The 72,089-nt window shown below is 46.6% G+C and overlaps 2 protein-coding genes across 2 annotated transcripts; one reads left to right on the top strand and one right to left on the bottom strand.

The window, feature by feature from the left end:
- Positions 1–60,163: 60,163 nt before the first annotated feature.
- PtA15_10A36 (uncharacterized protein) lies at positions 60,164–60,576 on the bottom strand (the record flags this gene model as incomplete). The annotated part of the gene is made up of 3 exons (XM_053160537.1): positions 60,164–60,195; positions 60,260–60,424; positions 60,510–60,576. 3 exons carry the CDS (start codon positions 60,574–60,576, stop codon positions 60,164–60,166), a joined length of 264 nt encoding a protein of 87 aa, XP_053024172.1.
- A 372-nt stretch (positions 60,577–60,948) lies between these two features.
- PtA15_10A35 (uncharacterized protein) lies at positions 60,949–61,744 on the top strand (the record flags this gene model as incomplete). Its single annotated transcript, XM_053160526.1, has 4 exons — positions 60,949–60,967; positions 61,210–61,322; positions 61,408–61,542; positions 61,607–61,744. 4 exons carry the CDS (start codon positions 60,949–60,951, stop codon positions 61,742–61,744), a joined length of 405 nt encoding a protein of 134 aa, XP_053024171.1.
- Positions 61,745–72,089: the final 10,345 nt, after the last annotated feature.

Here is a 72,089-nt window from a genome sequence, read left to right as displayed (position 1 = left end):
GCTTGAAATATTGAGTCAATGGCCTGCAAGCAATCAGCTCTGCAAGAATTTTGAGAGCCTCAACTGTAGTTTTCTTTGGCCAAAATCCAAACCTTGAGAAATTGAACATGTGAAGGAGCCTTTCCAAAACAACACCAAAGATTGCACGGTTTTTCAGGAGCTTGGTAGAAAGAACAAATGAAAGAGGTGCAAGCAAAAAGATTAACATCAGGTTTCAAACATTCAGCATGCTTTATTACTCAAGGGAATTCAAGAAGAACAAAAGATCACCTTGGTTAACAAGGTATCCCCATGATATTTTTTGCTTGCAAGGTGAATGTCTGATTCTTCAAGGTCAGCTGTTACGTGAACAGATCATAGCAAAAATATCACAAGGCTTAGATCTAATTGGGCAAAATGTTTCAAAAATGATAATAAGGCAACTGAAAACTTGGCACCAAAATCCATGCAAGGAAACAAGCTGTGATTCATTTTCAAAAAGCAACCTGCCAGAAGTGATCTAGTTCAGCATTTTTGCGATTTTCAAGGTTTGAATCAACATAGGGCATGACTTGTCTCTGCAAACCTATAAGAAGAAGAACCGTATAAGTCATGATGTTCACTTGGATTTGAGGAAATAATTTATCTAAGACTCAAAAATCTGGTTGTGATTGATTTATATGTTAGGTAGAAGAGGGAGTTTACGTGCAAGTTGATTTCAAATTCCAATTTTTCCTTTGATTGTGTCTGGCGGAATGGGTTTGTTGAATGGTGATGATGTTTCAAGATAGTATCTTTTATTATCTGGCTGGTAGTGGCTGAGCCCATGTTCAAATTGAAGCAGACCATTTGAAAATTTCAATAATTAAGTTCCAAAGAGTAGTTATTTGAGAATGATGTAGAAGTTGTGAATTTGTGTATTTCCAATCCCCAATTCAACCCATTTGAAATTATCTGGGATGTGAGATTCCTCTTCTAATTTATTGGCAGAAATCAGCCTTGGATATGAGGTGGAGTGGCTGTACCATTGGCTGGCTGATCGTTGAAATGACAATGTATAAAATTACAACCTTGGAAACTGGTGGCGTAGCCACCTTGGAATACAGTTGCGAATTGTATTTGTGCTCTGTAACTGGCTCCCTGAAGTAAATTTTCCAAATTTTCTTTTTTTTGGTAGGGATTTAAGGGCAAGCCATGCACGAGTGAATTGATGCATGTTGAATCACCCTCTTTCTGAAGGAGAATGTGAATCAATTCAATTCAGAATGAGAATTCACGATTTTCAAGATACTGAAGGCGTAAATTTGGAATCCTTAAGTTGTTGTGTAGTGAATTAGATGCCAAGTTTATAAAAGAACTGTCTTTCTGGAAGGATCACATTTTGTTCACATTTTTTCTGGTTTACTGCACCATTTTTGTCTCCCTGGTTCAAGAAAGATTTTTAAATAAACAAAAAAGCAACATTCTGATTTACAATCAACATTGATCCAAATATTTGATTCTAAACTACTGTTGATTGGTCTGGAATTTGGTAATTTCTGTCTTCCCAAGTTGCATTACTATTTTTTTCCTCTTCATACTTCTTTCTATTTTAAAAATAGAGTGATTGAATTCATTTTTGAATTAAATTTTTGGCTTCTTTTGGTTTTGAATCTTCTGAGTTGAATTGGTCTCAATGACCAGTCTGTACCGGTCATTGAGGGGGGAGCACTTGGTCATTGAGTGGGGTACACATGTACTCCACTTGATAGCCATTGAGTGGCATTAACCCCAGTATGCCGCTTGATGGCTGGTCATCGAGTGGCCTGCGCAGGACTCAATGGCTGGTCATCATTTGTGGAGTACACACCCCAGTTGATGGCCTGTCATTGGGTGGGATACATACTCTGCTTGATTGCCATTCATCGAGCAGAGTGTGTACTCCACCCAGTGGTCGGCCATTGATTGGAGTGTTCTGAGGGGGCATGATGCGTAGTGCCCCCCCGTGATCCCCGTTGTCACACAAACGTACGGGCGTACGTTGGTGTGACACACAGGAGGCACACCTCCCCTCGATGACTGGTCTTTACCGGTCATCAAGAGGTGGAAGTCCCCTTGATGACCAGTCAGTGCCGGTCATCAAGGGGAGGTGTTACTCCTCTCAATGACCGGTCTGTACCGGTCATCAAGAGGTGGAAGTCCCCTCGATGACCGGCACAGACTGGTCATTGAGGGGAGGTTTTACTCCTCTCGATGACCTGGACAGATTGGTCATCAAGGGGAGAGAGGAGTAACACCTCCTCCTAATGACCGGTCTGTACTGGTCAGGGGAGGTGTTATTCCTCTTGATGACCAGTACAGACCGGTCATTGAGGGGAGATGTACTCCACTCGATGACCCGTACAGACCGGTCATCGGGGGGAATTACTCCTCTCAATGAACGGTACAGACCGGTCATCAAGGGGACTTCCACCTCTCAATGACCGGAACAGACCGGTCATCGAGGGGACTTCCACCTCTCAATGACCGGTACAGACCGTTCATTGAGAGGAGTAACACCTCCCCTTAATGACCAGCACTGACTGGTCATCAAGGGGACTTCCACCTCTTGATGACCGGTACAGACCAGTCATCAAGAGGTGAGAGTCCCCTCAATGACCGGTACAGACCGATCATTGAGAGGTGGTGAGTCACATCAATGAGCGGCCTGTACCGGTCATTTGGGGGAATCACACCTCTCAATGACCGGTGTGTAAGGTGATTGAGAGGAGTGTTTCCCCCAATGACTGGCACGGACCAGTCATCAAGAGATGTGGATTATGTGGATCCACTCAAATTGAGATGCTTTTTTGCACCCGTGGTTTACCGGTGATCAAGAGGTGTCAGCTGGCATCCAGTGGGGTGTGTACATAGCCCACGGGATGGCCAGACAGGGTGTGTAGTATGTATACCCTGCTTGACTGGGGTTCAAGTGTATGTACTCCAGCTCTGGCTGGAGTTCCCAGCTCTGGCTGGAGTTCCCAGCTCTGCACTCCCCTTTTGGGGAGGAGAAATATCATGAATGGACTGGGGATATGCACTCCAATCTTATGGAGTGAGACTCGCGGGCACTCATTACATTTGCCGGCCACTGGAGTTCTTCATGGTGCACTCGAAAGACTGAGTCCCCGGTTCTGCACTCTAGCCAACTTGGAGTATTCCACTCTGTACTCCAACAATTGTTGAAGTGCACACTGCATACACTCATTTTTGGAGTGCTTTTGGGATTTTTTTGGAGTGCATTTAGGCTGACCAAAAAAAATTAAAAGCATGCATCAGAGCAATCTACAGGGTATGGGTATACACAGAGGTAAAAAATCAGGTCAAAACATTCATATATTTGGTCAACATCGTGGATTGAGTCCACCTGATCATGGTTGGGCTTAGTTTCAGTATAGGAATGGTGTATGTTCTACATGCATGATGTACCTTCCACAATACATCTCATATAATTCCAGTTAGCATCCGGTTAGATTGCACCTGACATTAACCATTCTTTGAACCAAGATCAGACCAACATCAAACCAACTTCGAACCAGTATCTAACCAGCATTGGACCAAATGTTGGCATGAATTGTGCGAAGGCACTCGCAAACAGGTGCTGAGCAAACGTCCGTAGTGACAGGTATGTGAAAGATGTGAGGGTTGATGATGATGGAAAGGGTGAAAGTTGACTTGATGTTTCCGGTGGGGGTTGAACACAGGTCCTCGAGAGGGTGATATAAAGAGTTGAGAAGAATGTCTAGACTGAGAAGGGTATATGTCTCAGTTAGGAGTTGAACCAAGAACCGGGTAACTCGTGACAGGTGCGTGATATGCAACCAGTGATATGAGAGTATGAGAATATGAGAGTGAGCTCAGTGGTTATTGCAGATGAGAGGGATGATATGGTATGTTATGAAAAAGTGTAAGGGTGATGATATTGACTAATGGGTGATATCTGTATAACTGGTGGGTACTGAACTGAGGGAAAAACAACTGGGGGGGAGAGAGCTCCTTATATAGACAAATGTGAGGGATTTTAGCTACAAGGGGGACCCTGGATGAGGGATTTTAGCTGGTGGGCTGCGTGCAAGTGGTGTCAGAAGATACTAAATACAGGCAGAAAGTGGGGTGAGAAATGAAAGATGATGTCATACTAATGCAAGGAGTGCAGAAATGGGGTCAGAAGACTGCATGCAGCTGCAAGAGGTGCATAAATGAGGCAGGGACATGTCAAATACAGAGGAAATGGGGTTGGCCCCCTGCATATGCAGTGGAGATAAGAGGGATAGAAAAGAGTATGTGTTTGGCTGGGGCTGAGTATGTGTATACCTGGGAAAGGTGACTTGAGGGGTGTGACAGGTTGATGACTGGGGCTGGCCGTGTCCATGAGGGTCCAAGAGGGTGTAACTTCCAATCCAGCGGGGTTCCAGTGATGCTTCCAGTGGTGACTAGGGGTAAAATTGGCCGTAGAATCCATTTCTGAGGTCTATTTGGTGTTATCTTGAGGCGTATTGTGAGTAATTATGTAGTATAGAAAAAACTTTTGATTTTTCACTTTTCCGTCTACCACACTGTTGGTGTTTTGCACTTGGCCTAACCAACACCAATCAAACAACAATTGAAACTCGCAGCCTCCTTGACCACGACAACAGGGCCAAGGCACATTTCAGAACCCATCCCCAGGACAACAACCGGACCCCTATCCCAATTGACCTCGAAATCAAAATGTCCGCCAACCTGGACACCCAACAATTGACAACATTGCAGCCGCCATTAACAACATACAAAAGGGGAATCGTGGCCCCTCGGACGCGAATCTTCTGGCCGCTAATCCCTGCGCATACTGTGGAGGTGTGGGGCATTGGAGGTTGACTTGTCCAATTCTCTGCAGGGATGCTAACCTGAAGCCACCAGATACCTCCAACCCAGGTTGCCCCGCTTCTGGTTTCGCCCGTCAGGCTGCACCTCCAAACAACTAGACCCCCAGACCTGATCAGAATGTGGCGGTTCGATTGTTTGCGGGCGCAGATGCGACAGGTGTTGCCGATGCTGGCACAGTTTTGGATTCAGGGGCAACTGACCACGTGAGCGGATCTTTCCACCTTTTCTCATTTCTTAAACCGTTGGTACCACCAGTAAGACTCAATATTGCATTGTCCTTGGGTTATATGCTGGCGACACACAGTGGACACCTTCGGATAACCAGTGGGGATGGTACCCTAGCGGTCCCAAAGGTCCTGTACAGCCTGGAAATGACCGGCACTCTTCTTAGTTTGGGTCAACTCATCGACTCTGGTTTCTGCCATCCAACAACATTGTGCTTTCTTCTCCGTTCCTCACTCTTACCACTTTCTACATCAACCGGTCTTGGCTCATTTACTCTCATTCTTTCCGCCCAACATTTCCTTCTATCAACGCTGTCACTTGTTCCCAAATTCCTATTCCAATTTCCCCTTCATATGAATGGCATTGTTGCCTTGGGCATGTCTTGGATGACATTGTTAAGGAACATCTGAAGCGTTTTGTGCCATCATTCAACTTAAAATCGTGGACCCCTTTCATCTGTGAATCTTGCAAACAGTGCAAAAGCGTACGCCGACGCCAGGCCCTGCCCAAAGTCATACCTAAAGAAAATTGACTCAATCTTTTTGTCACCAACATTCTTGGTCCTCTCAACAACAATATCAATGGTCATCGCTTTTTACTCACAGTACGGGACCATGCCACAACATACTCTTTTGTTTTCCCAATGAAAAGCCAATCAGAGGTTCCCAACATCATCATTGCTCTGGTAAAACGCATTCACTCTCACTTTGGGGAAGCTCCAAAATTCATCAGATGCAACAACGCTAAAGAATACACGGTTCAACCACTCGAGAATTACCTATCTTCCTTGGGTTCGGCAATCATCTTGACAGCTCTGTTTATGAAGCTTAGGGCAAAAACCCGTCAAAAATAAGGGTTTTGGGCCCTAGCACTATAACTGTGCTGATGTAAACACTGGTAATTTAAATTACCAAGCTTGTTACGTGGCAAATATGGCCACTACAAGGGTTTAAACCCTCTGTAACAGAGGAAGGATTAATTATGTAATTAATAATATGTAATTATTAATTACAGGAAATTAATTTAGCGTAAAAGTAGGTGGTAAGCGCTTAAACTGATTGGCTGCTTGACAGAGGCGGAGGTCTTACGGCAACTACGTATAAGGATAAATCTTTAAATATGCTAATAAGGGATTTTTGATGATTTAAAGGGTTTAATCCAGTGGATTTTACGTGCTGGGAATGGTTTATAAGGAAAAGGGGCTACAATAGTAGCAGAGGAGAATATTCACGGCAAACTTACAGTTTCTGGGCGGTGAATGGTCTGGGGGATCTTTTCCTGAGGGCCAAATAGGCCTCTATTTATAGAGGGGACTTCAGTGGGCGTAAACACTAAGTCCTTTTCTCCCTATGAGAGTATCCTGAGGTGTAGCCGTGAACAGGGCTTGGCTGTGGGCAAATTATTTGTATTGTAATAGACTAATTTCCCTTACTCTGTCACATGACACGTTTATAACCAATTGTCATGTGAAAGAGCTTCAGTAGAAGTCTACATAATACTTTTATGGGGTATTTTTACACAAGTAATATTACTCATTAATGTACAACAGTTTATTTTTATGTACTTTGTTTGTTTTACTAAATTTTTGTATGTAATACTATTTTTGGGCGCATTCTGGGGCCAATTCTTATTTATACAATTAGTACATGAAGGAATAGGAATAAGGGGTTACTTTAAGTGGATGAATCCCCTTAATATATGATGAGGAATCTGATTCTGCAATAATAATTCAATAATTATTATTATTTACTAAGTTATTGCAGTCTTTTGGATACTTGATGTATCTCTAAGGCTGACACATCTTCACATCTCCATACACGCCAGAGCAGAACGGTGAGGCCGAAAGGTTAAACCGGACTCTGGGAGACATAGCTCGAACAAACTTGATACACTCTTGACTTCCGACTAACCTCTGGTCATATGCATATAAATGTGCTTGTTTTCTCATAAATCAACTGCCTAACAGTCGTTGTAAATCCACTCCCCTCAAATTATGGTCAGGACGTCAACCCGTGGCAAGTTCGTTCTTTTCTTTTGGTGTGAAAGCATGTATTCACATTCCCAAGGAACATCGACGGAAATTGGATATTTGTGGTTGGACGGGTTATCTTGTTGACTATCAAGACAGCGAGCGTGGGTGGTTCTTTTGGGATCCGATGACTTGGAAGGTCATAAATTCTGAGTGTGCAGAATTCTTAGACTTCCAAGGGAAACCACTTATCCCTTCTCCAAACAACAAACCTGATGTGTCTTCCATTCGTAGACCTCTCAAACTTGGCGAGGAACTGACCGAGGAGATTTGTGACAATCAAGACTCTCAACTCAAAGACATTCAAGCCATATAAGATACAATTCTACGCAACGCCCTGAAGTGTCCGGAAAAAGAAAACTGGCGAACAGCTTGCATGTCCAAATGGGATCAGTTGGTAGAAATCGACACATTTGATATTGAAGATAAGGAATCAAAACACTCCATTGGGACCCAATTTGTTTTTGACATCAAGAGACGTTCCAATGGAACAGTTGATCGGCTCAAAGCAAGATTTGTGGTACAAGGGTTCAAACAACGCATTGGACGCAATGTGAAGTCCACTTTTGCTCCAACAGCCTCTCTCACCACCCTTTGTTTGTTGTTAACGCTGGCAATTCGCAACAAGTGGCGCATTAACTCCTTTGACATCACAGGTGCTTTTGTTCACAGTCCGATTGATGAAACAATCTATGTCAATCCTCCGGTAGAGTTACTTCCGCATCTTGCCGGGAAGGTTTTGAAACTCAAAAAGGCCTTGTATGGTACTCGACAGGCGAGTCGTCGTTGGTGGAAGCATTTTGCTGGTCTTCTTGAACAATGGGATTTTGAATGTGAATTGATGAAGTCGAGGAGTGTCTCTATCGCTACCAAAAAGATGACTATATCATCATTGTTTGGATTCATGTCAACAACGGAATTGTTTTCAGCAATAACGATGCGGCATTTTCTAATCTACGTGTGAACCTTGAGCGGCATCTACGAGTCAAATGGGATTTGAAACCAGAAAAATTAGTGGGAATCAGGATTGACTATGATGCAGACTTGATTTCCCTCAGCCAGCCACTTCTCATCAACCAGAAAATTAAGAAATTTCAAGACAACGTTCAATCAAATTTGGTCCCGACATACACACCTCTAGCCAACGACAAACTCAAGACATCTCGAGTCAATCCGGTTCTTCCAACGCTGTATCAATCTCTCATCGGTTCACTCAATTACATCACCCTCGGGTCCAGGCCTGACTTGAGTCATGCGGTGAATCTTCTAGCTAGGTTCAGCTCGAACCCCAACACATCACACTGGAACAGGTTGAAGCATTTGGTTCAATATCTAGCAACAACAAAAGATAGACGGCTCAAGCTCCGATGTTCTGACAACAAGCTCATGACATGGTCCAACGTAAATTGGGGCGGAGAATTTCAACGGTCAACATCAGGATTCATCATTTCTTTCTTGGGTAGTCCTATTGCATGGGGCTCTCAAAGGCAGAAAATTGTTGTGACCTCAACGTGTGCCGCAGAATTCATCTCAATTGGATCTTTGGTGGATTTCCTTCTTTTCCTAATTCCTATCATTTGCTCTCTCAACGTCACTCCCAAAATTTTTCTCAAATGCAATAATTGGGCTGCTGTCCTCATCTCGGACGACAATGCTTCCAAGGGTAGGATGAAAAGTCTAGAGTGTAATTTATTCTTTGTGAATGATGCGGTTTGGGAACACAACATCAAACTCAAATGGGTATCAACAGCAGACAACATTGCAGACTGCTTCACCAAATCTCTTTGGTCCACATTAAATTTGACGGCAATGAAAAAAATATTTCTTTGATTTTCCTTTTAACCTTTCCTTTCTCTATTTTCACACAAGTCCCCACTCAATTATTTTATATCTTATCAACAATGTTTCTCTTGGTTACGTTTTTTTTTCTTTCATTACTTCATTTGTATGTAGGTGGGTGGAGTTTGAGGGGGGGGTGTTGTGGGGTGCGGTGGGCAAACTCCACAATTGGAGTGTGAGAGTATCAAGAGGTGGACGTGGAGGTGCAATGAATGGCAAGGATTCAGCTCTCAATAGAGCTGTCACATTACCCTTTTGCCTTTCACCTCCTGTGATTTACGAACCCCTATGACTTTGACACCCCCTGGAACCCCAAATTTGGGGGCTTCCCCTTGTTTATTGAATAATGGCAAACATATGGTTAACTGTTTCAGAACTTTTTGGCCACTTTGTGCAAGAATGAGGCTTTCAAAACTTAGGAAATCCAACACTTTAACAGATTTCATGTGAAATTTCCACATTTTCCAAAGCCTCATTCTTGATCAAAATGGCCAAAAAGTTCTGAAATAGTTGAATATGGTGTTGCAAGCCCGTCTGGGCACTCACCAAAGTTTGGCCAAAAAAAGACCAAGCGCTGTGGTGATCATTTTCGTGGCGCCCGTGGCGCAGAGGATCCCTCAAGTTTCCAGCCATCAAGACATCAACTCATGGCGTCAAGGTCAAACAGCGCGCGTCGCGCGCGGTGGAATCTTCAAGACGTTTTAGGATTAGTCTTGGTTTCTTTTGTGTTTGTTTTGTTGCTCTTCCTTTTCTTTCTCTGTCCTATGTTCTTTTGTTTCTAAAATGCGCGCGTTGGAGAGGTTTTGTTATGCGGTGGGTTGGTTTTCTTCTGTTGGTGTTGTTTCTTGCTTCCCTCTCTTTCTCTGTTGTTGTTGCGCGTTTGTGCGCGCGGGTGTATGATGACTTGTCCGCAGCATGTTGCAGTCCCCGGAGTCTGAGTTCAGTTCGAACTCAGATGATGGGGCGGCATGGACTTCGTCTGAACCATAAATTTTGTCTCAGATCATCCATCAAACTCAAGAGTCCCGAATCTTAAAAGTCTATTGATCCCCACATTTCTTGGCCGTTATACTCGCGGAGCTTCTGAGTTCATTCTCTCAGCCCCGGCGCCGTCCCCTTTCCTAGAGTCCTCTTTGTTTAGATCGCTTTTCCCGGCCAGTTCGCCGGCTCTCTTTCCAGATTCTCAACAAACAAACCACCGCCGACGGGAATCTACCCCCCGTCGTCTCAAACTAAAATCCCCTTCCATTTCCGCTATCCTTGATTCCCCAGACTCACACACCACCCGGATCACCGCGAAGGCAGCGCCACGGCGCAACATCCCTTCCAGTAACTGCCGACGGCCCAGCACCGGTCGGAGTTCCACATTTGGTCCCCCGAGCCGGGATCAAACCAGCGACCTCAAGATTTACAGTCTCGTCTCTACGGGATTTTGAGACGCTTGGTGGTCACCAATCTTGCTCTTCCGACTGAGCACCTTTCCTTTCCTAGATTTCTTTTCTCGGTTCCTCGTACTTTTGATCATTTTCCGCGGAGGCAGGGAGAGCTACAAGTAAGTTCCTCCCATAGTTGCACCTCCAAGGGTTTCTACTACTCGTCGTCGAAGCATTACATTTGCCACGTGCTGTGAGCCACCTCGGACCCGATCGCCTTTTCTTTCAGATTCTCCTTCTCTCCCCCGCTGTGTAGCAAGATGGCCGACCCAACAGCCGGACAGCCTGTTAACCGAAGAGTTAAGATTAAGCCTCAAGATCGATCCCTGAAGTTTACCGGCACGAGGATTGAGGCTTTCCTTCGTGAATATGAATTAGCCGCCGACTTGGATGGGGCCTCTCAGGAGGACATGGTTCTCCAAGTGACCTCGTTTCTTGGCAGCGAAGATCTCAAGGACGCCGTGTGGGATATGGGCGGGTACACAAGCAAGTCGTGGCCTGCTTTGAAAGAGCAGATGATCAAACGTTGGGGACAGTTCGATGTAGTCCGATACACAGTCGCTGATCTTCAAGCCCTCAAGGATTCGTGGATCGCCAAGGGTGGGATCTCAACGCTGGAAGGCTATTGACTCTTCAAGTCGACATTCGATGTCATTTTATCTTATCTGATCCGCTATAAGCACCTTTCGTCCGAAGATCTGTCAGTGGACTATTTCTTTTTTGCGTTCTCACTCGGATTCCAGCAACGCATCAAGTCGTATCTCATCAAAGAGAAGAAGATGCTGAAGACTCTAGACGGACGATACCTCCTCCCGGCCCTTAAGTAACTTCGTGCGGTCGCTACTTCTGAGATGGAGGAAGAGGTAGCGTTTACCTCGGAGCAAATTAAGTCACAAGCGCCTCTCCCGTCGAAATCCGAATTTAAAGAGTCCAACGAGATCATGAAAAAGATGGAGGCCAACCGGCGCCCTAAGGAGGCCCCTGTTCGGTCGCAGGCGCCGGCCACAGTGGACGACCTATCTCGCATGCTCCAGTCTTTCGAGCAGCGGCTGAAGAAGGAGCTGGCAGTTTCTTCTCCCGCCGCTGCTGCCCCATCAGGATCGCGAGGACCTCTCGTCTGCTATTATGGTCTTGCAAGCCCGTCTGGGCACATACCAAAGTTCGGCCAAAAAAAGGCCAAGCGCGCGTGGCCAACCCTAAAGCCTGCTTGGCCGATTGTCAAGCCCGCCTGGCACACTCCCAACCCCGGCTTGGCACATTGCAAAGTTGGCCGGGTTCGGGACAAAGCCCAGCTGGGCCGAGATCAAGCAAGGGTGCCACGCCACCCAAAAACCAATGCACCCCTTGAGGCATGGGATGTATCGCACTCGGACTAGCTCGTACTTCTTCACAAATCTACGAGTTAAGGCTAACACTTGCTGTTGATTTATTTCGTGTACTATCTACAGTCTCTTCTACATACATTTTTAGGGTAATTGCACTACAGTTTTTTTAATTCTTTTACTTTTTTTGAGTGTTAAAAAATCAACATGAGAAGAGGAAGGAAGTTGATGTTCTGAGTAACTATTCGGGTGGGGCTGCCAATACTGGCCCCATGATTTCCTGCATTTCAATGCAGGGACGGTAGAGACGACGGCAATGAGAAAAGAAGTTTTTTGATTTTTGGGGGGTGATTGCTTCAGCAATCCCTAGTTTGATCTCGGAAACAAGCGCTTCCCGGTTGGGTGGCTCCTTGGATCAAACGTACGACTTGATTGAATGGAAGCTGTATTCGATCGGGTTAAGGAATGGCGAGTACGGCGGCAGGAACTCGAGTTTGATTGATTTCGAGCTGTCAAGCGACCGTTTGATTTCCTCGAAACGATTGCCTTGGTGAATCGGAGCGTTGTCCATGATGATGATTGATTCATTTGGCAACCTATCACCAAGACTACCGAGGAAAAGGCAGAAGTCATCTGCTCCTACCCCCTTGGCCTTGGTGTTATTGGCGTTGCGCAGCTCGTGATAAACAAAGCCCTCCTTGGACAGGGCCCCTATCAAGGTCACCTGCTTGGCCTTGGGCATGAGGCTCAAGACAGCGGGCTGGCCTTGAATCAAGCAAAAAAACAATCAGAATTAAAAAAGACACTGCAAGTAAAGAGCCGAAAAGAAACATACCAGAGGGAGAGTAGCCAAAGGCCCGCCCAGAATGAAGGTCAAATCCGGATTCGTCAACAAAACCAACCGTCCTTCCGAGGTCCAAACCACGCCGATTCACAAAATTTGCCCGCTGGTTGAGCAAGTCGGGCTTGTTCCAGGCTGCAGGTATATTAGTAACCTGTTTCCATGATATATCCATATCATGGATCAGGTTACTAATTGCCTGTGTTGATACCTTGACATCGAATTTATCCTGGATGAATCGAGCCATTTCCTTCAGAGTAGTTGACGACCTCTGCTCAAGCTGAAGAAGGAGATCAGTCTTCATGTCTTTGGTGAATTTGCTGGGACGCTTCTTCTGAGTCTTGACATGATTTGGATCTTCGGCCTTGATCCGCTGAACCTGGCGTTGAGAAACATTGAATGTCTTGATGGCATCAACTGTCTTCATACCTTTTCCAATGACATTTTGGCGGATTATATCTCGAACCTCGGGCTTGATCATCGAATTGGGTTTGCGATCCTTGTGTGTAAGTCGATCGTTCTTATAAGTACGCTTTTGATTTAACTTTTCTTTTGAGTTTTTGATTGTTTCGGCTTCAAAGTTCTTCCGTTGTAGCTCTCGAAGCTCCCCGGCGAGGGCGCGGGCTCTCTCTTGATTCGCCTGGAGTTCCAGTTCCGCTGAGTCCATCACAGCCGGCTGAGACATCTAAAAAGAAGAAAGAGAAATGGTCAACAGAAGATAGAAAAATGGAAAAGAATTTAACAAAGAAAAATAAAACAGAAAACCTCACATTGAACCAATATCCTGTTTAAATGAACCTGGGCGTTGAGTGGATCAAGAGGTGGTGGGTGCTAGATAGTTGAGTAGTCTGCTGGTTGGTGATCATATGTGCCCAGAGCTTGATCTCGGCCAAGCGGGACTTGGCTGTGTGCCAAGCTCTGCCCCCCGCGCAAGTTGCCCGATCAAGCCCGCTGGGCACATACCCAACCCCCGGAGGCACTCGGCCAAGCGGGAGTTGGGTAAGTGCCCAGACGCGCTTGCAAGACCATATTGTCACCGTGAAGGTCACGGCACTGCCCGTTGTTTCGAGCTCAAGAAAGACAAGGAGGAGAAGCTGGTGGAGCAAAAAGGTACCAACTTCTTCCTCCCGAATGGCGCTTTGATTCCTTTCGACGCTTCACGACCGATTCGCCACGTCGTGGCATCTTTCCAACCCCAGTCTAGTTCAGCGACCATGGAGTACCGAGCCACGTGCGGCTCCTTGGATCCCTGGTATCCCCCCGCTGTGTCATCTCAATCCTTTTCGGGCGCTTATCAATCCAACCCGGCGCGCAAGAAGCACGAGGTGCCTAAACTTTACAAGGCCCCCGCAGTTCCAGCTTCTGCCGCTAGGAAGACCCCGAAGAAGGCGCCTCCTCCTAACTCCGGATCAGAAGCTGAGGATATGGACGAAGAGCCCGAGCTTTTCGAACGTTCGCCGGCGAGCCAGCCTTCGCAGCCAGTGCCGGCCAAACCCGCGCCTTCGCCAGCCGCCACTAAATCCGACGGGGCCCCCTCAAGAGTGAGATTTGAAAGAGGGATAGCCAAGGACCATCCCCGGGCGGTGGAAGGTATGCTCCAAAAGATTTTGGATCTTCCGTTGACGTTCACGGTTGCAGAGCTATGCGCCGTCGCACCGGCTATTGCTGACGGGATGAAACGTTGGGTCTCGAAGCGCCGCGTGGAAGTCAACTCAGAGGATCTGAAGGTCCATTCCGGGACGCTTATGGAAGAGTCTCTGCCTCAAGAGGAAGAAAACCGGCTGTATTCCTGTCCATTGGGGTATTTGCCCTGCTTGCTCGGAGAGGAGGAAGGCAATGCGGCCCCTCTAGTAGATTCAGGGTCCCAGTTGAATTTGATCTCGGATGCGAAAGCATCGAAGCTCAATCTAAGTCCTCGCGTCAACTTCATCTCCGCGGTGTACGGGATCGGCAATCAGGCTTACAAGTTGGTTGGCGTCGCCGAAGACGTCCCTGTCAGGATTGGGAATTCGATAGTGGGCACCTGCCACTTTTGGATCACGCGTGTGGACGGCCCCATCATTTTGGGAAGGCCATTTCTCATGGATTTTGATGTCACACTCGACTTCTTGGGTCAGACGGGCGAGAAGATTCTCCTACCGGACGCCAATGGTCGAAGAATCGAGTTGACCCTTTGCTCTGTGGACTCTGGGCGTTGGGAGCGCGATTTTCCGGGCGGCGGTCGTAAGGCAATACTGACGCGTAAAGGGAAAGCTCGCGAAGATCCTGTGGAAGGACGTCATTTTTTGTAGAGCAGGTTGGCTCAAGGAGCGGCAGATTTAATTTAGAGTCTCGCAGTCTCGCCGCGGAGTCTACTTTTAATCAAGAGTCTCATGGGCGCTATTCTTCTTTTTCTTCTGGTACTCGTCAAAACAATAAAACTGAAAAACATCTAAAAATCCTTAAAAACCCTAAAAACAGTTTTCCTATTTCTGAATCAGTCTCATCAAGTCTTCCCGGTTTCTCATCAGGATTCTCTGATTCCTCAAGCTCTCTTTTGGCTGCTTCCTCAAGTCTTGATCCTCTGGCCCGTTCTTTGGGCAATGGTTCGCGGGTATCAGCATGCAAGGAGGATAATGGTGTTACACGGAGGCCGGGAGGAGTAGAAGTAAGTTCCTCCTGATTATGCACCTCCGGGCTTGATGCCACCTTGTTGTCAAAAACTCTACTGCGCGCCACTGTTGTGAGCCTCGAAAAACCCCCGTTCTGCCCTTCAGTTTCAGATGGCCCGTCACCTCATCAAACACGGCTCCTTTCTCAAGTTGCGCATCAAGACGCGCTGTCGGCTTTGTCTCAGGAATTTCGTATAATGGCGTCAAGACGCCCCAGGATTCTGGCGCGGGCTCTTTGCTTCACAATCCCGCTGTGGTTCACTTTCGTCTCCGCAACAAGAATAAACTAGCGTAACTTCCAAGCCTCCGCGACGAGGATAAACTAAAGACCCTCCGCAATGAGGTGAAACTATGTTCTTTGATTGCGAGTAACTGGGAGTTCGGCGAAGATTTTGGGCTCCCGCGGAGGTTGGGAGAGGTCAAAGTAAGTGCCTCCCAATTATGCACCTCCGGGCTTGATGCTCCTATGTCGTCGCAAGCATTACATGCCACTGCTGTGAGCCGCACTCCGGATTTTGGTTTCTTGGCACCTCTAGGCGGCACAACGGCAATAGGAAGTCTTCTTTGCAACAAGGATAAACTGTTTTCTTGGACCCTGGACTGCGAGGGTCGTATGGTGGAGTTTGGACCGCCGTGGAGGCTATTTGGGGTAGAAGTAAGTTCCTCCCAATGTGCACCTCCGAGGCGTGATGCCCCGCAACCTTTGAAAACCCTACCACGCGCCACACTCGTGAGCCACTCCTATCCGACCGGTTTCCCTTTCTTAGAGAAGGCGGCTTTCAAGGACAGCGCGGAACATCGGACCTGGCGGCTTCTCAAATGTGGGCTCAATCATCGCGCGCAGCTGGCGCTTGTGGAATCGTGGAAGGAGGGTGGATTTCTCTCTTTTGCGGCTAAATACAAACCGGTGGCGCGAAAGGTCAAGCCGGTGAATCAACCCATGCCACAAAGTCTCAATCCTCCGCTGCAGCGCCCCCCTTTGTCTCGCGACCCTTATTGCGGTCTCTCGCGTTCCTTGGCCGGCCCTTTTGTGCCGCGCGGACGAGTCACTGAGCAGAGTCTCCAAGTAGTCAACTTTGGCCCTCCGGGCTGGCTAAACCCGGCAGAATTGGATCTCATCAAGAACGTGTTGGCGGAAAGAAACCTTTCCATAGCTTTCAACAAGTCTCAGCGTGGTTTGCTCAAGGAGTCATACGGGCTTCCTTACATCATACCCGTGGTGGAGCACGAACCTTGGAAGAAGAGGAAGATCCCAATTCCTGCGGCTAAGATGGAAGAATACACGAAGATCATCCGTGAGCGTGTCCGCACCTACGTCAAGCTACACGAGTCCTGTGTTCTGTGTGTTGAAGGGCAACGTTAGTTCACAACCTCCAGCCGTTAAATAAAGTCACGATTCGAGATGCAGGTGTTCCTCCGGCTACCGAAGAATTTGTAGAATCCTTTTCTGGTTGCGCTTGCTACGGCCTTGGCGACATCATGGGCGGCTACGACGAGCGCGCCTTGCATCCAATCTCAAGGCCACTCACGATGTTTGACACGCCGCTTGGAAGGTTCCAGCTCACCCGGCTCCCTCAAGGCGCAACAAACTCCGTTGCAGTGTATCAGGCTCAAATGGTTTGGATTCTTCAGGATGAAATCCCGGAGCACGCGGGTATTTTCATTGATGACGGTGGGATCAAAGGCCCTGTCAGCCTACGTGATGCCAAGGATATTATCCTTCTAGCTACACGTGGTGCAAAGCTAAATATAAGAGTTATAAAACTCTAAGACAAGGTTATAAGGAATAATTCCAACGTAATTGTTGGGAATTATGGCGTAAGAAATAAGGCAATTTGGGCCAATTTGGGCCAATTTGACGTAATAAAATGAATCTAAGTATATTAAATCCACACTTTTGTGGAAATTTGGTTCATGGGTTCACCCTCCCCCTTTCCAAAAAGGCCCCAAAAGGGGGCTGCCAGTGTGGCAGTGGCCAACTTGGCAATGTTTCCCACATTTCCCATCTTTTCAGGCAGAAGTATGTTTGACTTTGCTGCTGTGAAAATTAAATTTAAAGTCCCCGAACATTAATGCCTCGGACTGATCCCCCAATTCATGAAACATGAATGAAAAGGGACCGGATTCTCCCTCCTCTGCCTGTTGCAAATGCAAGGGGAGAGAGGCGGGCAAATGGTTGGTTTCAAATGAATTGCTCAGCCTGCACAAGCGCAACAGGGGAGGTTTTTTTTGTGTGTTCTTTTTTTTTTTTTGACCAGCCTGTGCAAGTGCAGCAGGGGGGCAGAATAATACATTTTTCCTGGGGCAATTGCAAGTGCAAAGGCGGAGGGGTTTCTATCAGCCTGCGCAAGTGCGACAGGGGAGAGAGAAACAAGATTAACCCCCTCGGGCCCCTACAAAGGCAAGGGTGGAGAGGGTTATCGACCGACGGATTGTGTTCTACCTCCGCAAGTGCGAGAGGGGAACTGGATCCGTGGAGGATAGGACACGGCCAGGACGCCTTTTTATGTTCACCCCATCAAGTCAAACCCCTCATTTTCGCGGACGACCTGAAACAGCAGCCCTGATACATCGTCCGCAACAGTCCGCACCCTTTCGGAGCAATCAAAACAAGAAACTGCTTGCGGGTTGGTGGCGCCTCCAACATTCGCACCCTTGCGACGCTGCGCCATTTAAACCCGAATTAGGAGCCCGTCTACTCGCCTAGCTCACTCTACATACTTGTCCCCCACGAGCGTTAATCCCCCGGCTTCGACGGAGGCGGCGGTGGCGGCCAGTCAAGCCACCCGGACCTCCCCGACAGTCCGCGCACCTTCCCCGCTGGCCTGGTCTCTCCGGACACACCACCATCCAGCAAGCCCTTATCAGATGAGCCCGGCGGGTCCAAGCCGTGCTACTCGCCCCGCACACGCGGCCCTTCGATTCCCGTCGCCGCTGGCGTCTCCGGCCCGCGCGCCAGCGGCGAGGCTCGCACCACCCATGCCGGCGCCTTCAGACACTTCCCCCCCATCATCAGCCTCAACGGGGTGCGCTACTTTATCTTCCAGTTCCCGAAGCTGCGGGCCAATCCCAGGGTGACACCTCCAAAGCCAGTGGTGCCAGGCCTCATGACCATTTGATGGCCCCAGCCGGTGGTGTCCAAGTTATTGGGCTCATGCAACAACCCCAACTGATATATCTTGTTTTATTGGGAGTACAACTTGGTGCTGAACTTGAGTCTTGAGCTCAGACCTACCCCAACATGAAATTATGCTGTTTGTGAAGCTTTTAAGGTCAAACAAACTTTGAATATTGTAAAAGGTCAAGTGAATTGAGTCCTGGACTCAATATATTTGCAGCCCAACAATCATGAATCATCAGACAAAAGGGAAAAAAACAATCCTGAAACTGGACAGAATTTTGACTGGAATGGAGGCTCATTTTTATAAGCTGCTGAATTTTCTGTCAATGTGAATTACAACTGGTTCCACTGAAAAAGTGAGGATAGGTTTCTGCAACACTTGATGAATGACAAAAAGACCAATGTGGCTGTAGCACATCTGAAAATTTGTATCTTTTGAGCAGTACTTTACATGCAGGCAGTGAAACAAGAAGGTTATTCACAGTCAAATTTTACAAAACTTTGGAGCTAGATTTAAGACCTATATGACCAGAATTCAAGAATTTTGGTAAGATGGAAAGCAGCAGGTGATACTGATCAATCAATGCAATTAATCAACTTTTGAAAAAAATGTTCATGAATACCTTAAAATGTGTCCTACAAATTTCAATTGTGAAACCCCCTAATTATAAAACACTCATGCTTGTATTTACCTTGATATCTGTGAGCCTGTGTCTCTAAAGTGACAACATGACAAAAGTAAGTTGGGTGGGCACTGATTGAATTTTTTGGGATAAAGAAATACAAGCAGTAGAGAGAGATGATCTTTTATTAAGATTTAATATGGTCCAAGCTCTAACTGGAAATGTAGGCTGCCAACTGTGCTGAAAGAGTGCAACAGTCTCCACTCACACCAAGGAAACGGTGGTGGGAATCAGAAGTAGGGTTTCTACTCTGCTCTGGTTTTTAAGGTCTTAACAAGAGATAACCTGATTGATCTTTGAGGGTTGGAAGAAGGGAAGGGAAGTCAAGAGCAACAGGGTTTCCTCTGATATAAACAAGGTCAGTGAAAGAGGGTACTTACTGTCAATTAGAGATCGCTGAGTGGACCCGGGTACTCGTGGCGGGTGCGGGTACCTGCGGTCATTTTGGGCATATTTGCGGGGCATTGCCAGATGGCTGATTAAAATGAGCGTAAAGCCTGCGGGGGTGTCCGTTGCGCGGGTGGCAACCTTGGCCCTTGTGCCTTTGGCCGCTGGGCTTGGGCCTTGGGCCGGCGGTGGGCTGTGGAGTTGACGCCCTGGGGTTGCGGCGGCGTAGCCGCCTTGTACTCTAGTTTAATTTATTCCACAGGGATTGGCGGATTTACATGCCCTGCATGAGGCAATAGGGGGGTTCACAATTGAAATTTATAAAAACTTTAGAGCCTATTTTAAGTTGTTTATGAACTACTTTTTAAAAAATGAAGAATTTGTTCTGATTGCCAAGAACAAGCTCATTCTGTACACTTTGGCAATTTTTTTAAAAGTTGTTAACAAAGGCCTTAAAATTGACTCTAAAGTTTTTTTTAATTTCTATTGTGAACCCCCCTAATGTAAGCTCTCAGGGTGTGAAAGTGGGGCTGCGGCGCTGCCGGAAACGTCTTTGCGGTGTGTGCGTTATGTTTACGCTCCAGCTTGGATGTCGGTGAAACAAAACAGATGAGAGTGTAAATTTCGGAAGAAATTGAAAAGAAGAAAGGAAAAGAAAAGAAAACAAAAGTGACTGAAACAAAACAGATGAGAGTGAAGAAAAGGAAAGTTCACCGGCATCATGAGAGGAGGTTTTGAGAGAGAGAGAAACTACACTATAAGCATCAGTGAGATATGCTAATACTAGATACATGTCTACACCATAACACGTTACACGGTACTGCTTTACATTGGGTGGCTTTGCGCACACCCAATGTAATTTTAATTTTGCACGCGGTCCGCTGCAATTTTACGTCCGCAGCATGTAAAAAGTGCATTGTAAAATTATTGAATTTGAGGGGAGAGGTTATGAGAGGAAAAGGAAGGCTATTGGCTTGCCACCCCTAGATTGGGTGAACTTGAGTTGGGGTGTGAAGATCTAATCTAAAAGAAACTGAGAGAAGGGACTGCTCTCTTGGAGAAATGGGGAAACAACAACCGCCACCCCCAAATTGGGTGATTGTGACTAGGTTACAGGGTTTTATGAGATTCTGGCTAGTAGGGATAGTACATGCCCCTTGTTGACCACTAGATACTTGACTGTTAACACCTGTCTGTTGGCAAGGGTGCCATTGTTCATGTTTGACTACTGGGATGATGTAAGGGTTTCCACAGTTGTGTTTGAGGATTCCTCTTCCTTCTGGAAAGAAGGCGAGACCTCCCTCTCTGATCTTGACAACATGTTTGAGGAGTTTGAGTTCTTCAGGCAAAAGCCAATTAGGTGGTCCAAAGTTGATGACTCTTAGCCTTTCTTCAGTGATCTTCAGGGTAGGGGTAAATTCAGGTGGAAATGGAGTTAAAGGGGTTTTAAAAGGATCTCTAGAGAGAGGGGGAGAGCATAAGGGTGAGTTGAGATTTTGGGGCATAGGTTGATTTATAGTTTTTTTTTTTTTTTTTTGTGGTTGATTTGTATTTTGCTGCTAACACTAATTTTTCTCCTGTTTTGTTTTTAGGCACCCCCCAGTCTCCTACTCTTGGGAGGTGCCAGAGGCTAAAAAATGACTGGAAGGTTTGGTTGAAAAGCAGGGAAATTCTGTTTCATACTTCTGATTGACAGGATTAGCAATAGGAACCATGTAAGTCTTGTCCCCATTCTTGATGGTGAGGGATTCCCCTCCTTTGCTGAGAAATTGTATGTTTGCACACAAGTCTATTAGGCCAGGTTTCCCCAAGATGGGTTGAATGTTCCCTGCACAGACATGGAAATGAAGCTTCCTGGTTATATTCCCTACAGTGATGGGTATGTCTTCAGCAATTCCTAGGACTTCACTTTTGTGGCCACCAATTCCTCTTAAGTTCATTGGCTGCTGAGTGATAATTACTCCCATTCTGGCAGCTAGTTCCTTAGATATTAATTTGACTTGGGATCCATTATCCAAGAGGAGCTGACACTTCTTTCCATTGACACTAATATCTATATATCCCAGTGGACAGGAATAATGGCTAGGTTCTTCATTAGGGGTTTCTTGATCTTCCTCTTCACCAAATTCAATTCCACCACTTTGAGCAGATTTAGTTCCTTCCAAGGGTACTCTTCTAGCACTGACTTTCTTTTTGAGGGTTTCTACAGTAGAGTTGGATAGGGCTAATATCTCCTGAAAGGAAAGTTCCAGTTTTCCTTCTGTCAGCATCCTGTTGACTACCTTTTCATCAATTTCTGGGCAATCTTTTGAAAGGGGTCTTTCCACATAGGTTTTTCTGACTGGTTTATCCTTTGTGGCTGTTGGATGGAATTCTGGAGGTGCTAGAATCTGAACTTTCTTGGGAGGAGGATTTTCCTTATGCAGGAAGGATTTCAGGGTTATAGTTGTCCTGTCTGGCAATTTCTAAAAGTCTGTCTGCCTCTACATCCATCACTTCATCTTTTTCTTTCCTCACCCTTTTGGATACTGATTGTTCTTCAGTGTACTCCTTTCCACTTCTAGTCCTTTTGGCAGCATCACATTCATAGCTGGAAGTTTCTTCAGGGTCCATAGGCTCTATTTTTCCAAAAGATGCCTGGGGTTCCAGGTTGCTTGCTCCTGCATTTGGGTTGAGTGTTCCAGAGGGTAAGTGGATAACTCCTGGTTGCTTCTTCCATTGGTGAAACTGATCCACAGTTGCCTTGTAGGGGGTATTCCTGTCCCAGGGAACTTGAGATCCATCAGGAAGTCTGACTGTATTTCCTTCTTTCTTGCAGAGGCCATTGAGTTCATCCAGGTTTACCAGGTTGCATCTATGCATGGTGTGGCCCATCATATGACAGTAATTGCACTTCAGGGTTGCAGGGTCCCTTTCATATTGAGCTGGTTTGTAGGGGACATGACTGGAAGAGATAAAGGGGGAAGGTTTTTGGACATTCCAACTGGAAAGGTTCCTAGTGAGTTGATCCATGGGTAGAGATGTTGACTTCGAACCCGTTGCGGGTATCCGCTATCCTCTGGCGGGTATCCGCCAAGGCTGGCGGATACCCGCCAGGGGATGCGGATGTCTGGTTTGCTGGTAAAAACCAGAGGATACCCGGGTATTCCGTTGGTTATCCGCTCATCCCAGGGTCTTTGCGCCGCAGCTGCACAACACACAATCTTTGACCCAGCCTCTGTACTCTTGGCCCCGCACCCCGCACCCCGCCCGCCCCTTGGCCCCGTTCCCCGACCCCTGCTCCCCTATATGTCCTCCCACCCCAACTATATCCTCCGATCCGGACCATATCATCCTACCACCACATCATGAACCGACGCAAGCACCCCCGATCGATCATTCCACCATCACCATCACCAGAACACGAGGCCAATCGAACCACCGTGGAGTCACAAGATGAACGTGACAATGGAGAATCATCCACCCCTATGGCAACCGATTCAACCGACGAGCAGCGCCTTTGTAAGTACTTCAAGAATATTCTAGTCATTCATCGCTCCTCCAGCTAACCCTTTTGCATGTAGATCATGCACAGAGGCTCGCATGCAACCAAGTCAGTTCAGCTTATGCTTCCTATGAGACACCAACACTTTCCGATCAGCTCGATAAATTCAAACGCCGCATGATCGCATGGAAGTGTAAGACGTGAGTTTATTTTCTGCTATTTCGCGAGACCAACCATCACCGACCGCAAACCCATCATCAATCTCCGAGCGCCCCTTGTCCCCCAGTATGTACCCTGATCGCTCGCACGGCTTAAGGCTGACGACCATCAGGGCACTAAAGGGGCTCGTGTGGTTCTCGGCCGCCTTCAACCACCCCATCTCTGTTAACTGAGCTCAAACCAGTCGCCTCCAACGCCCGTAGCCACGACATGCTATTTCTATCAATGGATGAAAACTAATCAAAGACTTGCACCTTTCAGATGTTGTAAGACTATCAATTGACCAACATACGAATCATTGTGCAGCAATCTCCTCACGCATGCAGGCCGATGTCTGAGGAAGCAGCAAATACCTTCAAGTAACAAGACACTGGCATCGGTTGGCATATCTGGCACGGGAGACATTGACCCACGGGAGGTGGGTGTTTTTTGATTAGTAGAAGATCATATTTTCATTCAACTGAATCGTCTGTTGACTCTCACTCTCTTTAGGTTACACAAAGATGTGCCATCTGGTGCGCCGAGGGTGCCAAGCCGTTCTCGGCCTTGGAAGATAGAAGCCTCAAGAACGTTCTACATCCGACAATCCTCAAGTATCTACCAAGTCGAAATACGGTCGCCAAGGCCGTCCACATGTTATACTTAGCGGTTCAGGAAAGGTTATGTATGGAATTGAAGGTGCGCCCATATTTCATTTTGTTTGATTTCCTTTTTGATTGACTATTGCTTGAGATATTCAGCACCATGAGGGGGCGCTGTACTTAGGAGTGGATGCATGGCAGACTCCCAATGGTTATGACATCATTGGCACGGTGATATACCGCCTTTCCGAAGATAGTGCCGGTAATGTTGGATTAGAAGCATCCCCGCTCGACTTCGTTCAGCTTAAAGAGTGGCACACCGGTGAATACTTGGCTCAAATGGTCCAGTATATTGTTGAGAAGTTTGGCTTGACCAATCGGGTGAGAATTGTCTTTTCATATTCTGGCTTGATTTCACTTCCCTCTAACCCTGCTCTTTGCTCTCTTCCTCTCTTTAGATCTTTGGTATCGTCTCTGACAACGCGGCAAATAACAAGACAATGATTGGTGAGTTGGCTAAACTCAATTGGAAGCGTTTCCAAGGGGAGACGCAGTGGATACGGTGCTTTGCACATATCCTAAATCTTATTGTCAAGGCCATACTTCGACCGTTTGCACGTGTCAAAAAAACGACCTCAGGGGCTGCCGAGTTTGAGGATTTGGATGAAGAAGAGGAAGCATGTGATCTTATTGATAAGTATGCCGATAACTGACACTCTCAGTATTTTGGTGTTCAAACTAGCTGATATGTGATAATTGCATCTACAGCTTCAAAGATCCTGACCAACGTGAATCAGATGATGAAGCGGATTCTATCCGAAGCAATCAACCATCAGAAATTGATACCGCCGATGAACCTGCAGAAATCGATGGTGAGCTCGCTGACGAAGATGAGCTCACTTTGGCTGATCTGGAAGACCTCGAAGAGGAAGGACCAGGAGATACTTATAGTTCGGAAATGTGTCGCCGAACCCTTGCAAAGGCAAGTTTGTTTCACTCAGTCTCACATGATCGTTACATTATCTTCTGTTAGTTAACAATGACCCAACGGTTCCCTACAGTTCCGAGCAATTGCAAACAAGCTCAAGAAGTCTCCAAACTCCAAAGCGAAGTTCGTCAAGGTTTGCAAAGAAAACCAAGTCGAAAAACCGCACAGCATCGAGTGTGACGTCCCAACACGCTGGAACTCCACCTACATGCAAATTAAGAGCATCGTCCAATGTGAGGATGCCCTGTAAGTACAATTGAATTGTTAACACTCTGCGGGTCATCAAACCTGACATCTTGTTCATACCAGCATCATATGGCAGCGCGATAAGCAGTTCGGGACGCCGCGCAACCTTCATGTGACCCAAGAAGACCTTGACTTGGCAGCCGACCTGGTCCAGCTCCTCAAACCTTTCTACGAAATTACACTGGAAATATCGAAAACAGGATCAGCTCGCGTGGCTCAGGTGGTTGTGATGATTGATCAAATAACAGCAAATCTGTCGACGGTGATTGCAAATACAGATGGACACTACCCTCCTGCTTTAAGAAACACCTGCCGATCGGGCCTTGCAATCACAAACAAGTATTACTCTCTTACTGACTGCTCACCGATTTACAGGATAGCCATGGGTGAGTCTTTTCATCGAGCCCATTTCTATTTCATGATAAATGTTTCTAATGAATTCAATTGTTTTTCTAAACTTGAAGTGCTGCATCCATCTTTTAAAGATGAATACTTTAAGCTAGCTAAGTGGCCTCAGTCCTGGATCGACAAGGCAATAAATCTCACTCGGGACATGTATAATACCTGGTATAAGCCAAGACAACCTACCGCAGCGCCAAAACCAGCCAAAAAAGGATCCCCAAAGGTAACTCAAAGCTCTCCTCTAGATTCTTTGTCCTTGTCTGACTTAATCTTCCTACAGCCATCCGGCGTTTTGGCAGGGCTCGGGGCGGCCGCATTAGCAAGATCAGCCAAAGCTTCGTCGGACCCCGTGGATATATGGCTCAGCGGTGGGCTCTTTTTGGAAGACGGCGAACCACTTAATGGTCTCACTTGGTGGGCGGAGCAGAAACGCAGTGGAAATACACATCATGGGCTGTTACAAATGGCCCTCGACGTCTTGTCTTGCCCAGGTAGGTGAGATTTTCCTCAAGTATCTCATCATTTTATGGTTTCCTGAATGTGATCTTGGTTGATTAATAGCGACGACAGTCGATGTGGAGCGTACCTTCAATTTTGGCCGGGAGTATGTCTCTGCCAGGAGACACAACCTCCATCCAAAATCGGTAGGTCGAGGCATGGCCTTGTCGTTCTACTCAAAGAACGACAAGATTCCACCTCTTGCTCTTCACGAGTACTTAGAAAAGCGCAAGAACAAGATCAAGTCGAGAATGAAGGCTCCTGTGGTGACAGTGGATTGATATTGTCATCACAATGATGCCATATAGCAATGAAAACATAACTTTTGTGTCTTAGTGAGTTTTGAGGGGCGGGTATCCGCTGATACCCGCGCGGGTATCCGCCCATAACAGCGGGTATCCGCCATCGGATGCGGATGCGGATGCGGATGTGAGAAATTGGGAAAAAAAAGCAGCAGGTATCCAAACACGCGCGGGTACCCGGATGCAAAGTCAACATCTCTATCCATGGGTTTATCCTGAGTTGGGTTTTGTTGACTCATTTTTGCAGGCTGTTGAATTCCTAAGGGTTTTTCCTGGGTTGTTTCTTCCTCCAAAATTGACAGGGTCTTGAATTCCTTGGAGATGTAGTGCATAATGACTAGGTAAGGAGGGAGAATGTGGGAACCATCCACAGAGCTTTGCATTTGTCTATCCCTAAGGAGCTCTCTACATACTGATACCTTGATAGGGGCAACAATGCATCTATTACGCTAAATGTAATTAGCGCCACTAAAACTAAATTGTAACGCTTGTCGCTAATAATCTGGGGCTGAAATTTTTAGCGTAATACCAACCCGCTAAAAACCGCTAACGCTAAATTACAGCTAAATTACAGCTAATTAGCGGCTCGCTACGCTAAATTAGCTGTAATTCGTAGCGAAATTTGCACTTTTTTGCCCAATCTGAGTTAGCTGTAATTGTAATAGTCCGCCCGCTACAATTTAGTTTAGCGTAGCGGCGCTAAAAACCCGCTAAATTAGGGTATTACACGCTAACCGTAGCGTAATAGATGCATTGTTGATAGGGGTGCTGACACAGTTGAGTACTGCATGTCTTATCTCTTCTGCACTAGCCATATGCTGATACCTAACTAAGTAAGCTACCAGGTTGTCCAGCTTGATGCTGAAGTCCTGGAATTCCTTCTGAGTTTTGATTCCTTTGGCCTGAGTAGTGAAAAGGAGCTTGTCCAAATCATTCCTGGTGTACTTGAGGAGAGGTAACATTTTTCCCCATCTTTGGACTAATTTCAGTTTAAGCTTTTCCCAATCATGGCCAACCTGTTCAGTCATTTCCTGTACCTCATTGATCAGGGCTTCTCCTTCCAAGAAGACAGTGATTTGGATGGCTATATCACATCCCAGGGCACCATACAGTTGAGCAGCATTTTCTAGCCTCTTGATGAAGTTACTGATTTCCATGTTGGAACCATCAAAAAAGAGGCCTTTGGCCATGGATTTGATCTTGACTGGTTTTCTTCCAAAGGGTTCTGTGTTGTAGGCTGGGAGTTGGATATTGGCTTCCAAGAAATGGTGAGGATTGCTAGTGTTGGTTCCCATCTGGTAATTTTGGGCTGCAGAGATACTTGCTGACTGGTCTGCTACAGGTTGAAATGGTTCAGGGAGAGGGTCCAAGGCAGGGCTTCCAGAACTAGGAGGATTGGCATTCCTCATGGGGCCAGGATTGGTGGGTAGGTATGGATTTCCAGGATAGTTGACTCCAAAGTTTGCAGGGACATAATTTCCATTCCAGGGTTGTGCAGTAGGTCCAGGGTTTCCAAGTTGATTAGGTACTGATCCAGTGTTTGCTTGTCTTGTGTGGCCACCTTTGGGGGTATTACTAGGTCAGGTATGTGTATCCACTTGGGGACAGGTCCAGAAAAGGATTTTCTTCTAGGTTGGTAAGACATTATTCTAGGGATGTTTGGGTGGTGGGAGGATAATGTTTGTTAATTGAATTGATGGGAGTAAGAGTTGATGGTAGATAATCCTGGGGAACTTGGGATATTGTCAGGGAAATCTGTCAAGGTATGTAGATTTGTTAAAATATGAAGTTTTATAAATGCACTAGCTAATCTGTAACTATATATTAGACTAGTACTCCAAAAGTAGACTGAAAACTGAAGATCTTCAGGCCACTGTTGGGACACCACTTGTGGAACTACTCTTGGGATGAATAGAGCTGGAGAGGGAATGGTGCTTTAATGGGCTGCCTCTCTGGGAACAAAAAAAAAGATATAAGAGTGTGGACTCTTATGGAAAGGTGTGGCTATAGAGGATTCTTGAGGTATGTCTTGAGGGTTACTTTTCTACTAATCTAATATTTTGTACACAGATAACAAGCTTGTCCAATCTGATTTATTGGCATAAGCAAGGCTAATGATAGGTGACCAGTGATCTGAATTACTTTGACAGGATCTGATGGGGAATAAATGAAGAGGAAAACAACCCAGTTTATATAAACAAGCCATGAGGAAACAAGGATAACCTGCAGGGAAGCATAGAACATTCTACTTCTATAGAATGAAACAGCCATGTGGTCAGAGTAGTGGTTCAAGGAGTCACATGATGGTGTAATAGTGGGTGGGGATGATGCCATCTTCTGGGGGCTATGGTGCAATCTTCCTAGTTGGAGGAGTGGATATGTGAGACATAAAAGTGGTAGAATATTCTATGATCTAAGATAGGAGGAGTTATGAGTTTCAGGAAGTGTTTCAGGAAGAAGTAATCTAAGGATCTAAGATAGGAGGAGTCAGGTGTTTCATGAAGTGTTTCAGGAAGTAATAATTTAGGTGGGGTTTGGGGCTATGTCTAGTATAATGTGTATCATGTTGGGTTTGGAGGGTGAAGGGTTTCAAGGGTGCTCATACATCTTTGAGCACATGGTTCTAAGGAAACACTAGAAGAACGGGGTAACATGTGATCTGGGTAGATACTAGGGAGAGGGTTTATCCAAGAGAGGGGGAGTGTGGGAAGAGGGAATACTATTATCCAGGGTATGTCCATTGAGTGGGGATGTTGAGGGGCTTGGGCTTTTCTGACAAGGGGGCCAGAGGTATGGGATTTATTCTTGAGGTGTGACAGCATTGTGATTGATGGTTGCTGGTTTTCTGGGTAGATCAGGATTGGCTTACCACAGCGGACCAGCGGATAAAGGGGGAAAAGGCCGGGCCAACTTGTCAAAAAATGGAGGTGCTCAGGAATGAAGGCTGTGCCTTTCCTGAGCGCGGCAGAGTTTTCTTGTATTATTGGTGCTAGTCAAACGTTAAACAGAAATTAAATTGACCCCCAATGCTTCATCTCTTGCATCATCACAACTCCCAGAGCCACACCCCAGACCCCCTTACCCCCTGCCTCCTTCCTGATTGATTCCGGAGCAACCCATAATGTGTTGAGTGAATCCTACACCACCGCGGCGGGATTACTCTGCAACACCACCACCTCAAAGCAGACCGTCTTGGGATTCAATGGATCCACATCCTGAGTGGCATATGAGATTGACCTGACCCTGAATGAATAAACCCGCCCATCAAAATTCATCATCACCCGACTGAAAAACACCTACGACAGCATCCTTGGGATGCCATGGATCCACAAACACGGACACCAAATTGACTGGACCACCTGCACCCTCCGCTCCGACCACTCTGACATTGCAACTACCTCCGCAGTCTTGTCCACTCCAAAAACATCCTCAACAGAGGGCAAAGGGCCCATGATGGGGAAAGCTAGGATTTGTGATGAGGGGGTGTGTGTTTTACCGCCCTCGCAATGTGAGTTTGATAGACTACCCTCATCCATACTCCCTGAAGCGGCTGGCAAGCTTTTTTTCCCCGTAGATTGCACTCCGCACCCCGACTGGAATCCCACCCCTCCGCAACCTGAATGGAGCCCCACTGACCCCGCTGTGGTGTTCCATATGCGTGACAATGCCAAAAGCCCATTGCAGAAGTATTATAGTATAGGGAGTGTGTAATACAGTGCGGGGGAAGAAGGGAAGAAGGAGCAAGATGGGAGGAGAGGCCTTGACCCCCAACATTGGGAATGGAACAGGTTAGACAGTGGATGCAGAGTGTGTGGAAGAGGATGGAAGATGGCTTGGTTGCATAGCAACACATGACATCATGCAGCGCAGTACATGCATGAAAGTGCTGTGTAGCTCAAGTGCCTCATGCAGCATATATCCCTCATTGTTTGTACGCATAGTACAGCATATGCAGGTAGATAAGCTGTACAGGAAGTGTCTCCCGCAGCATAAATCCCTCATTGTTTGTACATGTAGCACAGCATATGCAGGCAGATAAGCTGTACAGGAAGTGTCTCCTGCAGCATAAATCTCTCATTGTTTGTACATGAAGCACGTCATATGCAGGTAGATAAGATGTACAGGAGGCGTCTCCTGCAGCATAAATCCCTCATTGTTTGTAAGGCAGTGCAGCACACGCATGCAGATGCTGTGTAGTTGAGTGTCTCCTGCAGCATAAACCCCTCGTTGTTTGTACATGCAGCGCAGTAAATGCATGAGAGGCTGTGTAGTTGAGATCCCCTGCAGCAATAATCCCTCATGGGGAGCTTCCCTGGAGCAAAAATCCCTCACCCTTCAATATATAAGAAGGCCCTTTCTCCCCTCATCAGACTTTTCTCCATCAGCCTACAGAGGTTTGGTCACAGTGGTTAGTTAGTTACGGTAGTTAGTTAGTGTTGCAATCAGCCTACAGAGGTTTGGTCACAGTGGTTAGTTTAGTTACAGTGGTAGTTTAGTGGTATTTTAGTGGTAGTGGTAGTGGTAGTGGTAGTGTTAAGTTTGAGTCAGTAGTAGTAGTAGTAGTCAGGAGCTCTAGTAGTAATTAAAGTGCCTTATCAAGAGATTGTTAAGGAAGAGATTATTACCAACTTCATCAACAACAATTATAACAAGTAGTAGTAGTGTAGTAGCAACCGGGAGCTCTAGTATTGATTAAAGTGCCTTATCAAGAGATTGCTTAAGGAAGAGATCATTACCAACCTTCTCATCAACAACCCAACATCAACAACAATTGTATTTTACATAATTGATCCCACTGGATTACATTATCCCTCCAGCATCAGAAGTTGTAACAGATCTGCAAGAATAGTGATTTGAGGAATCTAGGTCTGATAGAGATTACTATACAAAAGTAAGATCTATCTTGGAATCAGCCACATCTTTATAAATATTGATTACAAGACTCTTAGTTATTTGCATAGTACCATTAGAGGGGCAGGTCTTTCAAACCACCCGTAAGTTGTAATAGCCTTTCAACCTATTAGCAATTTATTTCCCCCTCAGAGGATATTTTCACCAAATAAACATTTAGTGTCCCACAAGAGTCCCTACATCTGGTGTCCCAACAGTGGCCGATTACCTTTGGAAAGATCATCAAGTCATCAAACAATTTAAGAAGATCATCAGTAACTTCAACTAACGGAGGATCAAGATAGTCAAGTGGACGGCGGCGAGGACAGGATTTCAGGAACGGATAACGGCAAGAACAGGATCTCAGGAGTGGACGGCGAGGATCGGGACGAGGATAGGATATCATCAGCAAGTGAAAGACGGGATAGGATTTGGCGTACGTGGTGGGGTTTGGATTTAAGTCTGGATTACAACACCAGGGAGTGGGAATACGGGGATTTGACCGAGCAAGAGAGAGAATTTCTGAGTGAATACTGTGATCAAGTCACCAGGAAGAAGTCAGAAGATTTGGAAGAGCAACTGATTGGATATCAGCGATTACCCATCATGGATCCACCACTTCAAGATCAGTCAGCTATAATTCAAGAGCAGTCTGCAATTATTCAAGAACAGCGAGCAGCTATGAAGGAGCTAAAGGAAATGATGGCAGCATGGCTAGCAGAGAAGAAGGCACCAGAAAACGTACCTATACCAGAAACTCCAGTTCAACAAGGACCGTCACTCCAATTCGCAACTTTAACTCCATTCACTCCAAGACCAGTGGGTATGGACACAACCATTCAAGGAATTACGGATAGCGTGGGGGAAACACCTGGATCATCACCAAACTCTAGTCAGTTCAGATCACGAGCAGAGATCAAGTTAGTGGACAAGGAAAAGGGTGTTTTACTAGATACTAAGAAGATGAACTTACATTTTGATGGGACTGAAGTGGAGTTGTTCATTCAGCGTGTGGAAAAGATAGCTTCAATGCAAAAAGCTGGTGGACAAGATGTGGCTTTACAATTGCCATTCTTGGTGAAGGACCGGAAGATTAGTGAATGTATTGAGAACATGGAGGGCCATGAGAACCGGGATTGGGAGTTGCTGAAGAGGGAACTCATTCGAAAATGGGGAAGGGCAACACCAAAAAGGCGATTCAATGAGGGCTCAATAGGCACCTTGGTTGAAAAGTATGCAGACAAGGGTGGCATCCAAACAAAGGAGGAGTACCGGTCGTTTATAGGTGATCTTGAGGAAATACTGGCATACTTGAAGAAGATGGGATACAAGGACGTTAACACGGAGAGTGGGGAACCACTTTGGAAGGCAATTTCAACGGAGATACGGCGAGACGTGGCACGTGATATGGCGCATAATAAGAAATTACGCAAGACCAAGGACGGAAAGGCACTGGTACCTAAGCTGGAACAGTTGAAGGAGTACGTGGAGGCATCATTGGCGGTATTGGATATGGATGTGGGTACTACAAAAGGTAAGAATGTCAGCAAGGATCCAGAAAACAACAAGGAAGGTCAAGCAAAACCCCAGCCAGAGGCGGGGAATGATAAGGTAAAGGCATTGGAGGAGGAAATTAAGAAATTACGTACGGATTTGAATACTAACTTGAATACTAACCCAAATTCTAGACCTTTCCCACCTCATTTAGCAGCATCAAGACAGTCAGCACCAGGATTTAGACCGGCAGGACCAGGAGGACCACTGTTCTCACGGCCACCAATTCAGTGTTTTTATTGTAAGGAGATGGACCATACAGTCATGTTTTGCTCACATCTGAGTGAAGACATAACCAAGCGGGCAGTATTCAAGTCAGGTCCAAACTATTACTATCCCAACAAGGAACCAATTCCATCGGACACAGGGGATTCTATTCGGGAACTGGTACGGCGATACGCGGAGCGGGTTGAGTTAAGCAGGGAAGGAGAGGAAATACGAGCTAATATGGCGGCAGGAAACACGGGATTGGAGAAATCGCATGAGCCAACAGCAACCATGATTTCGACTAACCGATGGGAGATGTGGAGTCCACCAGAGATGCATTACGGCGAGGAGGATGAGGAAATTCAGATTGGGTTTGGCTTGAGAAGATCACCTAGAAATGCAGAAAAGGAGAAAGAAACAGAAAGTCAGCCAACTCAATCCAAACCGGAGAAAGTGGAAAAACCCAAAGAAGCTATACCTAAGCCCCCAGCGCCAAATCAAGAAGCCAACAAAAAGCCAGTAGCAGGACGTAAGAGGAGGTCAAGTTATCCAGGAGCATGGGTGGAAGGAACATCGGAGGACGGAAGCAGCAAAGGCGAGGAGAACCAGGAACAGGAGCGACTACCGGAGAAAGAAGCGGAAAGCAAAGAGGAAGAATCAGCAAAAGAATCAACGGAGAAGAATGTGGATAGAGTCAAAGTTGGGGGGGGATTAAGGAAGAAAATACTGAAGCAAAGTTTCACACTCACCTTGGAGGAACTCTTGCTAATTGCACCAAAATTTCTCCAAGACTTGAATAATCTGCCGGCAGGAGAGGTCAAGATGGCGAATCGACAACAGAATTCAGGAAGATGCAACCGGAATGACTTTGAGGAAGAATTTGACTGTAGAGGACGTCCAATTCACCCAACAGCACCTTTGACTTACGCATGCCCGTTGGGATTTGTGAACATAACTATTCAAGGACGAAAAATTAAGGCATTAGTGGATAGTGGAGCTGAACTGAATATTATGCCAGAAACGGTTGCGCTGCAGTTACAACTGCCCACCAGGGAAATCAGTATGAATATTACGGGTATTGGCGGTCATTCTTCACCCATTGTTGGCTTAGCAGAATCTATTCCATTTCATATAGACCTGGAGGACAACAAGGCGGCTAATTTCTTCATTGTTCGAGGCAAAGTGTATACAGTGTTGGGAAGACCATTTTTGGCGGATCACAAAGTACGTCTGGAGTTGTCCAAGTCACGAGGAGAAATCCTGAGTTATGAGTTGTGGGATGGAGAGAGGTTGTGTATACCCATCTGTGCTCCAGAAGTTCCAGGATGGGAGATGGGACCGCCTAGAAGGATTGCTGATAAATGTTCTCATAGTATTCAAGTGGGCCAGTATCAGACTTCAGGAACGGACGGACGAGCGGATAGCAGAACGGACGGACAAGTGGGTAGTGTAACAGACAGAGGAACGGATAGTTTAATCAATGGCGGACTGGAGAGCGGGACGGACAACGGAGAAGACGGCATAACCAACAACGGAGCGGATAGCGTAACCTATAATGGAGCGGATAAGGGGATAAATGGTGGAGAGAATAATCAATTGTGTACCACCTGGTCTATTAGAAAAGAGCCAAAAGAGGATTTACAACAAACAATGTGCCCTCCAAACACCCCTTCAGATGAGATTTCATATTATTTTGGTACGCCAGTGGAAATGGTAGAGCTGAAAAATACCTGGGACCTTGAACCTAGCAGTACTACGGCACCTCCAGCAGTCGAGCTTAAGGGGGAACCTGAGGACGGATGGATAACGGAAAACTTGGACCAAGTACTGAATTGGGATACCAGTTGGACAGACTGCCCCACATATACTTCATCAGGACAAATACGCAACTACAAGGTGAACAGTGCATTAGGATTGGATTATATAGATCAAGGGTTTCCCACCCAAGAATTTTTACGAATATACCCAGAAACACTTCCTTCAATGGCGAACGGGTATTGGGCAGAGCTTCCAGGGCATACGGCCGGACGAATTGGGTTCATTATGTTGTTGAATGGTGATGGGGTGGAAGGTTATCTGAAGAATGAGTTTATCTGGCCAGGTCATTGGTTGATTCAGAAAGGTAACCAAGAGGATTTACACTGGGAAGATGATGGAAAATACAACAGGGTATGGGATGCTCTTAATGAGAAGGAGAAAGGTGAAATCTTAGCAAAAGCAGCATCCAGAATGGTAGGATTGTGGAGAATATTCAGATTATATGGATTGGTGTGGGCCACACAAGAGCAACAAGAATTAGTCAGGAAATCATATGCCACTTTTTGGAAGGCATGGGAGCATCTAGCTTGTGGTTGCTGAGATTCTTCTAAAAAGATAATTGATTGTACAAAGAGACACAGCTAAAAATACATAAAAATCAGGGATGTAAGTTACAAGTAAAGATAAAAATATTAATGTGTTCTTTGTTTGGTTTGCTTGCACATTAGACTTTGTAAAAGTAGAAGGGCCTAGAATTACCCACTGTGGGGATTTCCGTGCTTAGTTATTTTGTTCTTTCCTCAGTTAATTCATTGTCTTATTCTCAGTTTGTTTTTAGTAGGGGAATAGCTAGTAGGGCCAGAAATCATGATGGTTTGTTGTATTTCAAGCTTCTTTCTGTTTTAGGGGGTTCATGTGATAGTGAGAGGTAGAAAAGACAGGTCGGTAGCATAGGAAGGCGCAGAATTGATGAACAGAGCAACAATGAGCTAACAGGAACAACGGAACGGAGATCGGTGGGTACAATGGCCGGGGGCGAGTGGCAAGGACAATGGATGTATACGTACGACGATTGGGCTTGATGCTTACAGATGGAATCAGTCTGAGTAACGGCGATAGTGAGATGGCGCGATGCTTGGGATCATCAGCGCAGCTAGCAAGAATAGTAGACGATCAGGCTAATACAATAATATGATTTGGTGGAGTAGTTAAACAAGGAGATCGGCGAGCGGATAGCAGTGGAGCTGATTCATTTGCAATATTGATAGCGGCACTGACTTTGATATGAAAAAGAGAAAAGATTCATGTCAGCAACGGCACGTGTGGGCAAGTAAAACAAACAGGACAAACGAAGATTAGGTGGTCGGTAGCGATATAAAGCACGGCGGCGGTGGACTAGGCAGCGTCTTGATAACTATACAGGTCAGGTGATCTCAAGGAGAAGAGAATGTCACGATCGAGGAGCAGCAAAGCAACCCTTGGAATTGGCCCGGCGTTAAACAAGTCGCGGTTGGCATCTATAAGATCAGAATTTAAAAACACAAACACATCAATCAAACAGATCAGCAATGCTAAAATCATATCAATAGTAAGAGATAGAGGATGATGTTCTTACCTGCGGCGAAGGAAGCGGATGAAAGGGGTGAGGAGTTGATAGGTTGAGCAGGTGGGTTAGTGCAGGTTAGTGCGGCAAGGTCCGGTACGATCGGACTCGACTATGATATTGCACCTCGAGAAGCGAGTTCAGATTATGTAATCAAGAATGGGTCCGGTCGGAATTAACCTAAGGGAAGCGTTGCAGCGAGGCAAGCTCAAGGAAGCGACGCGCAATGGCGCGCAAGGATATCAGGACATCACAAATTTGGACAGGCAATAGTGGAGCATGGATTTCATCATTTACCTAGGCCTCCTTGGCAAGAGGTAAAACTGCTTAGGCCTCCTTGGCAAGAGGTAAAACTGCCTAGGCCTCCTTGGCAAGAGTTAAAACTGCCTAGCTCTCCTCAGCAAGAGATGAAACTGCTTGTGTCTCCTCAGCAAGAGATAAAACTGCTATGTTTACACATTCTTTAGCTCCTCAGTATAAAGTACGGCAGATTAGGGAATTACATATTCAAACCTAAAGAAGAGTTACGGCATAGCGGACAGATCTTGGAAAACTTCAAAACTTCAGATTTGAATTCTAGTAAGGAAGGCAACATCAGACATCAAGAGACACAACTTTTGAAGCCATGCTTGGAGTACAACAAGAAGGACAACTTTGGGATAGGAAGAAACTCTCAGAAGAAGTGGACAACGTGGAAGGATTATTAAAGTAATATATTGGGACAACAGGACCAACAGTGTGACATAGGACAAGTGGGATTCATAATGTGGACGTTAGGAGATTGGATACTAGAAGATTAGTTTTGGAGAATGAGTAGTGTTATTGATCAACGGGTGAAGGATGAAATTATTCCGGAAACGTAGAAGATAAAGAATGTTTGTTTGTTTCCCCAATCAACCTGGCAGGTGGCTAGCCTTTTCTTTTGGACGGATGCGGATATAGAGGAAGCGGAATAAGGCGTGGATATGCAGAGGGCATTACGGGCCTGGGACTGGGACTAGCTAGTAGGGAGGATAGATGAATCTGTAATCCTATGGGGCAGAAATTGGAGACTGGTGTGATGATATAGGGCATTGAGGATCTTTTGGCGTGTGAATATGGACTCGGAGCGGATTGGAATATCACAAGGATGGACGGTATTAGCGGAAACATGCATACTCATAAGGTGTTGTGACAGTACAGTAGGATATATATTACTGATTGGTGGGATTATATGGTTCCTTTTACAATAATGATCTAGAATATTGGAAAGCATTTGGTAGGCAAACAGTTTCCTTTGTTTAGCTGAGGGAATAGGGTGGGCCAATTCAACACAAATTACAAGCAATTTAGCACAGCAGTAGTCATTCATTAGGAGATTAAAGGGATAGGAGAACGGATGAATTCATATTTGGGACAGGAAAATACAAACAGGCAATGTGGATGGCGTGGAATGGACGTTGGAAATGTACGGCCAAATAACGGGACGAGATAGGAATTTGCGGATTAGCGGGGTTCATCAATTGCGGGCATCAGGATTGGACTATCTGGAGAATCAGATTGGGTGGGTATCATGCGGAAAGGACAAAGGAGTCTAGACCTTATTGAATACTAATGTTCAACAACCTTTTGTGGAATAAACGGGCCTTTTCCTTGGGACAATGTCATTAGAATGAAGAAGAAGAGGGATTGAATTTGGGATGTTTTTTTTCGTCTTGCATTGGATCGTGGATGGGCATCAGAGAATGACACCTGGGATTACAGTGGAGATTGAGTGGTGAAGGTTGACGTTGGGCACTTGGAATTGGACCTAGTTTGTAGGGAGGGGAGATGAATCAGTAATTCGGGAGTTCTTTATTTCAACTGGGACTTGGGTATACTAGGACGACATCTGTTGGACGCACAAAAACAGAACATGGCGTATTGGATTGGGGCAAATGGAAATCACAACAATTTGAGGATTCTTTTCAGTGAATAGTTGAGCAGGTTCTTTTGGCATTTGTCACGAATGCTGTGGACAGCATTAAGTTGGGGGGGGGATGTGGTGTTCCATATGCGTGACAATGCCAAAAGCACATTGCAGAAGTATTATAGTATAGGGAGTGTGTAATACAGTGCGGGGGAAGAAGGGAAGAAGGAGCAAGATGGGAGGAGAGGCCTTGACCCCCAACATTGGGAATGGAACAGGTTAGACAGTGGATGCAGAGTGTGTGGAAGAGGATGGAAGATGGCTTGGTTGCATAGCAACACATGACATCATGCAGCGCAGTACATGCATGAAAGTGCTGTGTAGCTCAAGTGCCTCATGCAGCATATATCCCTCATTGTTTGTACGCATAGTACAGCATATGCAGGTAGATAAGCTGTACAGGAAGTGTCTCCCGCAGCATAAATCCCTCATTGTTTGTACATGTAGCACAGCATATGCAGGCAGATAAGCTGTACAGGAAGTGTCTCCTGCAGCATAAATCTCTCATTGTTTGTACATGAAGCACGTCATATGCAGGTAGATAAGATGTACAGGAGGCGTCTCCTGCAGCATAAATCCCTCATTGTTTGTAAGGCAGTGCAGCACACGCATGCAGATGCTGTGTAGTTGAGTGTCTCCTGCAGCATAAACCCCTCGTTGTTTGTACATGCAGCGCAGTAAATGCATGAGAGGCTGTGTAGTTGAGATCCCCTGCAGCAATAATCCCTCATGGGGAGCTTCCCTGGAGCAAAAATCCCTCACCCTTCAATATATAAGAAGGCCCTTTCTCCCCTCATCAGACTTTTCTCCATCAGCCTACAGAGGTTTGGTCACAGTGGTTAGTTAGTTACGGTAGTTAGTTAGTGTTGCAATCAGCCTACAGAGGTTTGGTCACAGTGGTTAGTTTAGTTACAGTGGTAGTTTAGTGGTATTTTAGTGGTAGTGGTAGTGGTAGTGGTAGTGTTAAGTTTGAGTCAGTAGTAGTAGTAGTAGTCAGGAGCTCTAGTAGTAATTAAAGTGCCTTATCAAGAGATTGTTAAGGAAGAGATTATTACCAACTTCATCAACAACAATTATAACAAGTAGTAGTAGTGTAGTAGCAACCGGGAGCTCTAGTATTGATTAAAGTGCCTTATCAAGAGATTGCTTAAGGAAGAGATCATTACCAACCTTCTCATCAACAACCCAACATCAACAACAATTGTATTTTACATAATTGATCCCACTGGATTACATGATCCCTCCAGCATCAGAAGTTGTAACAGATCTGCAAGAATAGTGATTTGAGGAATCTAGGTCTGATAGAGATTACTATACAAAAGTAAGATCTATCTTGGAATCAGCCACATCTTTATAAATATTGATTACAAGACTCTTAGTTATTTGCATAGTACCATTAGAGGGGCAGGTCTTTCAAACCACCCGTAAGTTGTAATAGCCTTTCAACCTATTAGCAATTTATTTCCCCCTCAGAGGATATTTTCACCAAATAAACATTTAGTGTCCCACAAGAGTCCCTACACCGCCAACAATTCTGCTACCGTTTTAGCGGTATCTTCCACTCCGCAAACATTCTCAACAGAGGGCCAGGGGCCCATGATGGGGAAAGCTAGGATTTGTGACAAGGGGTTGTGTGTTTTACTGCCCCCGCAATGTGATTCTGATAAAGTTTTTCCGCAATCATTCTCCAAAGCAGCTGGCAAGCCCCTTTCTCTCCTAGAACATTACCCCACAGATATCAGCGCCGCCAAGACATCGTGGTCAACCTCCGCCCGGCTAGCGGCGGCAGGAAAGGCCCCTATTGCAGAACAGACCACCAAAGAACTAGTCCTGCAGTGCTAACATTGATTCATCAACATGTTCCGCAAATCCAGCGCCAAGAGCCTACCACCATGGAGAAAATACAGTTGCGCGCGGCATTCTACTGTACAGAGCTGCCTGCAAAACTTGTTGGGCCACGCGGGGGAAACCCCGACTGGGTTGGGGGTCCATCACTTTAAAATAGTACATTTTTGGAGACTACAGAGTGTGTAGATCCCAAATATAAAGTGGCAACCAATTTGGTCCAGCCAATTTTTATTTTTTTTGTTCACAGCCCATATTTTGGGACCCACCTCCAAATACGGGCATAAGTACATATGTATGGGGTCCTAAACCCATACTTATGCCTCCTGGTTGGGCACTAAACCCACACATGAAGACAGAAACTGTCATGCAGTGCTTTCAGGAGTGTCTGGTGGGTCTAAAACCATAGCAGGGACACCATACCATGTCCCAGCCACCCAAAAATATGTGAAATAACTGTATTTTTTCCAGGTTTTGGGCCCCAACATTTGTGACTGGCCCAAAACCTTGTACAGCGGTGTGGTAGACGGAAAAGTGGAAAAATAAAAAGTTTTTTTTCTATGCCACATAATTACTCATACTAGGCCTCAAGATACCATCAAATGGACCCCAGAAATGGATTCTACGGCCAATTTTACCCTTAGTCACCACTGGAAGCACCCCTGGACCCCCTCTAGTGTGGAAGTTACACCTCATGGACACATATCACACGGCCAGCCCCAGTAACCCAGCTGTCATCTGCCCCAACCCGAGTTTCACAGTAGTACACTTATACATATCACAGGATACAAACATACATCTCCATGTCAGGCTACACTCATTACATATTAACTACATACACTCCTTTATATACATAGTATGACATCATTTACACTGTTTCTGCAGCCTCAGACTTTGTGTATACACTGATTCCCCCTGTATGACAGCTCATGCAGTCTACTGTTACCTCATGCATGCATTAGAATGTTCTGTTGTATATTCTGACACCATTCATGTGCCCCTGAGGGGTTATGACATCATTTGTATCTACTCCCACCAGCTAAAATCCCTCACCCTGTTGTCTAGATTAGCTGAAACCCTAACCCACAAGCCCCTCAGGGGCTCCCCTTTTGTCTATAAAAGGAGCTCTCTCCACCCCCAGTGGCCTGCTCCCCAGTTCCTGACCCAGAACTCACAACTCACCCAACACTCATCCACACTCAAATCCTAAAACCCTTATAACAATAAATCAACCCTTATAACAACAATTCAACCCTTATAACAAAGTAATTGAAACACTTACACGTTGCCAGTCAAACAGATTTCATCTGGAACAGACCAGACCTATCACTTAATAAAACTTGCCAAGCTGAGCTTGGTGGGTCTTGTTGACTGATAACAGAAGGGCAGAGCTTGCAACTCCATCATACCCTTCACCATTCAGCAAAAGGGTTTCATTACCACTTTTGAGTCTTACAGCGGAATGCCGCGCGCAACTGTATTACTTTTGTGTAGACTTTGTCCCTGGAGCCACACCACAAGCAAGCCGGGTCATTCCACTTTCACCGGCCGAGAACCAAGCACTCGAAACACTGATTGCAGAAGGACTAGCCAGCGGAACAATCCAGAGAACCACATCACCACGGGCGGCCCCAGTTCTATTCACCGGGAAGAAGGATGGAAACCTCCGTCCCTGTTTTGACTACCAAAAACTCAACACGCTGAAAGTGAAGAATTGTTATCCCCTTCTGCTGACCATGGACCTAGTTGAAAACCTGCTAAACGTTGACACCTTTACAAAACTAGACCTCCGCAATGCCTATGGAAAACTCCGCGTGGTGGTGGGTGATGAGGATAAGCTAGATTTCATCTGCAAGGCAGGGCAATTTGCTCTGCTCACTATGCCATTTGGACCCACAGGAGCACCGGGATACTTTCAATACTTCATGCAAGACATCCTCCTTGAACAAATTGGAAAGGACACTGCCGCGTACCTGGATGAAATTATGGTGTACACACAGAAAGGCTCCAATCACACGGCGGCGGTCAACGGAATCCTGGAGACCCTGAGAAAGCATCAATTATAGCTGAAACCGGAGAAATGTGAATTTTCAAAACCGGAGGTGGAATATCTTGGACTCCTAATTGCGTATAACCAGATTAGAATGGACCCCGCAAAAGTGAAGGCGGTGACGGAGTGGCCCGCGCCGTGGAACATTATGGAACTCCAGTGGTTCATTGGATTCTCTAACTTTTACCGCCGGTTCATTGGCCACTTCTTGGGGAAGACCAGACCTCTCCCTTCATTTGGGATGACAAATGTAACTCCGCATTCAAATGCCTAAAGACCGCCTTCACCTCCGCTCCAATACTCAAGATTGCGGACCCGTACAAGCTGTTTATCTTGGAATGTGACTGCTCTGACTTCGCGCTTGGAGCAGTTCTGTCTCAAGTCTGCAACAAAGACAAGGAACTCCACCCCATTGCTTACTTATCCTGATCATTGGTTCAGGTGGAGAAGAACTACAACTCTACAAGATTTTTGACAAGGAACTGTTGGCCATTGTTGCCGCTTTCAAAGAGTGGCAGCAGTACCTTGAAGGAAACCTGCACCGCCTGACCGCCATTGTTTACACATATCACCAGAACCTGGAAAGCTTTGTGACCACCAAGGAGCTCACTTGGAGACAGGTGCGGTGGGCGGAGACCATGGGTTGCTTTGATTTCAAAATAATCTTCCGCCCGGGCCGCCAAGCCACCAAACCCAATGCTCTTTCCAGAAGACCGGATCTTGCCCCCGCCCCTGGCAAGAAACTGACCTTTGGGCAGCTTTTGAAGCCCAAAAACATCACGCAGCATGGACCTTTGCGGAGATATCCAAGTTTGAGGATGAATCCATTGACTTGGCGGAGGCGGAGAATTGGTTTGAGGTTGACGTACTAGGAGCAGATGTGGAGCACAAGGTGGAGGACAGACTGACCATGTTGGATGCGGAGCTCATCACCAGAATCAGGGAATTGACTCCGCTTGACGCAAAACTGACCAGATGGATGGAATCCTTGAGAACCTCCGCGGGAAACTGGAACAGATACGCGAAGGCAGATGGCATTTTGTACAACAAAGGACGGATAGTCATGCTGGCGGACCCAGCACTGCAGACGGAGATATTGAAGATCCAACACAACAGCAAAGCGGCGGGCCACCCAGGCCAATCCCGCACCCTTGCCCTGGTCCGGTGGAGTTTTGTGTTGAACAGCCAGAGGAAGTTTGTCAATCAATACGTGGATGGATGAAATTCTTTCCAATGGGTTAAAGCCTTGACGCAAAAGCCATTTGGGACACTGGAGCCGCTGCCAATTCCAGCGGGGCCGTGGACGGACATCAGCTATGATCTCATCACAGACCTTCCTGAATCCCGCTCCTACGACAGCATACTGACTGTTGTTGACCGCCTGACAAAGATGTCACACTTTATCCCTTGCAGGAAGTCCATGAATGTGGAGCAGTTAGCGGACCTGATGGTGGAGCACGTTTGGAAGCTCCACGTCACTCCAAAGACTATTGCCTCCGACCAAGGGAGAATTTTTGTGTCCCAAATCACCCGTGAATTGGACAACCAACTTGGCATCCGCCTCCAACCATCAACGGCATACCACCCAAGGACAGTCGGACATGACAAACAAAGCAGTGGAGCAATAACTCCGCCACTTTGTGAGCTACCAACAGGACAATTGGACTCCGCTCCTGGAGTTGGCAACGGCGGAGTTTTCTTACAACAACAACAACCACACATCAGCAGGGGTGTCCCCATTCAAGGCAAATTACGGGTTCAACCCATTGTACAGCGGAGTTTTGTCGGCGGAGCAGTGCATACCAGCAACACCGCAACTGCTGCGCTTCGCTGATAAAAGCGCCAAAATAGCGAAGTGCAGCGGCCATCCGCTTTTCCTGGCGCCAAAAAGCAAAAGTGTCAGCGGCTAGACGCTGTTTTCAGCGTCAGCGAAGCAAAAATCCCGCTGCACGGATTGTCATTGTTAAATAGCGCAGCAATTCTTTTCCGCTTTAGCTGCAAAATAGCGCAGCAAAAGCAGCACAGCGGCTGGGAGCGCTTTTCTTCGCTTTTTGCTGCAGAAAGCAGTTCTAGCACAGAGCGCTGCGGCACTTTTGCCCGCTGAGCCGCTTTTTGCTGCAAATAGCGGTGAGAGCGGAGAAAAAAGATGCACAAAAACAAACCTCAACTGGTTTGTGGGCAGGATTATCAGAATTTCAGGTGAATTCACCGCTTTTCAGCGAGTTTGCCGCTTTTCAGCGCATAGCGCAGCGGAAGACCCGCTGCGCGCCGCTGAAATCTGTTTTTTTTTTTTTCCTCCCGTATCAATTAGGGAAAAGCGCAGCGGTTCACCCGCTGCCAAAAGCTTTAGCGAAGCGGGTCCAAAACCGCTGCGCTTCCGCTACGCTTCCCGCTGTGGCAGCGCAGCGGTTGCGGTGTTGGTACCAGCAGTGGCGGAGCGACTCCGCCAGCTTGCGGAGGTAAAGGACAAGCTTAAGCACTGTCTGGAGGCGGCGCACGAGGCCATGAAAAGCCAGTTTGACAGCGGAGTGTGGAAAACACCGGAATGGAACAGCAGAGACAAGGTTTGGCTAGACGGACACAATATCTCAACAACCCGCCCCAGCCCCGAATTGGAACACCTCTGGCTTGGTCCATTTCTGATAGCTAGCAGAATTTCAAACTCAGCTTACAAACTGACCCTTCCACTCTCCATGCAGGGAGTCCACCCAGTTTTCCACGTGTTAGTACTCCGCAAACACAAGCCCAACAAAATTTCCCACCAACAGCGGCAGACCCCGGAACCGGTAACAGTCAACGGCGGAGATGAGTGGGAGGTTGACGGCATACTGGACAGCCGGCAGAGAGGGCGGACAACTCAATACCTTGTCAGTAAAAGAATTCACAGAACTAGGATTTTTATTTCTTTTAATAAGACTTTGTGTGAATTTAAAAACAATGTGATATATCAAATAGTTGAACATAAGAAAAGCTCCAAGTATTTACCTAGGAGCAAGCGAATGGGCTGCTCTTCAACAAGTAGGAAGGGATGATGATGGGAGTAGAAAGCAGCAAGAGTTCCGCGTATATTGTCTTTACGATCTGCACATCATTGACCATCATCATCAGCTCATTATTCCTTTTGTTGCATCTCTTAGGTTTGTTTTGTTACACTCTTTGAGCCTTGAGCCCTTAGGGTCCGTCTGGTTGATTCTCAGCAAAACAGAAAAGCAGTAGCGCAACATTATCTGTAACCGTTTTGCATTCCTTTTAGCTCTTAGTTTCTATTTGCTGGCTTGGGGACCTTTGTGCTCACCAACTGTTTCCTCTTTGCTTTGTGTGAGATTGGTTCAAGCGGTCTTTTTCTTTTTCACTGGGTCTGCGAGAAATGATTGAGGCGTTAGCGCTCAACTAGTCAGTATTCAAGCTTGATCTTCATTCACTCACCTTTGGTGGGCAAAGTTATTCTTTCTTTAATGGACTGCGACCTGGGATTTTCCACAAGCTTGGTTTTGCTGTGCGCTGGAGCCAGACCTGCATGCATCAAAGTTTGATGAGTCAGTTTTAAGACCCCGCGGAGAGAGTTTTGGACTGTGGAAGATGGTTTGCTTTGCTTACCATTTTGCACAGCTAGTTGAGTTCCCGGCCGCTTGCTCAATTTATGAGTTCGCGGCCGTTCACCTAGGCATGTAATCTCACAGTCAGCTGGCGCGGATTTGGACCGGCGGAGAATTTGTGGGAACCGGAAACAAACCTGAAGAACAGCGGATACCCATTGGCGGAATTCAACTCAAAAGTTCTGGAGGCAGTGGCCAGGCATCGGAGGACGCGGAGAAGGAAGTGAGAGGGCAAGCTTTTTCCCACTGGGTTTTTTAATGCTTCCCAGGGACAGAATGCAGAGCCAAAAGAGAAGGATTTTTTTTTTCTCAATTAAAGGGGGGATAATGTTATGAGCCGTAGCGCAGACTCACATGTACATAGACTACATGTACATGTCACGGAACATACTCAAGGTTTGAGAGGCTGGAGATCCAAGCCTCTTCCTCATCTTGGATCCAGAAACCCCAGACTCCATCTTCCTCTCCTTAGAACAGACCATAAAAGAGACTACAGATGGCCCCTGTGAACCCAGTTGCCTGCTTGGATGCGGGTACCTACCAGCTTTTTGCCAAAAGTTTGACACCCGCACCCGCACCGCCTGGGGCAGTCAGAGCGGGTACCGGCGGGTACCTGCCCCTCAAAATCAACCTGAAGGATTCCTTCCAGTCAAAGAGGTTACAAAACCTCTTTGACCGGAGGGATTCCTTCTGGTCAAAGGCGTTCTGTAGCCTCTTTGACTGGAAGGAATCCTTCCGGTTGAAGAGGTTTTGTAACCTCTTTGACTGGAAGGAATCCTTCCGGTTGAAGAGGTTTTGTAACCTCTTTGACTGGAAGGAATCCTTCCGGTTGAAGAGGTTTTGTAACCTCTTTGACTGGAAGGAATCCTTCCGGTTGAAGAGGTTTTGTAACCTCTTTGACTGGAAGGAATCCTTCCGGTCAAAGGGGTTACAGAAACTCTTTGACTGGAAGGCCTTCGAAGAGGTTACAGAACCTCTTTGACTGGAAGGCCTTCAAAGAGGTTGCAAAACCTCTTTGACTGGAAGGACTGAGAAGGCCTTCCTTCCGGTTGAAGAGGTTTTGTAACCTCTTTGACTGGAAGGAATCCTTCTGGTGGAAGGGGTTACAGAACCTCTTTGACTCAAACAAAACCTCTTCAACCGGAAGGAAGGCCTTCCTAGTGCTTCTGGTCTTTGTGGCAGCCGCCACCTGCCCAAACAAGAGCAGGTACCCGCTAGAATACCCGGGTACCCGCTTGATTTCTCCCAGAAATCCAGCATCCTCACCCAAACACGCACACGCTGGCGGTGTGGTAAGACCAATCAACCATCAACTACATCAAATCATAGTATATTTTAATATTAAAGTACAGTACAAACTACATACAAAACATACTTAGTAGTAATAAACCCCATATTAAATTTCACCCAGATTTCATGATTATTTTCACACCCAGAAAACCAGTAACAGCCCTTTACATGAGTAAGAGAAATGTAGCATATTTCATAGTAAAATTCAAAGAATTGCCTCTAAGATACACCTCATAGATGTATTTTCCATATAAGAGTAGATACACAGTAGATCTCAAAATATTTCATCATGAAATTCACTCTAAGAATAAAATTACATCTGATACACTCTTCTGTGAAAAGAAATTCCTACTTAGATAGTAAAATACCCATCTGTGTCAATCCAATTCTTCCGTTTTAAACCACAGATAAATTCGCCATTATCTTTGGTTTGGAACCAATGGGAGGGCGGAGCTGGATGGAGCTGATTGGAGCTGGCCTGGGTAATAAATTCCCCCAAACAGCCCCAAGCAGAAAATGTTTCATAGCCTAGTGGTTTGCAGCTCTGCTGCAAACCAGGTAATAGGCAGGTTGCTGGTTCAATCCCCCCTGTCCCCATCCCCCATTTGGGGGATAGGGGGCAGGTTTTAGGGGTTAGGTTTAGGGGATAGGGTATAGGGGTTAGGGGTTAGGGGTTAGAGCAACCGCATCGGTGCGCGGGGTAAGTCCAGGAGTAAGCTTCAACTTTACTCCCGGATTAGTGCTACCCCCGGGGGGCAACCAAATCGGTACGGATCAAAATTTGGAGTAACTGCTACCCCTTGGATTACTCCAAACAACCGCATCGGCTTCGAAACAAAGCACGATGCTTCGGACAAGTATCCTTCCATTTCCCGATCAATCCGAATCTCAACGCCGCAGGTTACTTGTTTGCAGGATAGCTCAGCAGAATCGGAAGACGGTCCAACAGATTCTAGATAGTGACCTCGACAACAAGCTTGATTCTAGCGATTCGGATGAGGAAACACGTGCACCACCCAAGAAAAAACGGCAGCCCAACAAGGATCAAGACCATCTGAAACACCACAAATCTATGATGAATGATTACTTCAACGAGTTCACCCGGTACAACTCTCGCGACTTTTGCCAAAGGTTTCGCATGGAGAGAGGTCTTGTCGTTCGTATCATACAGGATCTCACCAAACATTATCCTTACTTTGTTCAAAAAGCAGTAAATCTTTCTATTTCTATTCCCAAGCAACAAACACTAATTTTATCTTTTCTTGATAGGATTGCACAGGAAAGATGGGACTGAGTCCTCATCAGAAGATAACAGCTGCAATCCGACAATTAGCCTACGGACTTCCGTTTGACGCAACGGACGAATATTGTCGACTTGCCGAGACAACTGCAAGACAAAACCTGGATATTTTCTGCGGGGCAATCCAAGAGTTCTACGGACCAACATACTTACGAGCTCCAACCAGGGATGATTTGAAGAGGATCCTGGAGGAGAATGCTGCAAGAGGTTTCCCAGGTTGTATTGGGAGCCTTGATTGCATGCACTGGGCTTGGAAAAATTGCCCGACAGAATCAGCCGGCCAGTTCAAAGGGAAGGAAAAGACACCAACCATTATTTTGGAGGCCACCGCAACAAAGGATACTTGGATTTGGCACTGTTTTTTTGGAACACCGGGTTGCTTAAATGACAAGAACGTTCTAGACCGATCACCAATCTTTCAGTCGCTACTTGACGGGACTTCCTGGGGTGTAGAGTTTTAACTCGGCGAAAACACATATAAAATGCCTTATTATCTGGTTGATGGCATTTACAATCCTTGGGCTACTCTTGTTCAGTCCAAATCTCTCTCAGGAACTGCGGACCGGCAAACAAAATGTAAGAGTCCTCAAGGGACTCTTCACTAATTGGGCTGGCACGAGGCACGAGGCCTAAAAGGTTTCTATGAACCACTCTTGTATTGCAGATAGAACTAGCCCAGGAGAGATGTATCAGTTTCTCTCTGTACATACAACTAGGATAATGAAATGATGAAAGGAATATGCTCACCTAGCCCAGGAGAGATGTATCAGTTTCTCTCTGCTGAGCTAGGAGGGCGCGGGGGAACCGAGCTTAAGGGACTGTTGGGTGGCTTATGTAATCTCCGCTTGTGAGCTCTCGAAGGGGGCTTCACAGTCTCCCCCCCTATAAGACCTTGAGGATGAATGTCGAGAGTGATCAGAGAGCGTCGAGACAGCGTCCGAAGTGGTATCCGATTCGCCACGGAGGGGTTTGATTTTTGAAATGTGGAATGTCGGATGGCGTTTGTCTCCAGCAGGTAGAGCTAGTGTCACAGTTTGGCCGTAGTTTGAAACTTTGGTGACCGTGTATGGGCCCTCAAATCGATCTTTCAGTTTGTCGACGCCAGTTTGATGTTTACCGCGCCAGTCGGCCGAATTCAGTAGTACCGGTGTACCAATTGTCAAAGGAGGAGGATTTGTGTGTTTCTTGTTGTGCTGAATGGCCTGTCGGACCCGGCTGGCACAGAGCACATCACGGGCCTCGGCCCAAGCACCTTCACGAAGTTTAATCCATTTATCGAGGGCCGGGAGGTCCGGAGGTGTGTCGCTCAGAGGTTGGGGTCGGGAGGGAAAAAGCAAGGGCTTACATCCGTAGAGAAGCTCAAAGGGGCTGATCCCCGTAGCGACGTTCATTGCCGAATTGATGGCGTATTCTACAGCAGGTAAGGCTTCTAGCCATTTCGTCTGGCGTTTGGAGGTGAAAGACCGCAGGATCTGACCTACTGTCTTGTTGGAACGCTCGCTACGGCCGTCAGCTTGCGGGTGGAAGGATGTCGACATATGAAATTTAATGTTCAACCGGGACATAAGAGACTTCCAGAACCGTGATGTCCAGGTCTTATCACGGTCACTGATGATGGAGGCAGGTGGGCCAAATCGGGCGATCCACCCATTGAAGAATCGGCTCGCTGTCTTTTCAGCCGTGTCTGTTTGGAGAACCGGAATAATTTGAATGAATCCGGACAATCGGCAAGTACACGTGAGAAGCATATCATAGTGGGACGCCTTGCGCAACGGTCCCACGAAATCAATCGCAATGTTTGTCAGCGGTTGACGAGGGAAAGAGGGAGTGAGCATTTTTCCCGCCGGTGCTGTAGTGGGAGCCTTGGTGCGTTGACAAGTATCACAGCGCTTGAGAATTTGTCGTATGTCGGTGGACATCCGTGGCCAGAAAAAATCCCGCCGGAGTTCGGCGGTCGTTTTGAGAAATCCGAGGTGGCCAAGGCGCAGGTGCGCTTCATCAATGAGTGATCGGCGTAATTTGAAGTTTGCTGGGATGACCAGTCGTCCATTGATGAAAAGGAGACCATTCTCTTCCACGCAATCTGTCCGGAGAGGAAGAGCATCACGTAAGGCAATGCAAAATTGGTCATGTGCGTAACCGGTCAGAATGGCCTCTGTGAGGGAAGGTGCAATTGACAAACCAAGCTCCGTTAATGCCGCCACACAAGTCACTTCCTCTGTGGAAGGTTCGTCGTCGGGAAGATCCTTCCTGGAGAGGGCGTCGGCAACAGAGTTGTCTTCGCCCCGAATGTAGTTAAAATTGAGGTCGAAGTCCGCCAAGAGTTCAGACCAGCGCGCTTGTCTCTTACTCAGCGTGCGTTGTTGGGGAAGGTGAACTAGAGAATGATGATCTGACATCACGTTGATCTTCATTCCAAGAAGTAGCATTCGCCACTTGTGGAGTGCATGTACAACAGCTAACAATTCTTGCTCATGGACTGGATAATTGCGCTCCGCCGGTGTCATCTGGTGCGACTTGTAAGCAATCGGGGAAGCAATCTTCCAGTCTTTGCCTTGAAACAAAGCCGCTCCAAGTCCCGAACCGCTCGCGTCCGTGAAAAGCCAGAGCGGGTCGTCGGATTCGTAATCGACATTCTTTAAACAAGGGAGTGTCGTCATGATGCGCTTGATATTCTGGAAAGCCTTCTCTTCTCTAGGGCCCCATTTAAAAGCTTTATTGTCAAGTTTTGAACTTGTCAAAGGTGTGAGCGTGCCGACATAGCGTTGCAGGCCCCAGATAAATTTCTTCATCCATTGCACAGTACCAAGAAACCGTTTTACCCCCTTGGCTGACTGCGGCGACGGCCAGGATTGGATATCAGCTATTTTGTCGTCATCAGCTTTGATTCCATTGGCTGAGATCCAATGGCCCAAAAACTTCACACGACCCCGGAAAAGCTTTGTCTTCTTTGGGCTGCAGTAGAGGTTGGCTTGACAAAGTTTACGGAGGACCGCGCGCACGTGTGTTTCGTGTTCTTCAAACGAGTTCGAAAAGATGACAATGTCGTCAAGGTACACCACGCAGATTTCGTTGATGAGATCGCCTAACGCTTCCTCAAGCCTAGCCTGGTGAGTAGCTGGCGCATTTGTCAGTCCCATCGGCATTACCACCCATTCCATAAGTCCCCATGGCGTCTTGACCGCTGTCAGCGGAATGTCTTCTTCTCTCATTCTGGTCTGAAAAAACGCATTCGTTTGATCCAAGATCAAGAACACCTTGCCGGAAGCGACTAAACGGACAAGTTTGTCGACATTGGGGAGTGGAGAGCGGTCGCGAACAGTAAGACTATTGAGCTTACGATAATCACAAACCCAACGGGGAAGAGCCATTGGATCTTTCTTTGGAATGATGAGGCTTGGGGACGCATATTGGCTAGTCGAACGACGGATACGACCCGCCTTAATGTGTTGATCCAGGAGAGTCCTCCACGCCGCGAGATGTTTGGGTGGATAGGGGAATTGACGCTCATTGATGACGGCGTTGGGATCTGTCAGAACAATTTTATGTCGAGTGCGGGACGCCGCGTCTTGGAGTTTTCTCGGAAAAAAGTCGTCCAACGCCCGAACATCCTCGTCAATCTCACTGCTAACCGCTGGGATGTCGTCAGGGAAAAGGTCCGCGAATTCCTTCAAGATTAACCGCTCCGAATCTGCGCAGGGGTACTCAGAAGATGAGGTGGACACCGCGGCTGCTGACTGAGGCGTCTCGGGGTCCACTCGGTAGTCGTAAATCAGGGTATTTGAGCGAGAGCACTCTACTGCCTGCAGTTCTACGGACACCGAAAGTCCATGTCGATGTAGGAACGGAGTTCCGAGGATAATGTCGAAATCTCCTAGGACAGGTCCAACACGTAGCGGTACGTCTTCAAAAATGAAGGATGGACAAGCGATGCGCAACGTAGTCGTCACGTAATGTCGAATGGTGAGGGGTGTTGCTGAGCCATCTCCAAGCGCCAGTCTGATTGAGCTCGGTCGTCCCAATGGCCGACGAACTAAGAAGGATTCGTCCGCGGCACTATCTGAGATAAGGTCGATCTCGGAACCCGTGTCGACAAGGGCCCTGAAGCAACGTCCTGCTAATTGGAGCTCGAGAATAACCCGCGCTGGTTTAATGGGATTCAGAGAAGGGTCGCTGGTGGATGGTTCGGGAAGAGGGGGGGGAAGCGAGGCCGAGGGCGAAGACGAAGGCGAAGACGGAAAACGAGCCAAAATGCTCGACGAAGATGAAATGATTGAGGAACCCATCGCGAAAGGGACCTCCAGGAGTGGTATTTGAGAAAAAAAAAGTGTAAGAGTCCTGAAGGGACTCTTCACTAATTGGGCTGGCACGAGGCACGAGGCCTAAAAGGTTTCTATGAACCACTCTTGTATTGCAGATAGAACTAGCCCAGGAGAGATGTATCAGTTTCTCTCTGTACATACAACTAGGATAATGAAATGATGAAAGGAATATGCTCACCTAGCCCAGGAGAGATGTATCAGTTTCTCTCTGCTGAGCTAGGAGGGCGCGGGGGAACCGAGCTTAAGGGACTGTTGGGTGGCTTATGTAATCTCCGCTTGTGAGCTCTCGAAGGGGGCTTCACACAAAAATCTTTGTCAAAAGACAAGAATCAGTCCGCAAGGATATCGAACGCACTTTTGGAATATTGCAAGGCCAATTCCAAATCCTGAAGAAACCTGCTATGCAGTGGTACCCCGACGACATCAAAGCCATATTGAAGACTTGTATTATCCTTCACAATATGATTGTCGAATCACGCGCCGATCCGAAATCTTACCCGGCGCTGCCCTCCTCAACCAAGCTTGTTCCTCCCCAATCTACACCGTACAACATCCTCCAGCAACGTATGAGAGAAGTTGAGATGTGATCCCAGCTTGTCAATCATAAGCTCACAAGCGACCTCATTAGGAACTTATGGGACAAGGCTGTCCAATCAGACACATCCGATGAGGATAGCCCTTCAGACGAGGAGTGAACTCAACCTCAAAAGATTTTTTTCTGCCTCAATCTTGACTGTCCGTTTTATCCGATGTTATTTCTGTCTCCAAACAGTTTTGTTGTGTTTCTGTTTGTTTCTCCGACTCAATCCACTTGTGTAAAAATTTTGCATTGTTTATCTCAATTTGTATAATTTTTTTTTCAAGTTATCTGGAAAACAAGACCGAGATAGATGAAATGAAAAGGAGACAACAAATCAAGAAACAGCAGCAGTAGAACTAGCACTAGAACTTGAAGCTACAACAATGCAAGGTCAGGGTGTAAGGGGAACTCGGGTTCTTCATGTGCACCATGAAAAGTCTGGGTTTGCGTTGGATCAAGATCGCAGTCGCCATCTGATTTTTCGGATTCATCTTCTTCGGATTCACTTTCACTTTCATTGTCTCTTTCCTTTTCGCTAGTAGGAGGCCTTGAGGATTGATCTTTCTCGCTAGTCGGAGGTGCCGATGACGGATTGTTTGAGGTATTATTGGGAGGCGCCGATGATGGATTGATCAAACAATCTAAAATGTCCTTCTTCTTTGCGATCAGGTAAGTTTGAGCAAAATCATCGGGGCAGTTATCGACATTCTGAAACATGAGATTCATCTCATTCTTCTCTCGATCAACAGCAACCCACTCCGCTTGGATGTCATTCGCACGTTTGGCTTCTTGATTGGCACGTTTTGCTTCTGCGGTCCGCTTGGATGAGTGCTTCTCTGAAGCTTTGAGTAGCTTCATCTTCTTTTGCTTGTAGTCATTGTCACTGACTTTGCGCTTCGCTCGATGGATGCCTGGAGGTCGCTCCCAGTCCTTTGATTTTGCAGATTGACCCTCTAGAGGAGTTTCAGGGGGGGGTGATATTGATTGAGCTGATCGTGGTTGTTGTGCTTGCGACATGTTGGAAGAAGGTCGGCCGTTTTTAGCCTTGCCGACAAGATCTTTAAACTTTGGAATGTTTTTCAACAAGTTCCATGCTCGGTCGGCGGTGAAGTGCTTTTTGACTTGCTCGTGATACATTCCTCGCGCATTCAACATCCAATCATCGGGTGAACTACCAGACGCCGGGTTATTAGCAATTCAATTGTAAAGAGCCAAGAACTTGAGGCATGCCTGTTGCAAGGGTTTCCATCTGATCAATGTGATGGCAGGGAAATCAAGTGTTTATAAATGAAGAAACTTGCTCATAAACTAAAACAATGTGTTGGAGTCTGAGACAACTTACCTGGTAGATAAACCATCAGTGTCTCGTTGGGGTCCGGGTGTGAATTGATTGAAATCTTCTAGGACTCAAGCCCAAAAGTCGGCAGCCTTTTGATTGTTTGACGTGACTCCATCTTGGGATATGAAGGCCCAGCTCTTTGTGAGTTGCTCATCTTCCTCGGGGGTAAGGTTTGGGCCTCGGCGCTTTGGAGGAGGGTCAGTTTGGGTTGGAGGTTGGGACTGAGTCGTTGGGCTGGCTGGTGTCAATTCGGAGAGTTGGGTGGTAGCCATAGGTTGTCGTGATTTTTGAGGTGGCATGTTGGAGGTGACAAGGTGTGTGGATGAGTTACTCCAGGGTCGTACCGAGGGTTTGTGGACGGCTTACTCCCAGGATTAGCAGAGAGCAAAGTTACCCCTTGCTACTCCTTTTCCTACTCCCGGGAGTAGTTACTCCAAAGCTACTCTACCCCGATGCAGTTGAGGGGTTGGAGTAAGTTACGCTAATCCGAGCTAAAACCGCGACCGATGTGGTTGCTCTTAGGGGTTAGGGGTTAGGGGATAGGAGTTAGGGGCTAGGGATTAGGGGTTAGGGGTTAGGGGTTAGGGATTAGGGATTAGGGATTAGGGATTAGGGATTAGGGGTTAGGGGTTAGGGGTTAGGGGTTAGGGATTAGGGGTTAGGGATTAGGGATTAGGGATTAGGGATTAGGGATTAGGGGTTAGGGGTTAGGGGTTAGGGGTTAGGGATTAGGGGTTAGGGGGGATATGAAAAAAAAACTTGGGCAATACTGGTCAGAAGCGTGTGGTAACCTTGTTTTCCGCGGTTCTGACACAGCTCCTCCCAGCTCCATCCAGCTCCGCCCTCCCATTGGTTCCAAACCAAAGATAATGGCAAATTTATCTTTGGTGTAAAGCCGATGGATTGAATAGCCATGTCTCAAAATACCAAGCCCTTTTGTATTTCACACAGCTGTACACATCACATAGTAGAAGAATCTTTCAGCTACATATTTCTAGTCTCAGACAAGTTTATTTACTATAAAATGAGGCCTCTTCTACCCCTTCATGTTTTCTTCTTTCCCCATGTTTGCACTTGATAGTAATATTGTAGATTACTAGCACTCATCACTTGATATAAATAGTTGAATTATAATATTTTGAAATATTAATTGATATATATAACTTGCCCCCTTGACATAGATAAATTTCATACATATAACAATTCTCTTTACATCACTTACATATAACAATCCTCTTTAAATCACCTAGATATAACATTCTCTTCTTCATCCCTTACTTCATCCCTTACATATAACATTACTCTTTACATCACCTACATATAACATTCCTCTTTACATCCCTTACATATAACATTCCTTGTCTCTTGCGCACTGAACACAGGTAATTAGGGTTCAGATTCAGATAGAATTAAGAATAGTTCTAAAGATTGTGCCACACTATAAATTCTTAGTGTACATTTTCCCAGAAGCTCATTCAAGCAAGGCAGCCCTTCAAGCACCCGTGTAGTCTGTCATTATCCGTGACTTCTACATTTCCCTTCCAAGCTCAGATCACACCTAGCGTAGAAGTTCTACAGCGGGTACCCGCCAACCATGGGCGGGTACCCGCCAGCGGATAGCAGGTACCCGCAATGGGTTTGTTGGGGCCATCTCTAACAGAGACCCAAGCAGCTTCCTGGCTTTGGTCATCACAGGCTCTGAGATAAATGAGGCACATAGATTTGCTTATTATATAAAAATATGGCTTCAGAAAATTTTACAACCCCATAAAATATGTGTATCAGTCCATATATATGGCCTTATGTATATATGCCGGGGTCCCAATTGAGGGGACCCAAAAAATGAAACTTTTTTTTGGCTGGAGTAATCAACAAGCCCACATAGGTTTGCAATGAACCTCCAAAGACCTCAAAATTAGGGCTGGGCCCCAACCCAAGCTTACTTGGGTATACCCAACTATCCAACCCGGTTGGTAGGAGTGCAGGAGGATTTTATGAGGTTTTTACCCAATCAGATATCTGGGGTAAATGACTTGGGAGGGGTCTCAGAAAGGGTTGGAGACCAGCCCTTCATTCAATTTAAACAGCAGGCTGAGAAGAGTTCAAATGTGGAGGGAAAAAAGTAGAAAAAAATAAATTTGAGAATGTTTCATCATTAAGTCTAGCTTTTCAAATGAGGGGTACCAGTCCTTCAGGAAGAGGATGTTGTCAATGGAGGTTGGAATGAGACTGCTCCATTGGGGGCTGATTAAATTTGGATCAGGAAAACACTTGCTCCAAGGGAGCACTGGTGCAGGGATGGCAAGATGTACATCTTGTCAGCCAGATGCTAGTCTAGACAGCGCAGCGACTGACAACGCCGCGACTACTAGCGGCTTATAGTCACTTGGCCCTAAGCCAAGGAGCGCGAAGGAGCGCGCGGAGACTGCGCGCAGCGAAGCAATCCTTGACAAGAGAAAGACACTCGTCAAGTAAGACTGTCACCGATCGACAGATCTACTAGTATAAGTACGAGGGAACCATCCTTATCGGAGTTTTCCCTCAGATTCAATTTACCAAGCCCGCCAACATTGTAGTTCTCGACAACTTTGACAACTGCGATTGGGGCCTTTGACATCTCTTTTCTTTTCTCTCTTCTATTCTCTTTTGATAGCAGCGCTTGACCTCGCCCATCAGGTAAGTTTGAGCTCTAGTATCCCTGATATCCTATTCCCTTCAGGAGCGCTGCAAGCCTCCGGTTGACCCTCGTCAACAGCCCCTCCTCTAGGAGGCGTGGTTTTATCCTCCCGCAGAAGCGGTTGAGTAGAGCGTCCGACTGATTAGTTGTAGATAGCTATCCGCTGCATTCAGAGCGTAGTCACTTTAGAGACCCGCCCTGACACATCTTGCCCAAGTGATATTCAAGAACCTTTGCATTGCCCAACTTGACTACAATCAAAACAGCAAGCCTCAGTTTCCTGGATCAGCCTCCTTGAGCTTCTTGAGAATGCTAGCCTCCTTCTGACTAGATAATTTAAACATACTCTCTTGAATTCTGCGGGTTATCTTCTGGAGTGGAGCATTTTTTGACATCATGTTGCTTTTATACATATTTATCTTGATTCTTGGCTGGGAAAAATTTTCTACACACCCTGGGACGTGCAATTGCCGGTCCCTGCGGGTGGTACCCAATATCTGGCGGATAGTACCCAGGAGTAGCTAATTTGATACCCAAGCTTGGTTATATCTGCAGGGGAACAGTGTGGGATGCCCTCCAGGCCTTGAGTATCACCTGAGTCCCAGCCCTACTTAAAACTGTGGTCAAGGTGATGTTTGAGCCTACATTGCACTCTCAGGTTGGGCCTGAACTTAGCACAAGCCCCTTTCTCACATCTATGCTTGGGGGCCAAAGGGCCCACCTCCCAAAGGGGGGGCTTGTATTTCAAGTTGGCTTACAAGGGGAAGAGCTACCAGCCAAATGCCTTGGAGGTGATCTCACCCTCCTATATTCCCTAGTAGCTCTTGGACAAACCTCTGCCCCTTGGCACCATTAGAATTGCAAGACTTTAAGCATATTCATTCCAGCTTGATAATCCCAGATATCTCTATCCCCTTCCAAGAATCCTTGTCTAAATAGAATAACATTGTAAGCAATCCAACCTCTAAAAGCCCGATATCCCAGCAAATATATCTGGTGCTAAATCCATAAACAAGTATCACACAGGTGCCACAATACCTACATACACATTATTACTCTAGTTTGATTGACTCATTGATTCAAAACACTGTGAGAGGGTCCATGGACCAATTATCCAAATGGATCCACATCTGTCAAAATCTACTTTGCAAAAAACCAGGGTGATGATGGACTTCAAATCACAAGCCACTGGCTATTTTTGGCCAAATCTTTAGACACCCAAGAAGGCTACAGCTTTGTCCATTCAGAATCATCTTCAAGAGGTTCTGTTACAGCCATTCCTGAAAAGCTTGTGGGCTCAAGGCCAAAAATATTTATTTATTTTTCTTTTTAATTTGAGCCACAGGCCTGCACAGACAGTCCCCTTCAGGCGGCTGTGTGGCTTGACAAGGGTGCTGAGCTGGCCATGGGACAGTGGAGGGGGATGCAGCAAAGAGTACAATTGATGTAAAATTGCTCCAGGATTTGGATGGTGCAACAGGACCCTGGAAACCCCCGATGTAGGTGGGTAACCTAAATGTATGAATTTTTACATTTTTTTGCAAAATGTTAGGCACAAAATCGGTATGAATGGGGTTTGGAACCCAAAAGGGTATGCACCAAACATGGCATTTATGTATGGATTTCTGCTGATACTCAGTTAAATCCCCTAAAACCCGCAGAACCCCGCTTACCTTTGGGGATTTCGGGCTCCCTGGGGTGATTTTGCCCCAGGCATAGGCACGAAAATATATGAATCAGCCGAAAAAAGCCATTCCCCAGTGCCCCCGGATGTATGAATTTTGCCAAAATCTTGGATTTTTGGTTACCCACATCTATAGGGGGTTTCCATGGTCCTGGTGCAACCCTCAAGGCCCCAAAGTTAAAAACAAAGAAAGTAGTGATTTTCTTCTAATCACATTACTATATGCAGCCCTAAACAGGCTTTGAGGCTGAAATTAGCAGTCCAAAATTTGGGCCTACCCAACCGCAAGCTTTTCAAGAATGGCTGTATGTTTAAATAGATGTGGAGTTTAAAAATGTGAAAATTGGACCAATTTCTCAAAGTGCTCAGGCCACACTGGCGACTTCCGAAGTAAGCCTCTCCTGCGGAGAATCCCTTCAAGACACCATTCAAGAGCTAACTTATCAAAGTCCCTCCCCATGCGGGAGGTCGGAGTTCGGAGTTCGGGTGGTGGTCCGGGGGGTAACTCATTTGGGTGGAGCTTAAGTTTGGCTGGTGGCGAAGCCACCCCTCCCACAGGGAGGGACTTAGGACTAAAGCGACTGTTTGGGTGGGAGACCACCCACCAAAAAGTGATGGAAAATCACTCTTTGAATTTTGTAGCCTGCAGCTTCAACGCTGCCCCCCCCCCCATTATCGGAACTTAAGGACATAAGTACATGATTGATTTTTTAAGCTCTTCACCTGATCAAGATACCATCAAGGGACTTTTTGATTGATTTTCGAAAAAAGTGGCAAGCCTCAAGACCACCCTCTTCTTGGGCGGTGCCTGGCCCCGCAGGTTCGAGCGGAGAAATTTACTTTTCTCTTTAGTCTCCTTAGCTTTTTTGTTTGAGTGACTCTCTTCAAAAACGGAGTCGATAGAAAGACAGACGGGATGCATTCGCATCCATCGATGCTTGGAACTTCATATGTAGCTCGCAAAACGAGCGAGCTACATACTCTCAAAGTTGAACCAGATTTCCGCCCGATGCTCTCAGGCGAGCACCCCCACATAAGGTCTAAGTCCCTCCCTGCGGTCGGCGGCACTCTGCTCCCCACTCAGCCCCACAGAGGAGGGACTTTGTTAAGTTAGATTCAAGAGGCTTTCTTAAGCTTGGGTTAGACCCGAGTCTAATCTTCAACTTTTGCCTACGGGTTCAATCTGACAAATGACGAAGGCAACTGTACGCTATGGCTCAAGATGCAAATTCCCAGCTACCGGTCAATTAGCGGGGCAGTCACTTGTATAATTACGCTACTGGGAGACCCATGTAATGTAGCGTAATGTAGAGACCCATCGTTGGTAGGGGGCTCCGGTCTACGCTAAGGAACCCCCAAATAGTATGCAGAAAGGGTAAGAGCAGGAATGTACTGATTCATTTCAATTATCGAGATCCGCTCCAGACACTTCGGAGTACTGTAGATAAGCCACGAATTAGGCAAGAATACTGGTTATATGAAGACGAAGCTAAAATACTAACGTCCGTCTTGGGTGGCTAGTCGGTTGAGACTGTCATCGGCCTCTCCTTCACGCCTGACGAAACCTGAAAGAGCGTAAGTGACATTCTTTCCGGGAATCGCTTTGCCTTCTTCATCAACCTCGGCTACATTGATTTGGACTGAAGAGTGGTCCTTGGCGGTGATCACTGAAGGCATTGAGGAGTAAGGCGTGGATATTTTGCCGATATCAGCGAGAATACGTCATGGATGTTTATCTGATGCGAGACTAACGTCGGTTGGTGGCAGCACACTTTCGTGGGACGTACAAGTCGACTACAATTCCTTGATCGTTTTCCATCTATAGAGTCAGGGAAGAATTAAAGTCAGGCGTGACCTTTCTACGCAGGCAGGTAAGGTTAGGCGGGATGTTACTTACGATGGTGGGTGGGTGTCGATGAGGATTACGGATGGTTGGATGCTTGCGTCGATCAGCCGTAATCGCTGCCAGCCGGTGGGGCGGCGTTGGCCGTGGCGATGGGAGTCCGGTGAAGGTTAGGTTTAGAATGGTGAGACTGGGGCTTGCGACCCCCCGGCGAGGGGCCGCTTGGGCTGGGCCAGCTGGAACCCTAACCCGACTGCAGGCGACCGCACTCAACGGCGCGGGCCCCTGGACATCACCAACGACACACTCCGACTCCAACTGACCGAGAAGACCACGACCGAGGACGACATGGCCAAGTTCAGCAAAGGTTAGAATGTTCTTTGGCTCAATCATCTCATTGCAGCGCGAACCCTCCTTTTCCCGCCCAACCACACCGGCTCCAAAATATTAGGCCTTCGGTGTCGGAGTCGCATCCATCTCTCCAATCGTTTCCTCAACCGGCTACGCCGAATTGAGCTCTTATCTAGGGCCAAATTCATCTGGCTGGCTTTTGATCGGAACCCAAGCTGATATCCGACCTTCTCGTACCAATCCTTTGATCTTAACAAGATGTCTCGAGCTCCCGCCGCAAGTCGCGGAAGGCCCATTTCCAAGCGCCTTCTCACGTAAGACGGGTCATCATGTCCTCTGGTCTGTCCAAAGAACTGCGGGCTAAGTACAACGTATGTGCAGCTCATCTTGTCTGGTTTACCGTTTCGCGATCAATTCGCCTCCTCATTATGTATCACTCTTCAATTTGCTCATCAGGTTCGATCGATGCCCATCCGAAAAGATGACGAAGTAGTTGTTGTCCGAGGAGCTTTCAAAGGTCGCGAGGGTAAAGTACTGTCCGTATACCGCAAGAAATACGTGATTCATATCGACAAGGTCACTCGTGACAAGGTAAAGTTCACTTCATTGACTGTATCTCAGGTCACTAAGCTTACCCTGGCTCACCCTTTGACAGGCCTCTGGCCAAACCGTCCAAGTTGGAGTTCACCCTTCGAAGGTCGTCATCTCCAAGCTGTACCTCGACAAAGACCGCAAAGCAATCTTGGCAAGGAAAGACAGGGGAAGCCCAAAGGAGAAAATGCAGGTCGATTGAACATGTTAGATTAAAATTTGATTGTTTCCCCACCTGCAAATCCATATTCTCCTATGTCCTCAAAAGAAAGTTTCGCCAATCTTCAATCCGTATGCCAATTCTTAACTCGCAGAGTGTACATATAAGAGACTGCCTTGCTCCTGCGTACCATGCTACTCGTCATCACCTTGACCCAAAAAGCATTGGCCGCAGAAGATGCAACACTGTCACCATACGCAATGTGCACTTTCCTCGATTGGCCTCAAGGCAGTTTTGTCAGTCATCCCGTGTCCCAACCGTGAGCTCCCTTGGTCAGTTTCCCTTGATTTCCTTGAACTTTGCCAAGTTGGTACCAGCTCGTAAAGTATATCTTCCATTCAGTGATGAGCCCCAACTTGACTAAGTCCCCCTTGCCTGAGGCATTGCCGGAAGGACTGACGACTGATCAGGAATCTTCGCATGAGAGATCAGGATAATCAAATATGTTCATTGTACATTGCTCACTACTCAGAGTATTCGCATTCGTCGGGTTAAATTGCTGATTTTTGGCCACTTAACCCGACTGGCAATCGCATCGGTCCGGGCTTAATCCCGGGTCAACAAACCCAGGGTTGAATTCAGGTTTGGGCTCGCTATATTTAGCAAGCCTAAACCTGAAATTTAACCTGAGGCTACGGCATTTCTCACGTCAGCTAGCCTGCAGCTGACCCAACGAATGCGTCTGCCCGCTTGAAATAGCTTTGGTCAGCCAACCGGCCCACAAACCTGGGCTTATGTACTGGAGGACTTCCTGCCAATCTGGAAACCCAGATTTTCCCAGATTTCGCAGGGAAATCTAGGAAGATCTAGAATTTGGGACAATCGAGCCCAGATTTCCCCGCAAAATCTGGAAAAATCTAAGTTCCCAGATTGACAGGAAGTCCTCCACTTAACCCGAGAATTTAGCAAACAAATGTGAATGCTCTCAGTCAATTCTCAACCCCTCCTCGCAAGACCCAATTTTCTGGAATGGCATTCCTCTAAAAAACCATCATGTATTTTAGATTTGTATCCAGCTCAGCTATCTTGAAAAAAATATTTCAAAAATAAGAATAAAAAAAAAATATTGATGATTCCCCTGAGCATTTAGAGAGCTCTAGATGCCCCTCTAAATCCTAAATTAAGACAAAAAGTGAAATTGGCCATATAATCCATTTGGTGGGATCTTGAGGCCTAGTATGGTTAATTATATATATTAGAAAGAAATTTTCATTTTTCACATTTCCGTATACCACACTGCCGTAGTTGACTTGTGCCCAGCTTGAAACTCTGTGAATACAATTTTTTGGTGCTTATGTGTGCCACTTGTGCAACACCCATGCTAATGATTTTGATTGATACATCAGTTCCAAAGTGAATCAGTCTTATCTTAAGGGATGCAAGGCTGAAATGCTGCGCTGCGCTACAAAAAAGCGGTCTTTTAGCGCAGTGCAGCAGGGAACCGCTGCGCGGTCAGCCCAAAAAGTGGTAGCGCAGCGCCGTTCCCGCTTGGCTACTGCTGAAAATAGCGGGGCCCCCGCTTTTTCCTTGACCCAAAAAGCGGTAGTGCAGCGCGCGGGGCCGCTCCTTTCAGCTGGCCGCGCAGCGGCCAGCAAAACAGCTGCACTTTTTTGGCTGGCAGCGGGGGAGCGCTACGCGGCCAGCTCAAAAAGCAGTAGTGCAGCAATGGTTCCGCTGCGCTACTGCTGAAAGCAAAGCTGAAACAAGTACAATACATGGAGTGTATCTGGTAAACGTTTTTCCATTGAAGATACATGATCGAATAAACAGCGGCTGGAGCAGCAGACACGAGTTGAGTGAGTGTTTGGAAAGGATAAGAAGTTTATTTCATATGAGAAGAGAAAGAGAAATGAAATGAGACAAGCGTACCTGGAGCAGCAGACACGAGTTGAGTGAGTGTTTGGAAAGGATGAGGAAAGCCTTTCCAACTGCTACTACTCCAGGTTAAGTAGTCAAGTGAAGAAATGAAAATGAGATGTCACACAATGTGACAGATGAGTGAAACAAAAGATTGAAGCATACAACCATATGAGCCACCTCAACACCCCCCCTTGCTGAAAATCTGAGAGAAGTGAAGAAAGAAAAAAGAAAACAAAGGAGACAAAACTAAACAATGCCAAACATTTGTCGATGTTTTTCCAGAAGTACTCGAGGAAGCGGTTTTGTCAGCATGTCGGCGAGCATGTCGTGGGTGGAAACATGCAGAATCTTGATCTTGGAGTCTTTCACACATTCACGTACAAAATGGTACCGCGCGTCAATGTGTTTCGTGCGTGAATGGTGTTCTGGGTTGTTTGCAAGAGCTTCCGCGCCCTTGTTGTCAACGTGAAGCGGAAGCGCATCTTGAGGGCGAAGTTGTAGTTCAGTCAGAACATTTCGGAGCCATAAACCCTCCTTGCAGGAGTCAGATAAAGCCTTGTATTCAGCCTCAGTGCTTGACAGAGACACCGTGGCCTGTTTTCGATACTTCCAGGAAATAGCACCATCCCCAAAACGGTACGTGTACGCCGAGGTTGATCTTCTATCCTCACGATCCTCGGCCCAATCGCGTCTGAGAACCCGCTGCAGGATGAGGAACCTCCGAGGCATAGGCGGAGGTGCTTTGTAGTACCCAGATAACGGAGAATCCTGACCGCAGCTAGCCAATGAGCCTCCGACGGATCTTTGAGAAATTGGGAGAGCCTGTTGACCGCAAAGGAAACGTCCGGCCGGGTGCATTGAGCAACCCACAGGAGAGAGCCAATGAGCTGATTGTAGGGTCCAGGAGATCGTGTTTCCTCGGATTTCCGCCGACAAAGGTCTTTAAAGAGAGCATCGGTGGGTGTGTGAGCCGAAATGAGAGATCCAGAAATGAAACAGGCTAAGAGATCATCGATGTAGTGGGTTTGGGACATATATAGGAGTCAATTTTCAACGTCTCTGGTGATTTTTATTGACAGAAAATGATGGAGTTCGTCATTCGCGCCGATTGTGAAGCGCGACCCGAGAGCGGAGATGAGATTGTCCACATGAGAAGGCTCACCCACTACTGAAAGATCGTTGACGTGAACCGTAACAGCACATACTAGACGCTTCCCTTCCAAGCGGAAGTAAAGGGTAGGGTCGTATTGAGACTGGGAGAGACCGAGTTCCATGAAAGCACCGTGAAGCTCTTGATTCCACTGTCGAGGAGACTGTTTGAGACCGTACAGCAAGCGTGTGACTTCACAGACAAAGTTGGGGCATCTCAGGTCTTCAAAACCTACAGGTTGTTCCATGTAGATTGGCTTGTTGAGGTGGCCGTTGAGGAACGCAGTTTTAAAATCCACCTGACGGCCCTTCCATTTGCAAACAGCAAGCAGGCTGCAAATCAGACAAAAAGTCTCCATTCAAAGGGTGGTCGAAAATACCTTGCCGTAATCCAGACCGCGTACTTGTGAGTAGCCCATAGCTACTAGCCGAGCTTTGAGTTTTTGGATGGACTTATCTGGTTGGGCTTTGACTTTAAAGACCCATTTAGATTTAATGATACGGCGTTTTTCCGGCCTGGGAACTAGACGCCACGTGTCCATTTCTAGAAGAGAAGAGAACTCTTCATTTGCCGCTTTTAGCCATTTGTCTTTGTTAGGAGACCGCTGAAGTTGGCGCCATGTTTTGGGCGTGTCGACATCTGAAGGAAGGGTGGCCGCTTTGGACCAATGGCCGTATCGGTCAGGAGCACGCCTGGCACGGTTGGAACAACGAGCTGGTGGTGGAGACGGAACTTGAGGAGGAGAGGGAGGGAGTGGTGTGTTTGCTGGCTGAGGAGGGGGAGGAAGGTTGGCTTGTGACGGCGTTGCAAGATCGGAAGTGACAGACACAGGTGGTTCTCGTGATGGTACGTGTTCAGGCACTCGATCCGGTGAATTGGGAGGTGGTATCCTGGGAACCGGGGAGGGTGAGTGTGCTACCTCAGGAGACGAGGGAGGATGTGCGGGTGTGGAAGGAGGAAGAAGGGAAGGTGGGGAAAAAGGTCGAAGAAATGGTGAGGGTAAGGAGACTGGCGAAGGGGCAGACTTACCCTTGGAATCAGTAGATTCGTCAATTGTGGAAAGAGATCCTGAAGATCCGGTTTGGTGTTGGTTTGCCGGGGCATGCATGGATGCGGTGAGGCGGCGGTCGAACCTCGGTTTGAGAGGAATCTGGAGGGGAGGAGAATCGAGAATGGAGGGACGGGCAGGTTCTTCTGGCATTGAAGTTGTCAAGACTGCAGGCGGCACGATTTGATTGTTGCAAGGAGAAGGGGATGGCCACGGAAGCTCCACGGTGATGGTAGGTGTGGGTCCAACCGTTTGATGGCCGTATGGAAAAACCGAATTGTCAAACAGAACATCCCTGGTTTTCACTACTTGAAGGCGTTGAAGATCCCAGGCTCAATAGCCATTTCCGTTGTCGAGGCATGAGAGAAAAATAGCCGCTCGTCCTTTTGGGTCCAATTTCTTTCTGTTAGCCTCCGGGACCTTGTACCAAACAAGGCAACCAAAAGGATGTAAGCTTTTGAGAGAAACTGGAGGGTATCCGAGAAGAGAGATTGGGGAGTGAAAGCCAGAGGGGGTTGAGAAAGGAATGGAGTTGAAGGAATAGAGAATGTGCCGCAAAGCATCTGTCCAAAAAGGCTTGGGGAGTTTGGATCCCAAGAGCAAGCATCTGATCAAATTTCCTAGGGTCCTGTTTGCCCTTTCCGCGACTCCGTTGAGCTCCGGTGAGTGGGGTGGACCTGGTTGATGATGAATGCCGGATTCGAGTAAAAAGGACTCAAAAGCTTTTGAAAGATACTCTCTACCGTTGTCGGAGCGGAGGGCCCGAATGGAATAACGGCCATCCTTCTCAAAGGAGGCTTTGAAGATTTTGAAACAGCGAAAGACTTCGCTTTTGCATTTCAAAGGCATAACGGAAATAGATTTGGAGAAGTCGTCTATAAAAGTGACAAAATATTTATAACCTTCTCTAGAAAGAACCTCGAAAGACCCTACATTGGAGTGGATGAGTTCTCCTGGAAAGGTTGAACGATACGCGGAACGGGAAGTGAAAGAAGACTGATGCATCTTGGATTGAATGCAGATTGAGCAATTTTGAACATCAATTTTGTTCAGGACTGACGGTGTGATCTTGTGAAGCTTAAGAAGTTTCTTGAGGGATTTTAGACCTATGTGTGAAAGACGAATATGATAACCAAGAAGGGAATCATCAGCCTGAGTTCCCGGGGCCAGAGAAGCTGAATGCGACGTCACCTCAGCCGAGGGAAGATAGAAAAGGTTTCCTTTTCTGTAGCCATGTCCAACGATTGAGCCCAATACCTCAAAATCTTTGGCGTCGTAGATCTCACAGGAGTTGGGAGTGAAAACGACTCGTAGAGAGGCCTCAACCATGCCGGCAACAGACAGAAGAGGTTTGTGTAAGTTGGGGACCACCAGAGTTTTGATGGACTTGGAGATGTCCAAAGGGAGGCGGGAGTATCCCTTGTGAGTGGCGGAGACAACAGAGTTGTCGGCCAGGCGTACTGGAGTGGAGTTTCCTTTGATGTGGGAGACATCCTTGATGTGAGGCGTCATGCTCATAGAGCAGCCGGAGTCAATGTTTGAGTCCGTAGAAACCTTGAGAGCTTGGTGGGTGGAGTTATCCGTTGAGACATTCCCGGCGTATTCGGAGCTATGAGGATCTGAATCAGAGCCTGAGTCACTGCCTAGTTCTACAACTGTGGTTAAGCCAGCTTTCGCAGGTTGACGATGGGACGAGCGGTCGCGATTGGAAGAAGGTCAGCTCCTGGAATCTTGACGAGAGTGGTCCTTTTCCGAATCCGAGCGTTTGGAAGAGTCACCGCCTTCTCGGCCGGAGTGTTGATGATTTTTTAAGATACGGGACACTGACTCGCAAACGGACAAATCATGGCCTTTGATCCGACAAAACGAGCAGAAAAGGGAATCATTGAATGGAGGACAGGGTTGTCGAGCCGGGGACGCCCTGGCCTTGGCTGCAGAAGCAGAAGCGGAATCTTCCTCATCACAAGACTTTCGACGGAGTGATTCTGCTTTGAGAGCAGCAACAATGCGGGAGGAAGTGACAGAATCCTTGTTCATCATTGACGAAACGCAGTGGAGCCAGTCTATCGGTAGAGAACCAAGAAGAGCCACTGCATGAATGTCGTCGACTGTGAGAGGTTTTCCAGTGGTGACGAGGGAGTTGAGGCATTCTGCGCTGTGGTAGACGGAAAAGTGGAAAAATAAAAAGTTTTTTCTATGCCACATAATTACTCATACTAGTCCTCAAGATACCATCAAATGGACCCCAGAAATGGATTCTACGGCCAATTTCACCCCTAGTCCCCACTGGAACGGTCATTACAACCCCGCTGGATAAGAAGTTACCCCTCATGGACACCTATCACACGGCCAGCCCCAGTAACCCAGCTGTCACCTGCTCCAACCCAAGTTTCACAGTAGTAAACTTATACATATCACAGGATACAAACATACATCTCCCTGTCAGGCCACACTCATTACATATTAACTACATACACTCCTTTATATACATAGGATGACATCATTTACACTGTTTCTGCAGCCTCAGAGTTTGTTTATACACTAATTCCCCCTGTGTGACAGCTCATGCAGTCTACTGTCACCTCATGCATGCGTTAGAATGTTCTGTTGTATATTTTGACATCATGTATGCACCCCTGGCATGTTTAGAATGTTCTGTTGTATATTCTGACACCATTCATGCGCCCCTGAGGGGTTATGACATCATTTGTATCTACTCCCACCAGCTAAAATCCCTCACCCTGTTGTCTAGATTAGCTGAAACCCTAACCCACAAGCCCCTTTGGGGCTCCACTTTTGTCTATAAAAGGAGCTCTCTCCACCCCCAGTGGTCGGCTCCCCAGTTTCTCACCCAGAACTCACAAGTCACCCAACACTCATCCACACTCAAATCCTAAAACCCTTATAACAATAAATCAGCCCTTTTAACAACAATTCAACCCTTATAACAAAGTAATTAAAACACTTACACGTTGCCGGTCAAACAGATTTCATCTGGAACAGACCAGACCTATCACTTAAGAAAACTTGCCAAGCTGAGCTTGGTGGGTCTTGTTGACTGATAACAGAAGGGCAGAGCTTGCAACTCCATCATACCCTTCACCATTCAGAAAAAGGGTTTCATTACCACTTTTGAGTCTTACAAGGGAGTCCCCAACGTGATCGGATAATCTTGTTTGATCGACAACGTTTTAACCAAAGAAAACCAGAAACCATCGTCTACGGATCTCAACCTCAAGCGGCGATAGGAATCAAATTCGTCAAACAAATCTATAACACTCAGCGGCATATTCAGTTATTCTGTTGACAACTAGCCAATTAATTAGGAACCATCCAAGGAACTGATTACAAACCTCTGAAAAGAAAACGTGTAACCACCGGATCTGAAAAGAGACTCTTGAAGAAATCAGCCAGTTATAAAACCTTAAGAAGGGCAAGAGTAAGACCTGAAGAATTTGGATAACTAGGAACCTGGTAGAAGAGAGCTCCAGAATCATTTGAAGGAAGCAGCTGCTTATAAGATTTCAAGAAGGGCAAGAGTAAGACCTGAAGAATTTGGATAAGCAGATACTGTTAGAAGAAGTTTCCCAGGACGGTAAAGTTATTTTAGATATTAGAAAGAAACCCCCAATTTGCCCTGGTAAAGAAACCAGAGACCATATATTATTGTTTCTTTTTCAGAGCACAGTAACAGTTAACGAACGATTGTCATATTAAGAAAACTAGGATTCAACAAAAATCAACATGAGTTTACCCTTCAGCACATTAGAAATGGGAGAAGGATTTGCTTCAAGTACCCCTTTAAGGAACAGACCATTGGCAGGAACTTCAGGATTACTTTGGCCAAGCGATGCCACAAACAATCCACCACCACCTAGGAAAGACAAAGGAAAGGGTCCAGAAAATTACTTCAGAGATCCTGCTGAAGAAGAAATGTCAGATTCAGATGAAACTCAAAATAACCCTCCAAGAAATAATACCCCAAGACAACAACCAACCGGTTATGGTATTCATAACACTGAAAACAACCAAGAAAATATGTATCATCCTCATTTTCAACAACAACAACAACAACCTCAAATTCCAGTTCAGCAACCTCAGCCAATATACGTCTATTCCCAACCTGAGCACTCAAACAAACCTAACATCATCAGGAACAAAGAAGGGCTTTACTATGATGGGAGTCAGTTCATGAAGTTTCTACATTGGTTTGAACGGGTAGCCTATGGGTATGGTGCCACGGATCGTGAGAAAGCAATTCAGATACCACGGTTTATACAAACAGAAGAACTGAAGTGTGAACTCGAGGAAATGGAGGGGTATGAAGAATACGACTGGACCAAGCTGCGAGCTGACATGGTCAAAACCTGGGGCGAGTTAGATAACACCATTATGTACACCACAGAAGACCTCATAAAACTGGCCAAGCAGCAATCAAAGTCAGTAATCTCAACCCATCGAGAATACAAAGAATATCTGGGGAAATTCACCAAAATTCTCAAGTACCTAGTCAAAAACAAACATGTTAGCAAGAAAGACGAAGCTGGGGGACTGTTCTTAAGTGCCTTCCCAATGGAAAGTCAAAGAAGTGTTAAACGCATTCTAGTTAGCAAGGATCAGCTTCCAAAAGCTAAGGATGGCAGTAACAAAGCACCAAAACGGGAAGACCTGATAGCGGCTGCGGAAACAGAAGTTCGTGTGGACGATAGCGTATATACCAATTTCTCAAGCTTCTCTGAGTCAAACCGTACAATGCAGAAAGAATTGGACCACAAGAAAGGGGACGGCAAACGACGCGAGCAGATGCTAAAAGAAACTCCAAATGAAAAAATAGTGGACCAAAAGTTTCAGGACATGCAACAAGAACTAGCTGCACTCAAAAACCAGTTTCGAAGCAGCTTACCCACAAACTATAATAGGCAAGGTCCCTCAGACAAACAGGACTTTTCTCGGGGTAACACTCGACCATCCACCCCTTTATTTGAATCCCAGCCCTGCTTATATTGTAGGAAGGAAGGACACTCGACTTATCAGTGCCCCAAAGCTTCAAAAGACAAAGCACAAGGTTTGGTAAGGAAAGAAGGAAAAGACTGGTACTTACCAAACGGAGAATACATCCCATGGAACCCATCCAGGCCTATACGATCAGTAGTGGCAGCAGCTTCGGCTAACCCTCAAATGCAAGAAGCAATCAAGAATCTGGCAGAGTCTCAACAAGGAGGAAATGGTAACACTCTGACAATGAAAGCCTCGGTACAAACCATTCATTGGAGCCCTCCTACTCTAGGCGCTGAGAACTTCATAAAGGTCCATCCTATCACTAGGTCAGAAGCTCAGAAGGGAAGACGGGGCGTCAGGATCCAAGAACCGGAGCAGGAAGCCATGGATATTGATCATGAAGAGGAGGAATCAGATAACACTCCAAAGGACACTCCAAAAAGGACACCTGAGAAAGTTTGGAGCCAAGAGCGGGTACCAACAATCCTAAAGAAGGACTCGCCTGAGGAAGCACTACTACAGGACTTGGATAATGTGAAAATCCCTACCGCTTTTGCACAGCTAACAACAATATCCCCCTCGTATGCAGAGAAAATCATAGCCAGGTTGCAGGAACGCCTTCCCGGAAAAAGCACTTCTACAACTTATATCAAGACAGAGGCAACTAACATATCCGCACCAATGACCATACCTGCGGAAGAAGAAGATCTCTCAGATCCCTGCTACTACAGTTGTGCCCTGGGATATGTAACTGCAGAAGTTGGGGGAGAAAAAGTAGACTTCATGGTGGATTCAGGATCCATGGTCAATGTCATTCCTCAATTGGTAGCGGAAGATTTAGCGCTGGAGTCAGTAATAGTGAACATACCAATGCAAGGTGTGGGTGGAGCCAGATGCGACATAACAGGAGTAGTGGAAAACTGTTCAATACAAATTGGCCAATTCTCCGGGCCAGCGCATCTTTTCATATCACCAAAGGCTCAAGATTGCATTCTAGGACGACCTTTCCTCTTTGACCATGGATGTACCTTGGAATACCATGAAACAGGAGGAACACTCACTTTCCAGGGAAGCAAAGGAAGATGAATTTCAGTACCGTTGGCACGAACTGGGCAAGGAAGAGGCTGGGATAATCAGAAAAACCTTAGCACAAATGTCATCAGGCCTGCTCCTCCATTGGATCCGCTCCAAGAGGAAGGCAAAGAACATCGCATGTTCAAAAAGAAATCAACTCAGCATTTTTTAGGACTTCCGGTGGCCATCTAGGGAGT

Source organism: Puccinia triticina, chromosome 10A (genome assembly GCF_026914185.1).
Source record: "Puccinia triticina chromosome 10A, complete sequence".
Lineage (NCBI taxonomy): Eukaryota > Fungi > Basidiomycota > Pucciniomycetes > Pucciniales > Pucciniaceae > Puccinia > Puccinia triticina.
This window is presented reverse-complemented; position numbering and strand designations above follow the sequence as displayed.